Below are 72,089 nucleotides of genomic sequence, written 5' to 3'. Positions count from 1 at the left end.
ACTCAGTTTTCTTTCCAGGGAAACCAGTCCATTCATACTATTACATGTTCATACTAAGTCAAATTGAACTTCTAGCAGTCAAATAAAAAGAAGGTTAACTACCAAGTAGAACAACTGCAATCATTGGGAACTTGTAACACTGCAGACTCACCATAAAATAATATACATTGATATATGCATTGCTTTTGAAACCTTGATAACATATAAATTATTTGCCTTAATAAATAAATCATAAGATAAACATGAATGTACTATATATGAATGTTTAATGTTGAGGCAACATTGCCACAGTTTTCATAATTACGGTTGCTTTGGTTTTTGGTTAACTGCCTTCAGCGCTTACAGCGCTTTGATTAAAAGTTATTAATAAACCAGTTCATACATTGTAAACATGGACTATTCGGAATGGATTGAGACACAGAAAGCACGTTTGAGGTAAAATTGCCTTGAAATGGGGGTTTACGGGTGTTTTCTAAGTCAAATGGGTGGACAGACAAAGCTGTATTTAGTTTACTGTGTTAAATTTTAAATAATACCCTAACAGTTTTGTTTATACAACATGTGTGAATTTTTTATTTCAGTGTTCACATGTTCTGAAGAGCATTCTGTTGAAAAATCTTATATGTGAATTGGTCTGCAGATGACACTTCAGCATTAAAGTAAGTATCAACTATTATCATGTTTTTTGTGTTTTTTTTTGGCCGCAAAAGTTTACAATTTGCCATTGTGCCATCTACATTTTGCACAGACAATAAATCATCTAAACACTTATTTGCCCTGGATTTATACACATCAGAATCCAGTCTCACATACTTAAACTTTATAATTCTTACCAATTATTTTTTTGTACCAGCATTCCAAGGGACATAACCCTTTTTAAAAACATTTTGAGGTATTTTTTATTACTCTTTCTCCCCATTTTCTAATGTAAAATACAAGAAAGTGGACACTTTGTGTCAATCTATTAGAAATATACTGTTATGAGTAAATAAAAAGACTTTGATACCAGTAACAATAAAGGGTTGACTGAAAGGGAACCGTTATTTGTCACACTAGGCGAACAGACTAAAAACTCGAGTTACACATAAGGGCTTCTAGAAACTTCCGTGTAGACTGTTAACATTTATAGAGACAGTTCTTTCAGCTAAAACACTTTAATTATTGATTTAACATTACATTTATATCATTTTTGTGGGGAAATAATCACATTTATTTTATTTTTTAGACAAAAGATATCAAGTTTTGATGAAAAAGGAAGGAAGGAGGAAAAATGGACCAAAACAGACCAAAACAGACCTTCAAATGAACTCTAAAAGGTGCAATAAAATTGTTTATCATCTAAAAGTTGTCTTTTGTATTCTATTTAATTGTTTGAATGCATAGATCATGAGTTTTTGATCAGATATTAGTCAACACTGCATTTTATAATGATACACTGAAATTTGGATTTGTCGAAGAAATTAGACTGAAATTGCCGTAGGATATGGCCTTACATTATAGTGATTTTCTCTGAAACTATAGATCTGACTGAGACAAAACTTGGCAGTTATGCTTGAAATAACTTGCAATTGGAGGGAAAAAAATTACATTAAGTTTATTTGACATTTAGGTGTTCTTTAGGTGTAATACCACCAAATCATGATACACCACATCCGGTTGCATACGAAAGTAGGTCTAAAAAAATATTCCCTTGAATTTGACAGTTGTAGAAAATTAACCCTGCATTTCAATGCACTTAAATTTTTCTGAGTCATAAACATGTATGTTGGGTGTCTGAAAGCATCATTCTTTTTTTATTTGATGGTCTTATAAAATATTTTGGAAAGTTAAGGTTACATAGTTGCCAAAGCAGGTAACCAGTAAATAACCTGGTAAAAATGTGATTGTTTACTTCCGGTGCAGGTTACTTTCTTATATGCAATGAAATGTAGTGTGAAATTTTCACTGTAGCACTGGAAAGGATTAAACTTTGTTCATGCAAAGTATTTCTTTGGTTGAAATAAAAGTAAATTCTGTACATTTTTTTTAAAAGTACCAATTTAACAAAGACTAATAGGGAAAAATCAATGGTGGTATTACACCTATTTAGGGAAACTACATGTGCACTCGTGACCTTATTGTACTTTCATTTTTAAAAGTTATTAATAAACCAGTTCATACATTGTAAACATGGACTATTCGGAATGGATTGAGACACAGAAAGCACGTTTGAGGTAAAATTGCCTTGAAATGGGGGTTTACGGGTGTTTTCTAAGTCAAATGGGTGGACAGACAAAGCTGTATTTAGTTTACTGTGTTAAATTTTAAATAATACCCTAACAGTTTTGTTTATACAACATGTGTGAATTTTTTATTTCAGTGTTCACATGTTCTGAAGAGCATTCTGTTGAAAAATCTTATATGTGAATTGGTCTGCAGATGACACTTCAGCATTAAAGTAAGTATCAACTATTATCATGTTTTTTGTGTTTTTTTTGGCCGCAAAAGTTTACAATTTGCCATTGTGCCATCTACATTTTGCACAGACAATAAATCATCTAAACACTTATTTGCCCTGGATTTATACACATCAGAATCCAGTCTCACATACTTAAACTTTATAATTCTTACCAATTATTTTTTTGTACCAGCATTCCAAGGGACATAACCCTTTTTAAAAACATTTTGAGGTATTTTTTATTACTCTTTCTCCCCATTTTCTAATGTAAAATACAAGAAAGTGGACACTTTGTGTCAATCTATTAGAAATATACTGTTATGAGTAAATAAAAAGACTTTGATACCAGTAACAATAAAGGGTTGACTGAAAGGGAACCGTTATTTGTCACACTAGGCGAACAGACTAAAAACTCGAGTTACACATAAGGGCTTCTAGAAACTTCCGTGTAGACTGTTAACATTTATAGAGACAGTTCTTTCAGCTAAAACACTTTAATTATTGATTTAACATTACATTTATATCATTTTTGTGGGGAAATAATCACATTTATTTTATTTTTTAGACAAAAGATATCAAGTTTTGATGAAAAAGGAAGGAAGGAGGAAAAATGGACCAAAACAGACCAAAACAGACCTTCAAATGAACTCTAAAAGGTGCAATAAAATTGTTTATCATCTAAAAGTTGTCTTTTGTATTCTATTTAATTGTTTGAATGCATAGATCATGAGTTTTTGATCAGATATTAGTCAACACTGCATTTTATAATGATACACTGAAATTTGGATTTGTCGAAGAAATTAGACTGAAATTGCCGTAGGATATGGCCTTACATTATAGTGATTTTCTCTGAAACTATAGATCTGACTGAGACAAAACTTGGCAGTTATGCTTGAAATAACTTGCAATTGGAGGGAAAAAAATTACATTAAGTTTATTTGACATTTAGGTGTTCTTTAGGGAAACTACATGTGCACTCGTGACCTTATTGTACTTTCATTTTTAAAAGTTATTAATAAACCAGTTCATACATTGTAAACATGGACTATTCGGAATGGATTGAGACACAGAAAGCACGTTTGAGGTAAAATTGCCTTGAAATGGGGGTTTACGGGTGTTTTCTAAGTCAAATGGGTGGACAGACAAAGCTGTATTTAGTTTACTGTGTTAAATTTTAAATAATACCCTAACAGTTTTGTTTATACAACATGTGTGAATTTTTTATTTCAGTGTTCACATGTTCTGAAGAGCATTCTGTTGAAAAATCTTATATGTGAATTGGTCTGCAGATGACACTTCAGCATTAAAGTAAGTATCAACTATTATCATGTTTTTTGTGTTTTTTTTGGCCGCAAAAGTTTACAATTTGCCATTGTGCCATCTACATTTTGCACAGACAATAAATCATCTAAACACTTATTTGCCCTGGATTTATACACATCAGAATCCAGTCTCACATACTTAAACTTTATAATTCTTACCAATTATTTTTTTGTACCAGCATTCCAAGGGACATAACCCTTTTTAAAAACATTTTGAGGTATTTTTTATTACTCTTTCTCCCCATTTTCTAATGTAAAATACAAGAAAGTGGACACTTTGTGTCAATCTATTAGAAATATACTGTTATGAGTAAATAAAAAGACTTTGATACCAGTAACAATAAAGGGTTGACTGAAAGGGAACCGTTATTTGTCACACTAGGCGAACAGACTAAAAACTCGAGTTACACATAAGGGCTTCTAGAAACTTCCGTGTAGACTGTTAACATTTATAGAGACAGTTCTTTCAGCTAAAACACTTTAATTATTGATTTAACATTACATTTATATCATTTTTGTGGGGAAATAATCACATTTATTTTATTTTTTAGACAAAAGATATCAAGTTTTGATGAAAAAGGAAGGAAGGAGGAAAAATGGACCAAAACAGACCAAAACAGACCTTCAAATGAACTCTAAAAGGTGCAATAAAATTGTTTATCATCTAAAAGTTGTCTTTTGTATTCTATTTAATTGTTTGAATGCATAGATCATGAGTTTTTGATCAGATATTAGTCAACACTGCATTTTATAATGATACACTGAAATTTGGATTTGTCGAAGAAATTAGACTGAAATTGCCGTAGGATATGGCCTTACATTATAGTGATTTTCTCTGAAACTATAGATCTGACTGAGACAAAACTTGGCAGTTATGCTTGAAATAACTTGCAATTGGAGGGAAAAAAATTACATTAAGTTTATTTGACATTTAGGTGTTCTTTAGGTGTAATACCACCAAATCATGATACACCACATCCGGTTGCATACGAAAGTAGGTCTAAAAAAATATTCCCTTGAATTTGACAGTTGTAGAAAATTAACCCTGCATTTCAATGCACTTAAATTTTTCTGAGTCATAAACATGTATGTTGGGTGTCTGAAAGCATCATTCTTTTTTTATTTGATGGTCTTATAAAATATTTTGGAAAGTTAAGGTTACATAGTTGCCAAAGCAGGTAACCAGTAAATAACCTGGTAAAAATGTGATTGTTTACTTCCGGTGCAGGTTACTTTCTTATATGCAATGAAATGTAGTGTGAAATTTTCACTGTAGCACTGGAAAGGATTAAACTTTGTTCATGCAAAGTATTTCTTTGGTTGAAATAAAAGTAAATTCTGTACATTTTTTTTAAAAGTACCAATTTAACAAAGACTAATAGGGAAAAATCAATGGTGGTATTACACCTATTTAGGGAAACTACATGTGCACTCGTGACCTTATTGTACTTTCATTTTTAAAAGTTATTAATAAACCAGTTCATACATTGTAAACATGGACTATTCGGAATGGATTGAGACACAGAAAGCACGTTTGAGGTAAAATTGCCTTGAAATGGGGGTTTACGGGTGTTTTCTAAGTCAAATGGGTGGACAGACAAAGCTGTATTTAGTTTACTGTGTTAAATTTTAAATAATACCCTAACAGTTTTGTTTATACAACATGTGTGAATTTTTTATTTCAGTGTTCACATGTTCTGAAGAGCATTCTGTTGAAAAATCTTATATGTGAATTGGTCTGCAGATGACACTTCAGCATTAAAGTAAGTATCAACTATTATCATGTTTTTTGTGTTTTTTTTGGCCGCAAAAGTTTACAATTTGCCATTGTGCCATCTACATTTTGCACAGACAATAAATCATCTAAACACTTATTTGCCCTGGATTTATACACATCAGAATCCAGTCTCACATACTTAAACTTTATAATTCTTACCAATTATTTTTTTGTACCAGCATTCCAAGGGACATAACCCTTTTTAAAAACATTTTGAGGTATTTTTTATTACTCTTTCTCCCCATTTTCTAATGTAAAATACAAGAAAGTGGACACTTTGTGTCAATCTATTAGAAATATACTGTTATGAGTAAATAAAAAGACTTTGATACCAGTAACAATAAAGGGTTGACTGAAAGGGAACCGTTATTTGTCACACTAGGCGAACAGACTAAAAACTCGAGTTACACATAAGGGCTTCTAGAAACTTCCGTGTAGACTGTTAACATTTATAGAGACAGTTCTTTCAGCTAAAACACTTTAATTATTGATTTAACATTACATTTATATCATTTTTGTGGGGAAATAATCACATTTATTTTATTTTTTAGACAAAAGATATCAAGTTTTGATGAAAAAGGAAGGAAGGAGGAAAAATGGACCAAAACAGACCAAAACAGACCTTCAAATGAACTCTAAAAGGTGCAATAAAATTGTTTATCATCTAAAAGTTGTCTTTTGTATTCTATTTAATTGTTTGAATGCATAGATCATGAGTTTTTGATCAGATATTAGTCAACACTGCATTTTATAATGATACACTGAAATTTGGATTTGTCGAAGAAATTAGACTGAAATTGCCGTAGGATATGGCCTTACATTATAGTGATTTTCTCTGAAACTATAGATCTGACTGAGACAAAACTTGGCAGTTATGCTTGAAATAACTTGCAATTGGAGGGAAAAAAATTACATTAAGTTTATTTGACATTTAGGTGTTCTTTAGGGAAACTACATGTGCACTCGTGACCTTATTGTACTTTCATTTTTAAAAGTTATTAATAAACCAGTTCATACATTGTAAACATGGACTATTCGGAATGGATTGAGACACAGAAAGCACGTTTGAGGTAAAATTGCCTTGAAATGGGGGTTTACGGGTGTTTTCTAAGTCAAATGGGTGGACAGACAAAGCTGTATTTAGTTTACTGTGTTAAATTTTAAATAATACCCTAACAGTTTTGTTTATACAACATGTGTGAATTTTTTATTTCAGTGTTCACATGTTCTGAAGAGCATTCTGTTGAAAAATCTTATATGTGAATTGGTCTGCAGATGACACTTCAGCATTAAAGTAAGTATCAACTATTATCATGTTTTTTGTGTTTTTTTTGGCCGCAAAAGTTTACAATTTGCCATTGTGCCATCTACATTTTGCACAGACAATAAATCATCTAAACACTTATTTGCCCTGGATTTATACACATCAGAATCCAGTCTCACATACTTAAACTTTATAATTCTTACCAATTATTTTTTTGTACCAGCATTCCAAGGGACATAACCCTTTTTAAAAACATTTTGAGGTATTTTTTATTACTCTTTCTCCCCATTTTCTAATGTAAAATACAAGAAAGTGGACACTTTGTGTCAATCTATTAGAAATATACTGTTATGAGTAAATAAAAAGACTTTGATACCAGTAACAATAAAGGGTTGACTGAAAGGGAACCGTTATTTGTCACACTAGGCGAACAGACTAAAAACTCGAGTTACACATAAGGGCTTCTAGAAACTTCCGTGTAGACTGTTAACATTTATAGAGACAGTTCTTTCAGCTAAAACACTTTAATTATTGATTTAACATTACATTTATATCATTTTTGTGGGGAAATAATCACATTTATTTTATTTTTTAGACAAAAGATATCAAGTTTTGATGAAAAAGGAAGGAAGGAGGAAAAATGGACCAAAACAGACCAAAACAGACCTTCAAATGAACTCTAAAAGGTGCAATAAAATTGTTTATCATCTAAAAGTTGTCTTTTGTATTCTATTTAATTGTTTGAATGCATAGATCATGAGTTTTTGATCAGATATTAGTCAACACTGCATTTTATAATGATACACTGAAATTTGGATTTGTCGAAGAAATTAGACTGAAATTGCCGTAGGATATGGCCTTACATTATAGTGATTTTCTCTGAAACTATAGATCTGACTGAGACAAAACTTGGCAGTTATGCTTGAAATAACTTGCAATTGGAGGGAAAAAAATTACATTAAGTTTATTTGACATTTAGGTGTTCTTTAGGTGTAATACCACCAAATCATGATACACCACATCCGGTTGCATACGAAAGTAGGTCTAAAAAAATATTCCCTTGAATTTGACAGTTGTAGAAAATTAACCCTGCATTTCAATGCACTTAAATTTTTCTGAGTCATAAACATGTATGTTGGGTGTCTGAAAGCATCATTCTTTTTTTATTTGATGGTCTTATAAAATATTTTGGAAAGTTAAGGTTACATAGTTGCCAAAGCAGGTAACCAGTAAATAACCTGGTAAAAATGTGATTGTTTACTTCCGGTGCAGGTTACTTTCTTATATGCAATGAAATGTAGTGTGAAATTTTCACTGTAGCACTGGAAAGGATTAAACTTTGTTCATGCAAAGTATTTCTTTGGTTGAAATAAAGGTAAATTCTGTACATTTTTTTTAAAAGTACCAATTTAACAAAGACTAATAGGGAAAAATCAATGGTGGTATTACACCTATTTAGGGAAACTACATGTGCACTCGTGACCTTATTGTACTTTCATTTTTAAAAGTTATTAATAAACCAGTTCATACATTGTAAACATGGACTATTCGGAATGGATTGAGACACAGAAAGCACGTTTGAGGTAAAATTGCCTTGAAATGGGGGTTTACGGGTGTTTTCTAAGTCAAATGGGTGGACAGACAAAGCTGTATTTAGTTTACTGTGTTAAATTTTAAATAATACCCTAACAGTTTTGTTTATACAACATGTGTGAATTTTTTATTTCAGTGTTCACATGTTCTGAAGAGCATTCTGTTGAAAAATCTTATATGTGAATTGGTCTGCAGATGACACTTCAGCATTAAAGTAAGTATCAACTATTATCATGTTTTTTGTGTTTTTTTTGGCCGCAAAAGTTTACAATTTGCCATTGTGCCATCTACATTTTGCACAGACAATAAATCATCTAAACACTTATTTGCCCTGGATTTATACACATCAGAATCCAGTCTCACATACTTAAACTTTATAATTCTTACCAATTATTTTTTTGTACCAGCATTCCAAGGGACATAACCCTTTTTAAAAACATTTTGAGGTATTTTTTATTACTCTTTCTCCCCATTTTCTAATGTAAAATACAAGAAAGTGGACACTTTGTGTCAATCTATTAGAAATATACTGTTATGAGTAAATAAAAAGACTTTGATACCAGTAACAATAAAGGGTTGACTGAAAGGGAACCGTTATTTGTCACACTAGGCGAACAGACTAAAAACTCGAGTTACACATAAGGGCTTCTAGAAACTTCCGTGTAGACTGTTAACATTTATAGAGACAGTTCTTTCAGCTAAAACACTTTAATTATTGATTTAACATTACATTTATATCATTTTTGTGGGGAAATAATCACATTTATTTTATTTTTTAGACAAAAGATATCAAGTTTTGATGAAAAAGGAAGGAAGGAGGAAAAATGGACCAAAACAGACCAAAACAGACCTTCAAATGAACTCTAAAAGGTGCAATAAAATTGTTTATCATCTAAAAGTTGTCTTTTGTATTCTATTTAATTGTTTGAATGCATAGATCATGAGTTTTTGATCAGATATTAGTCAACACTGCATTTTATAATGATACACTGAAATTTGGATTTGTCGAAGAAATTAGACTGAAATTGCCGTAGGATATGGCCTTACATTATAGTGATTTTCTCTGAAACTATAGATCTGACTGAGACAAAACTTGGCAGTTATGCTTGAAATAACTTGCAATTGGAGGGAAAAAAATTACATTAAGTTTATTTGACATTTAGGTGTTCTTTAGGTGTAATACCACCAAATCATGATACACCACATCCGGTTGCATACGAAAGTAGGTCTAAAAAAATATTCCCTTGAATTTGACAGTTGTAGAAAATTAACCCTGCATTTCAATGCACTTAAATTTTTCTGAGTCATAAACATGTATGTTGGGTGTCTGAAAGCATCATTCTTTTTTTATTTGATGGTCTTATAAAATATTTTGGAAAGTTAAGGTTACATAGTTGCCAAAGCAGGTAACCAGTAAATAACCTGGTAAAAATGTGATTGTTTACTTCCGGTGCAGGTTACTTTCTTATATGCAATGAAATGTAGTGTGAAATTTTCACTGTAGCACTGGAAAGGATTAAACTTTGTTCATGCAAAGTATTTCTTTGGTTGAAATAAAGGTAAATTCTGTACATTTTTTTTAAAAGTACCAATTTAACAAAGACTAATAGGGAAAAATCAATGGTGGTATTACACCAAATATTTAGGGAAACTACATGTGCACTCGTGACCTTATTGTACTTTCATTTTTAAAAGTTATTAATAAACCAGTTCATACATTGTAAACATGGACTATTCGGAATGGATTGAGACACAGAAAGCACGTTTGAGGTAAAATTGCCTTGAAATGGGGGTTTACGGGTGTTTTCTAAGTCAAATGGGTGGACAGACAAAGCTGTATTTAGTTTACTGTGTTAAATTTTAAATAATACCCTAACAGTTTTGTTTATACAACATGTGTGAATTTTTTATTTCAGTGTTCACATGTTCTGAAGAGCATTCTGTTGAAAAATCTTATATGTGAATTGGTCTGCAGATGACACTTCAGCATTAAAGTAAGTATCAACTATTATCATGTTTTTTGTGTTTTTTTTGGCCGCAAAAGTTTACAATTTGCCATTGTGCCATCTACATTTTGCACAGACAATAAATCATCTAAACACTTATTTGCCCTGGATTTATACACATCAGAATCCAGTCTCACATACTTAAACTTTATAATTCTTACCAATTATTTTTTTGTACCAGCATTCCAAGGGACATAACCCTTTTTAAAAACATTTTGAGGTATTTTTTATTACTCTTTCTCCCCATTTTCTAATGTAAAATACAAGAAAGTGGACACTTTGTGTCAATCTATTAGAAATATACTGTTATGAGTAAATAAAAAGACTTTGATACCAGTAACAATAAAGGGTTGACTGAAAGGGAACCGTTATTTGTCACACTAGGCGAACAGACTAAAAACTCGAGTTACACATAAGGGCTTCTAGAAACTTCCGTGTAGACTGTTAACATTTATAGAGACAGTTCTTTCAGCTAAAACACTTTAATTATTGATTTAACATTACATTTATATCATTTTTGTGGGGAAATAATCACATTTATTTTATTTTTTAGACAAAAGATATCAAGTTTTGATGAAAAAGGAAGGAAGGAGGAAAAATGGACCAAAACAGACCAAAACAGACCTTCAAATGAACTCTAAAAGGTGCAATAAAATTGTTTATCATCTAAAAGTTGTCTTTTGTATTCTATTTAATTGTTTGAATGCATAGATCATGAGTTTTTGATCAGATATTAGTCAACACTGCATTTTATAATGATACACTGAAATTTGGATTTGTCGAAGAAATTAGACTGAAATTGCCGTAGGATATGGCCTTACATTATAGTGATTTTCTCTGAAACTATAGATCTGACTGAGACAAAACTTGGCAGTTATGCTTGAAATAACTTGCAATTGGAGGGAAAAAAATTACATTAAGTTTATTTGACATTTAGGTGTTCTTTAGGTGTAATACCACCAAATCATGATACACCACATCCGGTTGCATACGAAAGTAGGTCTAAAAAAATATTCCCTTGAATTTGACAGTTGTAGAAAATTAACCCTGCATTTCAATGCACTTAAATTTTTCTGAGTCATAAACATGTATGTTGGGTGTCTGAAAGCATCATTCTTTTTTTATTTGATGGTCTTATAAAATATTTTGGAAAGTTAAGGTTACATAGTTGCCAAAGCAGGTAACCAGTAAATAACCTGGTAAAAATGTGATTGTTTACTTCCGGTGCAGGTTACTTTCTTATATGCAATGAAATGTAGTGTGAAATTTTCACTGTAGCACTGGAAAGGATTAAACTTTGTTCATGCAAAGTATTTCTTTGGTTGAAATAAAGGTAAATTCTGTACATTTTTTTTAAAAGTACCAATTTAACAAAGACTAATAGGGAAAAATCAATGGTGGTATTACACCTATTTAGGGAAACTACATGTGCACTCGTGACCTTATTGTACTTTCATTTTTAAAAGTTATTAATAAACCAGTTCATACATTGTAAACATGGACTATTCGGAATGGATTGAGACACAGAAAGCACGTTTGAGGTAAAATTGCCTTGAAATGGGGGTTTACGGGTGTTTTCTAAGTCAAATGGGTGGACAGACAAAGCTGTATTTAGTTTACTGTGTTAAATTTTAAATAATACCCTAACAGTTTTGTTTATACAACATGTGTGAATTTTTTATTTCAGTGTTCACATGTTCTGAAGAGCATTCTGTTGAAAAATCTTATATGTGAATTGGTCTGCAGATGACACTTCAGCATTAAAGTAAGTATCAACTATTATCATGTTTTTTGTGTTTTTTTTGGCCGCAAAAGTTTACAATTTGCCATTGTGCCATCTACATTTTGCACAGACAATAAATCATCTAAACACTTATTTGCCCTGGATTTATACACATCAGAATCCAGTCTCACATACTTAAACTTTATAATTCTTACCAATTATTTTTTTGTACCAGCATTCCAAGGGACATAACCCTTTTTAAAAACATTTTGAGGTATTTTTTATTACTCTTTCTCCCCATTTTCTAATGTAAAATACAAGAAAGTGGACACTTTGTGTCAATCTATTAGAAATATACTGTTATGAGTAAATAAAAAGACTTTGATACCAGTAACAATAAAGGGTTGACTGAAAGGGAACCGTTATTTGTCACACTAGGCGAACAGACTAAAAACTCGAGTTACACATAAGGGCTTCTAGAAACTTCCGTGTAGACTGTTAACATTTATAGAGACAGTTCTTTCAGCTAAAACACTTTAATTATTGATTTAACATTACATTTATATCATTTTTGTGGGGAAATAATCACATTTATTTTATTTTTTAGACAAAAGATATCAAGTTTTGATGAAAAAGGAAGGAAGGAGGAAAAATGGACCAAAACAGACCAAAACAGACCTTCAAATGAACTCTAAAAGGTGCAATAAAATTGTTTATCATCTAAAAGTTGTCTTTTGTATTCTATTTAATTGTTTGAATGCATAGATCATGAGTTTTTGATCAGATATTAGTCAACACTGCATTTTATAATGATACACTGAAATTTGGATTTGTCGAAGAAATTAGACTGAAATTGCCGTAGGATATGGCCTTACATTATAGTGATTTTCTCTGAAACTATAGATCTGACTGAGACAAAACTTGGCAGTTATGCTTGAAATAACTTGCAATTGGAGGGAAAAAAATTACATTAAGTTTATTTGACATTTAGGTGTTCTTTAAATAGGGAAACTACATGTGCACTCGTGACCTTATTGTACTTTCATTTTTAAAAGTTATTAATAAACCAGTTCATACATTGTAAACATGGACTATTCGGAATGGATTGAGACACAGAAAGCACGTTTGAGGTAAAATTGCCTTGAAATGGGGGTTTACGGGTGTTTTCTAAGTCAAATGGGTGGACAGACAAAGCTGTATTTAGTTTACTGTGTTAAATTTTAAATAATACCCTAACAGTTTTGTTTATACAACATGTGTGAATTTTTTATTTCAGTGTTCACATGTTCTGAAGAGCATTCTGTTGAAAAATCTTATATGTGAATTGGTCTGCAGATGACACTTCAGCATTAAAGTAAGTATCAACTATTATCATGTTTTTTGTGTTTTTTTTGGCCGCAAAAGTTTACAATTTGCCATTGTGCCATCTACATTTTGCACAGACAATAAATCATCTAAACACTTATTTGCCCTGGATTTATACACATCAGAATCCAGTCTCACATACTTAAACTTTATAATTCTTACCAATTATTTTTTTGTACCAGCATTCCAAGGGACATAACCCTTTTTAAAAACATTTTGAGGTATTTTTTATTACTCTTTCTCCCCATTTTCTAATGTAAAATACAAGAAAGTGGACACTTTGTGTCAATCTATTAGAAATATACTGTTATGAGTAAATAAAAAGACTTTGATACCAGTAACAATAAAGGGTTGACTGAAAGGGAACCGTTATTTGTCACACTAGGCGAACAGACTAAAAACTCGAGTTACACATAAGGGCTTCTAGAAACTTCCGTGTAGACTGTTAACATTTATAGAGACAGTTCTTTCAGCTAAAACACTTTAATTATTGATTTAACATTACATTTATATCATTTTTGTGGGGAAATAATCACATTTATTTTATTTTTTAGACAAAAGATATCAAGTTTTGATGAAAAAGGAAGGAAGGAGGAAAAATGGACCAAAACAGACCAAAACAGACCTTCAAATGAACTCTAAAAGGTGCAATAAAATTGTTTATCATCTAAAAGTTGTCTTTTGTATTCTATTTAATTGTTTGAATGCATAGATCATGAGTTTTTGATCAGATATTAGTCAACACTGCATTTTATAATGATACACTGAAATTTGGATTTGTCGAAGAAATTAGACTGAAATTGCCGTAGGATATGGCCTTACATTATAGTGATTTTCTCTGAAACTATAGATCTGACTGAGACAAAACTTGGCAGTTATGCTTGAAATAACTTGCAATTGGAGGGAAAAAAATTACATTAAGTTTATTTGACATTTAGGTGTTCTTTAGGGAAACTACATGTGCACTCGTGACCTTATTGTACTTTCATTTTTAAAAGTTATTAATAAACCAGTTCATACATTGTAAACATGGACTATTCGGAATGGATTGAGACACAGAAAGCACGTTTGAGGTAAAATTGCCTTGAAATGGGGGTTTACGGGTGTTTTCTAAGTCAAATGGGTGGACAGACAAAGCTGTATTTAGTTTACTGTGTTAAATTTTAAATAATACCCTAACAGTTTTGTTTATACAACATGTGTGAATTTTTTATTTCAGTGTTCACATGTTCTGAAGAGCATTCTGTTGAAAAATCTTATATGTGAATTGGTCTGCAGATGACACTTCAGCATTAAAGTAAGTATCAACTATTATCATGTTTTTTGTGTTTTTTTTGGCCGCAAAAGTTTACAATTTGCCATTGTGCCATCTACATTTTGCACAGACAATAAATCATCTAAACACTTATTTGCCCTGGATTTATACACATCAGAATCCAGTCTCACATACTTAAACTTTATAATTCTTACCAATTATTTTTTTGTACCAGCATTCCAAGGGACATAACCCTTTTTAAAAACATTTTGAGGTATTTTTTATTACTCTTTCTCCCCATTTTCTAATGTAAAATACAAGAAAGTGGACACTTTGTGTCAATCTATTAGAAATATACTGTTATGAGTAAATAAAAAGACTTTGATACCAGTAACAATAAAGGGTTGACTGAAAGGGAACCGTTATTTGTCACACTAGGCGAACAGACTAAAAACTCGAGTTACACATAAGGGCTTCTAGAAACTTCCGTGTAGACTGTTAACATTTATAGAGACAGTTCTTTCAGCTAAAACACTTTAATTATTGATTTAACATTACATTTATATCATTTTTGTGGGGAAATAATCACATTTATTTTATTTTTTAGACAAAAGATATCAAGTTTTGATGAAAAAGGAAGGAAGGAGGAAAAATGGACCAAAACAGACCAAAACAGACCTTCAAATGAACTCTAAAAGGTGCAATAAAATTGTTTATCATCTAAAAGTTGTCTTTTGTATTCTATTTAATTGTTTGAATGCATAGATCATGAGTTTTTGATCAGATATTAGTCAACACTGCATTTTATAATGATACACTGAAATTTGGATTTGTCGAAGAAATTAGACTGAAATTGCCGTAGGATATGGCCTTACATTATAGTGATTTTCTCTGAAACTATAGATCTGACTGAGACAAAACTTGGCAGTTATGCTTGAAATAACTTGCAATTGGAGGGAAAAAAATTACATTAAGTTTATTTGACATTTAGGTGTTCTTTAGGGAAACTACATGTGCACTCGTGACCTTATTGTACTTTCATTTTTAAAAGTTATTAATAAACCAGTTCATACATTGTAAACATGGACTATTCGGAATGGATTGAGACACAGAAAGCACGTTTGAGGTAAAATTGCCTTGAAATGGGGGTTTACGGGTGTTTTCTAAGTCAAATGGGTGGACAGACAAAGCTGTATTTAGTTTACTGTGTTAAATTTTAAATAATACCCTAACAGTTTTGTTTATTCAACATGTGTGAATTTTTTATTTCAGTGTTCACATGTTCTGAAGAGCATTCTGTTGAAAAATCTTATATGTGAATTGGTCTGCAGATGACACTTCAGCATTAAAGTAAGTATCAACTATTATCATGTTTTTTGTGTTTTTTTTGGCCGCAAAAGTTTACAATTTGCCATTGTGCCATCTACATTTTGCACAGACAATAAATCATCTAAACACTTATTTGCCCTGGATTTATACACATCAGAATCCAGTCTCACATACTTAAACTTTATAATTCTTACCAATTATTTTTTTGTACCAGCATTCCAAGGGACATAACCCTTTTTAAAAACATTTTGAGGTATTTTTTATTACTCTTTCTCCCCATTTTCTAATGTAAAATACAAGAAAGTGGACACTTTGTGTCAATCTATTAGAAATATACTGTTATGAGTAAATAAAAAGACTTTGATACCAGTAACAATAAAGGGTTGACTGAAAGGGAACCGTTATTTGTCACACTAGGCGAACAGACTAAAAACTCGAGTTACACATAAGGGCTTCTAGAAACTTCCGTGTAGACTGTTAACATTTATAGAGACAGTTCTTTCAGCTAAAACACTTTAATTATTGATTTAACATTACATTTATATCATTTTTGTGGGGAAATAATCACATTTATTTTATTTTTTAGACAAAAGATATCAAGTTTTGATGAAAAAGGAAGGAAGGAGGAAAAATGGACCAAAACAGACCAAAACAGACCTTCAAATGAACTCTAAAAGGTGCAATAAAATTGTTTATCATCTAAAAGTTGTCTTTTGTATTCTATTTAATTGTTTGAATGCATAGATCATGAGTTTTTGATCAGATATTAGTCAACACTGCATTTTATAATGATACACTGAAATTTGGATTTGTCGAAGAAATTAGACTGAAATTGCCGTAGGATATGGCCTTACATTATAGTGATTTTCTCTGAAACTATAGATCTGACTGAGACAAAACTTGGCAGTTATGCTTGAAATAACTTGCAATTGGAGGGAAAAAAATTACATTAAGTTTATTTGACATTTAGGTGTTCTTTAGGTGTAATACCACCAAATCATGATACACCACATCCGGTTGCATACGAAAGTAGGTCTAAAAAAATATTCCCTTGAATTTGACAGTTGTAGAAAATTAACCCTGCATTTCAATGCACTTAAATTTTTCTGAGTCATAAACATGTATGTTGGGTGTCTGAAAGCATCATTCTTTTTTTATTTGATGGTCTTATAAAATATTTTGGAAAGTTAAGGTTACATAGTTGCCAAAGCAGGTAACCAGTAAATAACCTGGTAAAAATGTGATTGTTTACTTCCGGTGCAGGTTACTTTCTTATATGCAATGAAATGTAGTGTGAAATTTTCACTGTAGCACTGGAAAGGATTAAACTTTGTTCATGCAAAGTATTTCTTTGGTTGAAATAAAGGTAAATTCTGTACATTTTTTTTAAAAGTACCAATTTAACAAAGACTAATAGGGAAAAATCAATGGTGGTATTACACCTATTTAGGGAAACTACATGTGCACTCGTGACCTTATTGTACTTTCATTTTTAAAAGTTATTAATAAACCAGTTCATACATTGTAAACATGGACTATTCGGAATGGATTGAGACACAGAAAGCACGTTTGAGGTAAAATTGCCTTGAAATGGGGGTTTACGGGTGTTTTCTAAGTCAAATGGGTGGACAGACAAAGCTGTATTTAGTTTACTGTGTTAAATTTTAAATAATACCCTAACAGTTTTGTTTATACAACATGTGTGAATTTTTTATTTCAGTGTTCACATGTTCTGAAGAGCATTCTGTTGAAAAATCTTATATGTGAATTGGTCTGCAGATGACACTTCAGCATTAAAGTAAGTATCAACTATTATCATGTTTTTTGTGTTTTTTTTGGCCGCAAAAGTTTACAATTTGCCATTGTGCCATCTACATTTTGCACAGACAATAAATCATCTAAACACTTATTTGCCCTGGATTTATACACATCAGAATCCAGTCTCACATACTTAAACTTTATAATTCTTACCAATTATTTTTTTGTACCAGCATTCCAAGGGACATAACCCTTTTTAAAAACATTTTGAGGTATTTTTTATTACTCTTTCTCCCCATTTTCTAATGTAAAATACAAGAAAGTGGACACTTTGTGTCAATCTATTAGAAATATACTGTTATGAGTAAATAAAAAGACTTTGATACCAGTAACAATAAAGGGTTGACTGAAAGGGAACCGTTATTTGTCACACTAGGCGAACAGACTAAAAACTCGAGTTACACATAAGGGCTTCTAGAAACTTCCGTGTAGACTGTTAACATTTATAGAGACAGTTCTTTCAGCTAAAACACTTTAATTATTGATTTAACATTACATTTATATCATTTTTGTGGGGAAATAATCACATTTATTTTATTTTTTAGACAAAAGATATCAAGTTTTGATGAAAAAGGAAGGAAGGAGGAAAAATGGACCAAAACAGACCAAAACAGACCTTCAAATGAACTCTAAAAGGTGCAATAAAATTGTTTATCATCTAAAAGTTGTCTTTTGTATTCTATTTAATTGTTTGAATGCATAGATCATGAGTTTTTGATCAGATATTAGTCAACACTGCATTTTATAATGATACACTGAAATTTGGATTTGTCGAAGAAATTAGACTGAAATTGCCGTAGGATATGGCCTTACATTATAGTGATTTTCTCTGAAACTATAGATCTGACTGAGACAAAACTTGGCAGTTATGCTTGAAATAACTTGCAATTGGAGGGAAAAAAATTACATTAAGTTTATTTGACATTTAGGTGTTCTTTAGGGAAACTACATGTGCACTCGTGACCTTATTGTACTTTCATTTTTAAAAGTTATTAATAAACCAGTTCATACATTGTAAACATGGACTATTCGGAATGGATTGAGACACAGAAAGCACGTTTGAGGTAAAATTGCCTTGAAATGGGGGTTTACGGGTGTTTTCTAAGTCAAATGGGTGGACAGACAAAGCTGTATTTAGTTTACTGTGTTAAATTTTAAATAATACCCTAACAGTTTTGTTTATACAACATGTGTGAATTTTTTATTTCAGTGTTCACATGTTCTGAAGAGCATTCTGTTGAAAAATCTTATATGTGAATTGGTCTGCAGATGACACTTCAGCATTAAAGTAAGTATCAACTATTATCATGTTTTTTGTGTTTTTTTTGGCCGCAAAAGTTTACAATTTGCCATTGTGCCATCTACATTTTGCACAGACAATAAATCATCTAAACACTTATTTGCCCTGGATTTATACACATCAGAATCCAGTCTCACATACTTAAACTTTATAATTCTTACCAATTATTTTTTTGTACCAGCATTCCAAGGGACATAACCCTTTTTAAAAACATTTTGAGGTATTTTTTATTACTCTTTCTCCCCATTTTCTAATGTAAAATACAAGAAAGTGGACACTTTGTGTCAATCTATTAGAAATATACTGTTATGAGTAAATAAAAAGACTTTGATACCAGTAACAATAAAGGGTTGACTGAAAGGGAACCGTTATTTGTCACACTAGGCGAACAGACTAAAAACTCGAGTTACACATAAGGGCTTCTAGAAACTTCCGTGTAGACTGTTAACATTTATAGAGACAGTTCTTTCAGCTAAAACACTTTAATTATTGATTTAACATTACATTTATATCATTTTTGTGGGGAAATAATCACATTTATTTTATTTTTTAGACAAAAGATATCAAGTTTTGATGAAAAAGGAAGGAAGGAGGAAAAATGGACCAAAACAGACCAAAACAGACCTTCAAATGAACTCTAAAAGGTGCAATAAAATTGTTTATCATCTAAAAGTTGTCTTTTGTATTCTATTTAATTGTTTGAATGCATAGATCATGAGTTTTTGATCAGATATTAGTCAACACTGCATTTTATAATGATACACTGAAATTTGGATTTGTCGAAGAAATTAGACTGAAATTGCCGTAGGATATGGCCTTACATTATAGTGATTTTCTCTGAAACTATAGATCTGACTGAGACAAAACTTGGCAGTTATGCTTGAAATAACTTGCAATTGGAGGGAAAAAAATTACATTAAGTTTATTTGACATTTAGGTGTTCTTTAGGTGTAATACCACCAAATCATGATACACCACATCCGGTTGCATACGAAAGTAGGTCTAAAAAAATATTCCCTTGAATTTGACAGTTGTAGAAAATTAACCCTGCATTTCAATGCACTTAAATTTTTCTGAGTCATAAACATGTATGTTGGGTGTCTGAAAGCATCATTCTTTTTTTATTTGATGGTCTTATAAAATATTTTGGAAAGTTAAGGTTACATAGTTGCCAAAGCAGGTAACCAGTAAATAACCTGGTAAAAATGTGATTGTTTACTTCCGGTGCAGGTTACTTTCTTATATGCAATGAAATGTAGTGTGAAATTTTCACTGTAGCACTGGAAAGGATTAAACTTTGTTCATGCAAAGTATTTCTTTGGTTGAAATAAAGGTAAATTCTGTACATTTTTTTTAAAAGTACCAATTTAACAAAGACTAATAGGGAAAAATCAATGGTGGTATTACACCTATTTAGGGAAACTACATGTGCACTCGTGACCTTATTGTACTTTCATTTTTAAAAGTTATTAATAAACCAGTTCATACATTGTAAACATGGACTATTCGGAATGGATTGAGACACAGAAAGCACGTTTGAGGTAAAATTGCCTTGAAATGGGGGTTTACGGGTGTTTTCTAAGTCAAATGGGTGGACAGACAAAGCTGTATTTAGTTTACTGTGTTAAATTTTAAATAATACCCTAACAGTTTTGTTTATACAACATGTGTGAATTTTTTATTTCAGTGTTCACATGTTCTGAAGAGCATTCTGTTGAAAAATCTTATATGTGAATTGGTCTGCAGATGACACTTCAGCATTAAAGTAAGTATCAACTATTATCATGTTTTTTGTGTTTTTTTTGGCCGCAAAAGTTTACAATTTGCCATTGTGCCATCTACATTTTGCACAGACAATAAATCATCTAAACACTTATTTGCCCTGGATTTATACACATCAGAATCCAGTCTCACATACTTAAACTTTATAATTCTTACCAATTATTTTTTTGTACCAGCATTCCAAGGGACATAACCCTTTTTAAAAACATTTTGAGGTATTTTTTATTACTCTTTCTCCCCATTTTCTAATGTAAAATACAAGAAAGTGGACACTTTGTGTCAATCTATTAGAAATATACTGTTATGAGTAAATAAAAAGACTTTGATACCAGTAACAATAAAGGGTTGACTGAAAGGGAACCGTTATTTGTCACACTAGGCGAACAGACTAAAAACTCGAGTTACACATAAGGGCTTCTAGAAACTTCCGTGTAGACTGTTAACATTTATAGAGACAGTTCTTTCAGCTAAAACACTTTAATTATTGATTTAACATTACATTTATATCATTTTTGTGGGGAAATAATCACATTTATTTTATTTTTTAGACAAAAGATATCAAGTTTTGATGAAAAAGGAAGGAAGGAGGAAAAATGGACCAAAACAGACCAAAACAGACCTTCAAATGAACTCTAAAAGGTGCAATAAAATTGTTTATCATCTAAAAGTTGTCTTTTGTATTCTATTTAATTGTTTGAATGCATAGATCATGAGTTTTTGATCAGATATTAGTCAACACTGCATTTTATAATGATACACTGAAATTTGGATTTGTCGAAGAAATTAGACTGAAATTGCCGTAGGATATGGCCTTACATTATAGTGATTTTCTCTGAAACTATAGATCTGACTGAGACAAAACTTGGCAGTTATGCTTGAAATAACTTGCAATTGGAGGGAAAAAAATTACATTAAGTTTATTTGACATTTAGGTGTTCTTTAGGTGTAATACCACCAAATCATGATACACCACATCCGGTTGCATACGAAAGTAGGTCTAAAAAAATATTCCCTTGAATTTGACAGTTGTAGAAAATTAACCCTGCATTTCAATGCACTTAAATTTTTCTGAGTCATAAACATGTATGTTGGGTGTCTGAAAGCATCATTCTTTTTTTATTTGATGGTCTTATAAAATATTTTGGAAAGTTAAGGTTACATAGTTGCCAAAGCAGGTAACCAGTAAATAACCTGGTAAAAATGTGATTGTTTACTTCCGGTGCAGGTTACTTTCTTATATGCAATGAAATGTAGTGTGAAATTTTCACTGTAGCACTGGAAAGGATTAAACTTTGTTCATGCAAAGTATTTCTTTGGTTGAAATAAAGGTAAATTCTGTACATTTTTTTTAAAAGTACCAATTTAACAAAGACTAATAGGGAAAAATCAATGGTGGTATTACACCTATTTAGGGAAACTACATGTGCACTCGTGACCTTATTGTACTTTCATTTTTAAAAGTTATTAATAAACCAGTTCATACATTGTAAACATGGACTATTCGGAATGGATTGAGACACAGAAAGCACGTTTGAGGTAAAATTGCCTTGAAATGGGGGTTTACGGGTGTTTTCTAAGTCAAATGGGTGGACAGACAAAGCTGTATTTAGTTTACTGTGTTAAATTTTAAATAATACCCTAACAGTTTTGTTTATACAACATGTGTGAATTTTTTATTTCAGTGTTCACATGTTCTGAAGAGCATTCTGTTGAAAAATCTTATATGTGAATTGGTCTGCAGATGACACTTCAGCATTAAAGTAAGTATCAACTATTATCATGTTTTTTGTGTTTTTTTTGGCCGCAAAAGTTTACAATTTGCCATTGTGCCATCTACATTTTGCACAGACAATAAATCATCTAAACACTTATTTGCCCTGGATTTATACACATCAGAATCCAGTCTCACATACTTAAACTTTATAATTCTTACCAATTATTTTTTTGTACCAGCATTCCAAGGGACATAACCCTTTTTAAAAACATTTTGAGGTATTTTTTATTACTCTTTCTCCCCATTTTCTAATGTAAAATACAAGAAAGTGGACACTTTGTGTCAATCTATTAGAAATATACTGTTATGAGTAAATAAAAAGACTTTGATACCAGTAACAATAAAGGGTTGACTGAAAGGGAACCGTTATTTGTCACACTAGGCGAACAGACTAAAAACTCGAGTTACACATAAGGGCTTCTAGAAACTTCCGTGTAGACTGTTAACATTTATAGAGACAGTTCTTTCAGCTAAAACACTTTAATTATTGATTTAACATTACATTTATATCATTTTTGTGGGGAAATAATCACATTTATTTTATTTTTTAGACAAAAGATATCAAGTTTTGATGAAAAAGGAAGGAAGGAGGAAAAATGGACCAAAACAGACCAAAACAGACCTTCAAATGAACTCTAAAAGGTGCAATAAAATTGTTTATCATCTAAAAGTTGTCTTTTGTATTCTATTTAATTGTTTGAATGCATAGATCATGAGTTTTTGATCAGATATTAGTCAACACTGCATTTTATAATGATACACTGAAATTTGGATTTGTCGAAGAAATTAGACTGAAATTGCCGTAGGATATGGCCTTACATTATAGTGATTTTCTCTGAAACTATAGATCTGACTGAGACAAAACTTGGCAGTTATGCTTGAAATAACTTGCAATTGGAGGGAAAAAAATTACATTAAGTTTATTTGACATTTAGGTGTTCTTTAGGGAAACTACATGTGCACTCGTGACCTTATTGTACTTTCATTTTTAAAAGTTATTAATAAACCAGTTCATACATTGTAAACATGGACTATTCGGAATGGATTGAGACACAGAAAGCACGTTTGAGGTAAAATTGCCTTGAAATGGGGGTTTACGGGTGTTTTCTAAGTCAAATGGGTGGACAGACAAAGCTGTATTTAGTTTACTGTGTTAAATTTTAAATAATACCCTAACAGTTTTGTTTATACAACATGTGTGAATTTTTTATTTCAGTGTTCACATGTTCTGAAGAGCATTCTGTTGAAAAATCTTATATGTGAATTGGTCTGCAGATGACACTTCAGCATTAAAGTAAGTATCAACTATTATCATGTTTTTTGTGTTTTTTTTGGCCGCAAAAGTTTACAATTTGCCATTGTGCCATCTACATTTTGCACAGACAATAAATCATCTAAACACTTATTTGCCCTGGATTTATACACATCAGAATCCAGTCTCACATACTTAAACTTTATAATTCTTACCAATTATTTTTTTGTACCAGCATTCCAAGGGACATAACCCTTTTTAAAAACATTTTGAGGTATTTTTTATTACTCTTTCTCCCCATTTTCTAATGTAAAATACAAGAAAGTGGACACTTTGTGTCAATCTATTAGAAATATACTGTTATGAGTAAATAAAAAGACTTTGATACCAGTAACAATAAAGGGTTGACTGAAAGGGAACCGTTATTTGTCACACTAGGCGAACAGACTAAAAACTCGAGTTACACATAAGGGCTTCTAGAAACTTCCGTGTAGACTGTTAACATTTATAGAGACAGTTCTTTCAGCTAAAACACTTTAATTATTGATTTAACATTACATTTATATCATTTTTGTGGGGAAATAATCACATTTATTTTATTTTTTAGACAAAAGATATCAAGTTTTGATGAAAAAGGAAGGAAGGAGGAAAAATGGACCAAAACAGACCAAAACAGACCTTCAAATGAACTCTAAAAGGTGCAATAAAATTGTTTATCATCTAAAAGTTGTCTTTTGTATTCTATTTAATTGTTTGAATGCATAGATCATGAGTTTTTGATCAGATATTAGTCAACACTGCATTTTATAATGATACACTGAAATTTGGATTTGTCGAAGAAATTAGACTGAAATTGCCGTAGGATATGGCCTTACATTATAGTGATTTTCTCTGAAACTATAGATCTGACTGAGACAAAACTTGGCAGTTATGCTTGAAATAACTTGCAATTGGAGGGAAAAAAATTACATTAAGTTTATTTGACATTTAGGTGTTCTTTAGGTGTAATACCACCAAATCATGATACACCACATCCGGTTGCATACGAAAGTAGGTCTAAAAAAATATTCCCTTGAATTTGACAGTTGTAGAAAATTAACCCTGCATTTCAATGCACTTAAATTTTTCTGAGTCATAAACATGTATGTTGGGTGTCTGAAAGCATCATTCTTTTTTTATTTGATGGTCTTATAAAATATTTTGGAAAGTTAAGGTTACATAGTTGCCAAAGCAGGTAACCAGTAAATAACCTGGTAAAAATGTGATTGTTTACTTCCGGTGCAGGTTACTTTCTTATATGCAATGAAATGTAGTGTGAAATTTTCACTGTAGCACTGGAAAGGATTAAACTTTGTTCATGCAAAGTATTTCTTTGGTTGAAATAAAGGTAAATTCTGTACATTTTTTTTAAAAGTACCAATTTAACAAAGACTAATAGGGAAAAATCAATGGTGGTATTACACCTTGAAGCCTTCTTGTCAACTTTGACAACTTCATATCTATGAGAAGGAAATATAACACCCCAATCTCTTGCATATTTAGTTGTTTTCAAAGATTTTGAAACATCTTCAAGTGAAAATGTTTGTTTTAGAAGTTGCAATTCTTTGCTTACCTCAATATCATTCAGTCAGGACTCTACTTCGTCAAAATTATCTCCCCATTACGCCAGTTCATTTTCACAATCGTAGAAATGGAAGCCATTGTAGGGATGACACGCTGCCAATTTTGCTCTCGGCAACCGATAAATTTATCCACATGGCACCATTACGATCCTTATATGTCAGTTGTATTTTAAAAGACAAATGTATCAACTAGCTAATGAGCATCAGTTAATGATCTTGTCTGCATTTATTTAACTTAAAACTATTGTCTGATCGGTTGTCAGGTGGAATTTTCGAAAATTCATAAACATTTTAAAAAATTCTAATTAAATATTTTCTGGAAGGGCAGACTAGATTTTTTTAGTGGTTGAAGTGGTATAAACCCTAGTTTTCACACACAAAAAAATTATAATTTTTCGAAGATATGCATTTTCATCATCCAACTTGAAAGACTGTCGTCAAGTACTTCAAAAAAAAATAGCTATTCGAACACACCTACTCTGTTTTTGTGATTCATAAGATAGGTTTTTCACTTGACCCATATATTTCATCTTTTAGTACTGTGATTTTTTTATGTTATAAAATCAACCTGTAGCTTTGATATATAAAAATGATAGAATCTGAAGCAAGACGATGTATGAAATATTCTTGCTTTGTACGATATCAAGACAAAATATTCAACTCAAACACGCCCGAACATAAAAAGGTGCACTCGATTTTCTCTTTTCGATACAATTGTTAACCAAGATACTGATTACAAAAGTCAAAAGGAACTTATCAACTAGTCTAAAAGTTCCTCTTTGGCAAATTAGTCAAAACCAGAACTAACAAACTAGCCCAAAAGTTCCAACGGAACTTATTAACCAGTCACAAAGATCCGTTTGAAGAATTGATGCAAAGTAAAATAACGGAATAAGTTATAATTTATTGTTATATATTAATCTGAAATTAATATTTTTAAAAGTACGCACAGGAGGAGGGTGTATTTTCCCTCTCCTGAGGTTACTATGAATACAAAATTTGCATGATAATGCAACTTATTCCGTTTTATGAGAGCTATGAAATACAACTTAAATTTTGCTAACTAGTTGTTCTGTTCAGTCAGAACTATTCAACTAGCTGCATTGTTCCGGGACTTTTCAATTAGCTACTTTTTTCCGGAACTTTTCGACTGCACTCGGAATAAAACAACTAGTTGGAAAGTTCAAACGGACGAAATAACTAGCTGAAAAGTTCCGCCGGAACAAAGTAACTGACGGAACATAGTGACTGTTACATATCACCTATCCAAGATCTACCTAAACACTCGATGAGGTTGCCGTCGCTTCTGATTTGTTTTTTTTTGTGTGTTTCCTAATCTTTTATTTGTGTCCTGTTCTTCTTCTTTTAAAAAGGATTTGAAATTCTTTTTACTGATTCTTACTTATAACAAAACAACACACTTTTTACGCATGTGTTTCTTTGATTACTTATTATATCAGACACAAACAGTAGAAGTGACTTAGGTCTAAATAAAGGAACTCGGATTATTTTCACAAATAGGAAATTCTATTATATTTTTCAATGGAAATATTATGATACATATTTCGCCTTTTTCTCGCTGAACTTAAACTATACCTACCGTTTATCGCTAATATAGTCATATACTACATGTAATACCTACCTGATATTATTACAGATCCAAACATAAAAAGATCGAATGGTCTCTAGTTCACTTTTAGCTGGTTTTGCCAGGTAGTCAGCAAGTTCGTTGATGGAGTTTTCAACAGACTTGGGCATCTAAAGATCTAATTTGTATAATTAAATCATCGTTAACACAATCTTAAAAATACAAACATTCAACCATGCACATAGAAAATACAAATATTACCGAAAATTGGTGACTTGGACCTTACCAATTCGACAGCAAAACCAATGCTAATCAAAGTATTCAGTTCGGTTTAAATAAGGGCGTGACCTTTAAACATACCAAACATACCGTCCTCTATCCAAATTTAATTTACATTCAAAATCTCATTTGGTATTATTAATAACTGATAATTTTCTCTCGCCCTGAACATAACTTTAAAATGCAAACAACTATACATTACATCTATAAAACATGTTATGAGGTAACCAGGGCAAAATGGTACAATTTACTGTTGTGTTAGTCAATTTTTTTCAGATCAGTGTTAGCTTTGTTCTGATTTTACTCAAAAATGAATGAGACAAAAAATCTATTTGCAATGATTTATTTCAATAATGTATACATAACTGTTAGGGAGCTACATACCAACTTTGGTATCAGCAATTGATTTGCCAGCTTTCCGCTCCACTGCCTTCATTATTACCGACATCCTGTTAATCAGTGGGAAATAATGTAGGCATAGGTCGAAGCACACATTTTATTTAATAGTCGATATAATGAAAGGATTATCATTGATGCTATGCATGCCACATCCGTAATTTTTATACAGTAAATACCATTATGTTTTACTGATTCCGTAAATGCCATTATGTTTTACTGTTGAAGATATAGAGTTAAGGACCAAAACTAGAACATATTTTTCAATAGTATAATTTATATTCCACCTCTTCTGCAAAATTCATTATCAACAGCCCAAATACTTTTATAAATTTAGTAAAGATTAATACCTGCAAGGAATGGTCGTCTATTTGTTTCAAGTCATTATATGTGATTTTCAGATCATAAGTCACATTTTTATATCTGAAACTAAAATAAAAGTTGTGTTAAATGTTTGTATAACCTACTGTAATATTATTCGATGATTTATATTTTTTTCGAATATTTGTTTTGTTATATATATGTAATGTTAGTTTCATTTGTGCTAATTGGTTTTATTTTCTGACCTAAATACTTCGTGATTGATATACTTTCATAATAACATTCATATATCGTAACAAGTACTGTTTTTATTGATCATAGCGTATCTGTCTTGTATACTTTTACCTATGATTTATTGTTTCGGTGATTAGAGTTTGACCGTCTTGTATACCTTTACCTTTGATTTATTGTTTTAGTTATCAGAGCTTGACCGTCTTGTATACCTTTACCTTTGATTTCTTCATGTTATTGTTTTGGCTATCACATCTTCACCGTCTTGTATACATTTACCTTTGATGTATTGTTTTAGTGGTTAAAGCTTGAACTCTGTCCTATATCCTTTTTCTTGATTTTTAACACATGTGTCTCTTATCTGAATAGGCCATTTATTTTGTAGTCCGAGAACTGTAATGCATATGCTCCCAGTGTACAACATGAATTTCGATAATAAAATTAAAAATACTTCATTCGTGTAGAGAGCGTTGGGTGTGTGTTCTATATTAAAACAATATTATAACTTCTCCAGAGGCTCTAGAGAGCACGTGTCGTTTACCTATGTCAATGCATATCTTCAACAATGAACATGCTCCAACATTGTGTAGAATAGAACTAATGACAAAAATGTCGTGTATTTGTTCTGTTTTCAATTTCTTTCTATTTAAACTCTTCGCAAAAAAAAAAGGTACAAATAGTATCATCTATTTTCCATCTTCTGATTAATACCGCTTGATTAATTTGGTAAAAAATAGTTACCTGTGGATTTTGTCTTGCTGATCATCTTTACTGTTAAATATGTTAAGGCGAAGTGTACGTAATTGCACGCCTCTAGCGGAATACGGGATTAAAAACGTTCGTCGTTAGTTACGCAAGTTATCTCCCTTACTCCAAGAAAGGACACACTAAAGAGAAACTACTTTCTGCAGTCTATAATGAATCCAACAAGCACGTCTGTGCTGTCTTAAACCTCATAGAAATTATCTCAATAACTCAAATTAGAAATCACAGCATTCTGTACGTTGTTCTGTGTGCAGCCTGACTTAAAAACACTGTTGTTTTTTTGTTTTTGTTTTTTTTTTGTTGTTTTAGACACGTAGGAGAAGGCATTTCGTGTTTATGAAATCAACAGAAAGAAAAAACGCCTCACAACAACATTATAAACAAATAAACAAATAAACATGTAACAATTTTTCTTCTATTGATATCAAATTAATTAAAATGAAACCTGAATTGACCCAACAATATCGTTTTAAAAAGCCGTAGTCTTGAATGAAAAACACAGTACTCAACATAAAGTTTTATAATAGGTTACAAATAATTAATGAAAGACGTGTGAATTTAATTGTTTTATTAAAAAGACGTTGAAATGTTCGTATTTTGTGCAATTGAAAATTTAAGGACATGATTTATATTCATATAAGATATCAGACTATACCAAGAGAATAATTTGATCACTAGTGCAATACTTACAAGTCGGAAGAACAAAGACGGAAAACAAACAAAAAATAAACAAATTAGGCCCCAAAAATTACTCAGTAACTTAAAAGTTGTCTAATTCTAACATTTATCTTAAAATAAGTAAAAATTGTGTCATTCAACTCCCAGTTTTCAACTTTTTCTACATGTGCAGAAAATAGGTGTCTTCTATTTCGTCCGCAATTTATGGGAAAACTAAATCTAAATTTAGAACCATATTGAAATTGAAAGTACACATGTAAAATAAAATATAACATGTCATTTCTTCTTTCACAAATTCGAATTTCAAAGAGATATATAGTGAAATCTGTTTTCTTTTATTGTGGGCTGTGTGCATCATTCAAAATTAGAGAATGTAAGTATCAAGTCTCAATTCAAGATTATGAATGAAAAAAATATAGAATTACGGGGGGGGGGGGGGGGGGGGGTAGGACCTTTATCGGAACTCCGGGATCGGGTGATTTTAAGCTCGGGATTTCGGGATTGACCCTTTCGGGATCCAGGAATTCTATTTCCGAATTTCGGGTAGTCGGGATTTAATTTTTTTTTAATTCGGAACCTCGGGATTTCGGGATCTAGATCCCTCCTCCCCCACCCCCCCCCCCCCCCCCCCCCCCCAAATTGATTGGATAAAATGAATGGATTACCGCCCCTAATTCAAATTGAAGTCCTATAAACTGACTGGTATTCGAGTTTATTAAAAGAAATAATTGGTATCTCTGACTCATATTGATTCAATACCGTAATGCCGAAAAACAATCATTTGTTTCCTCGAATTTCGAACAGCTAGAAATATATTCACCAGTTTCAATTTGAGGAACTTGAATAATTCAAGCCCTTTCCATGTCCGATTTTCTCCCACACGAGAAATGTAGCATTCGTACACCAGCTGAATAATACGACTGAATTATTCGGGTTACAATTTGTGTAAATCCCGAATGCACATAAAAGTAAAGGTCCAGCCTGACTTTCGGAAAAGGACTTTTGTAGATTTCAGATTGATTTCCAGAAATAAAAATCATACAAAAATGTTTCACGCAAATATTCGTCTTCAGACGTGTAAAGTTATACAACGGTTACTAGCCGGTCTGGATTGTAATAAAAAGAAGCGCATGCAATGCATAAAATATATAATGTCGTGGCTCAGGGATGTGTTGAATTATAGAGATGCGTATGCGGCACATAGATAAGATTAATTTACCCAAATGTACTAAGAATTACCACACAACTCAAAATTTACTTAAATATTGATTTGTTATCCTGTGCCAGACAGATGGCTGATATTCTGAGAAGAGACCTTGATGAAATGAAGATTTATGGGAACAGAGATTTTGAAAACACGTCGCAGTGTTTAGATTTTAACAAAAATAAGGCAACAAGGTCGAAAATAGTTCTAGTTCATAATGAAGAAAATGTCAACCGTTTTCTAGCTTGGCGATCTCCGCACGCACCCGAATATAATAGACAAACACAATACAATAGTACGCAAATCGTAAGAGAAAAAACTAAAGACCGAGCAACACGAACTCTCAACAAAACGGTATATATTTCATACAAGTATAGAACTATATGAAGCGTCGTAACTGTTGCGGCGACGTCAATAACGTTGTCGTTGTTTTTTTGTTTTTTTACACTCAAGATTCAACTTTAACAGAGTATAGCTTGAAAAGTAGCACGGTTGCTAAGGACTTTCTTTGCACCAATCGATTCCTCAGACATTTTAGAATCGTCTTATAATTTAAAAAAAAAAAATCGATTGTCAAATATAATAGAAAATCTTGGAAATGTAACAATTCCTGCTGAATTTCACGATTTTCCCTATATATCCTTTGTAATTTTGGTGTATGATGCTGTTAACTTCAACAGCTCGTATCTCAAAAACGAAAACGGTTACCCCCTTTTTTTATTTTATTTTCTGATTTATTTTTACAAGCAGAATCTACATGTAAATTTTTTAAAATATCCATTGTGTTGTTTAATTACGTACACTTCGCCTTAATCTATCTTTCATATGTTTAAAGATGATAGTCAAAAACGCTAAATGGTAAAAAATGACATTAAAGAGTAAAACTCCAACGAGGAGTTGCCGGACTATCTCAATAATGTTGACCTAATTGCTAAACATTTTTGATTATTTAAGTTCCTATCTATCTTTCTATTATATATTCTATAATATATTATAGGTCATCACCGTGGAGGTATTAACACAAAACACGTTTAACCCCTATGTGTTATCTTAAGCCATGTCGGGCATCTTGGTTGGCAAGCGGTGTCATCGTACATGTTTTTGAAAGTAAATACCCAATGATGACTATGGCCAAGTTTGGTCGAATTTTGCCCAGTTGTTTAAGTGGAGAATATATTGTTAATAAAAGTTTACTGACGACGACAACCACGATAAGCTAAGGAGGGTTCGTGACCCATTTAAAAAAATTTTATTTAAAAAAATAGTTAATAATATCAACTGGATTTGGCAAATTCACTTTAGGGCCTCATTGACCGAGTGGTCTAAGTACTTACTACTGTAGCCAGTCATCACTGAGGTTGTGAGTTCGAATCCCGCTCATGTGGGTGCACTTCACTCCAATCTTTAATGACCAGGTTTGTCAGTTTCCCAATCGAATGTCGATGGTTTTCTCTGGGCATTCCGTCTTCCTACACCAATAAAAACTGGCCGCCATGAAATAGCCCAAAAATGGTGCTCAAAACTAGCGTTTAAACACCATCAATCAATCAGTTCTATTCGCTTTGGTCAATATTAAACATAACATACAATTCATGTAACATATTTTATGGAATTGAAATTGCATTTTCCATGAATTGAAATCACTTAAGGATGTTTGCTCCTCTACTTTTTGAATTTTTGCCAGATTTTTGGTTTTATACATGTATTAACATTAAAAAAAAATTGCCCACTTACCTCTATTTTTCTTTTCCTATTTTTATTACATATTATTTAAAAAGCCATATTTCAAAATCTTATGAAATCCTTGTTATTTTTTTTACTTTCTCTTACAAGACATGTTTTTAGTTTACCATTGTTTGGCCGTGACTGTACATTCAAACCCTCTAATATTTATCGGATTTTTTTCATACATTGCCATCAAAGTAAATTATTAATTAAAATGCAGATATCAAGGAAACAACAAGCCATTTAGAGAAAATCGTATTAGCTCTCAGGGGGGAGGATGGCAAATTTGGGCTATCACTGGAAAAAGAAAATCTGGATTTAGGAAGAAATTTTGTCTTATTACATGCCATACGGCCCCTCAGAAAATTGTTTCAAGGGTTTAACGTGCAGATATCGTGGTTCTTTTTAACACAAGGCATTGAATTTAACGCCTTCATTTTGACCCAACGAAGCTGTGTATGTATGCATCCCACACAGCCAAACTGACCTCCTACTTCAGGACGTTTTTATCAAGTGCAAAACGAGAAAGTCCAAGGATTATCATATTTCTATATCCCGGTCAACGCTTGTAGTCTTTATAAAGTTGAAAACATCAAAGAATTAGGAAATACTTAAAGATATCAGCGAAACAGTATTAAAAGGTTCAGCAGAATTAGTTGTAATCTTTGTTTTCATTTTCACAACTTAGCTAGAAATGTTTAGACCACCAGTTATTTGTCTACATATTTGCGTATCATATACATTCTTTTTTCATGTTATACTGTAATTATTTTAAAGGGAAACACATTGTTTGAGATATTTACATGCATATTATGCTCGTTATTTCGATTTTCGACCTTCAATTCACGAAAAAGTATTTGTTGGCGAAAAAGTATTACATCATTCGTATCAAACATATACAGAACTTAACGGTTGTTTGAAAAGTATGTTTTACCTTAAAAAAATGATCCATCTCGTTTTTGTCCTTCCCCACTAGCAACATGCTTTCGAGGTCATAGATCTTTAGATGACATTATAGTTGTCCAAATCTGTAATTAAACAAATTGCATCCTTTTCCCAATTGTTAATTTTGGAAGCCTGTGGATTCGCATGATGGGAGATGTATGCATATTGTAGGAGAGGCTTACTCTCTTGACGCACCCGCTCTTACTCCTTACAAAGTTCGTGCGATTCCATCAGTTAAAAACTACAACATTTTACAATATGTTTAAAAAAAAAAAAGTTTATTTAGAATAGAAATAACAACAAAAACATTTAACCGACATGGTATATTTATATGTATGTCTCCTGTCAAAACAGATTATCAATTTTTTTGCTTTGCGAGAATGTACAATTGTTACAAAAAGCCAAAACTTTCCATTTTTTCTTTAGCACGGTAATTTTCCGCGATACAATTTTCTGGTTTCGTAGACAACGGAAGAACTTGGCCCGATAGATAAGCGTTACGGATAGTTACATTGACATATAGTGCCAAACAATATTTCGAGGAATTGTAAACTCTTTCACAGAGACGATGAACAAAATCATACGAAATGCCTTAGATCCTCCAAATTATAAGATCCACCAGAATTAAACTAATAACTAATAGACTGTAAACCTTTTAATGTTCACATTAGTTGTGAGAAATATATGCATGAATGAAACATCAAGTTCCAACAGCACAGCCCTGTACCTTTACATATAAATACTGATCACCACTATACAAGTTATCAAACAAGAAAATATGATTCTTGTACTAGCGTTAGGAGTGGTTGTTTTAACTGGTACATCACAAGTTCAAGGTAAGCCCTCTTAAGATTGTATACGCTTAAATATGAATATCATCAGCAAAAACAAAGTTCTTTAGAAAGTGACACATCCTTCTGTGTGAAAAACAAATTCTTTAAGTTCTATGATACTTAACATCACAGAAATGCTTGCAGTTTTAAATTGCTAACCTATTTGCAATATCCATATAAAAATAAGAAAATGGGGTATGAATACTAATAACACAAACATCCATCAAAGGTCAAATTACGTGTGTTTAAGCAACTATAGCTCATCGTTCAAAGTACAAATATAAGGTTTAGGAAAGGCAAAATTTTAAACAATTCAAAACAATAACGAAAATCAGTTATGATGTATAAAGTAAAATCACAAAAATACTGAACTTAGAGGAAGATCAATTGGGAAATTCCATAATCACATGGCAAAATCAAATAGCAACGAACGGCAGTCCTTTGTTAGCATTAGACAGTAGCCTGTGCAAGCCCCAGTATTAAGGATATTTTCAATAATCTTTTATTTATTTTCCAGACCATATGAGTATTCGGACCGTACACGTACTGTACTGGTGTGGACCGTATGTGTACTTTTTTCTAAATACGCACACGGTTTCACTGTACGCATAGGATCCGACTTATTTTAAGAATTTGGTCAATTTCGAATTAATATAAAAAGTAGTTCAATTGTAAATGAATAAAAACTTTTAAATATGTTCACAGTTAAAACAAATGACGTGCATTTAAGCTGCTAATCCCCTGTATTTAGCATGTCAGTAATACATAAAATTTAGCTATGCTCATTTAAATTATCGAAAGTAAGCATGGTATAAAGCTTTCATCTTACTGCTAAGAGATGCAAATGCAAAAGAACATGCATTTAATAAAACTGGTAAATGTAAAACATTTGCTTGTGTCATCCTGGATGGGAGTGCCAAAAAAAGGATTCAGATAGACATTTGAAAAAAAAACTTAACTTCAATTAATTAAATACATATATGGTCAAGCTCGTACTACACCGTATGAGTATACTCATACGGTCCGACAATAAGAGTATACGCATACGGTATGGACTGTATGCGTACGGTCCAAATTCTCATATGGCCTGAAACATAAACACAGAGCAGGTGTTAGTTTATGTTTAAGCAATTACATAGGTACGTAGGGAATTTGTATTAGAATTTTCGGAATTATTATGACTTTTATAATCTTACACTTCATGACATTTCTCGTCTTCTAAGGCAATTGCGTAAACAAAGTAAATAGGTATTGTAATTTGATGCAAACCAAAAATTAAATTTCAGCTTGCTTATAAAGGCTTTTTCTCATAAAATAACTGTATATAAAACTTTCGAGGGGTAAATACAGGTTTTACAACGAAGGATGATTGGCGGAATATCTGTATCACATAAAAGACATGTTACGTTTGCAATTTTTCACCTGTTCCTTTTTAACCAATAATTAATGAGAATTTTTTATATCTTTCATTCTTTTATTTAATATATTTTTCTTATTTAAGACAGTGTTCATCTAATAGAATGAATAGACTTAAGGTTTTAATCTATTATGTGTCATTAACTAAAATAATCCCTTTAAAGTATCTGTTGATGCTTACATTGTTATCCCACAGTTTAATATTTTCCCGATTTTCCTGCCTATTTCTCGATGTTTTACGCGAGCGAATTTGAATTGATGTATTATGTCCTTGTTATATGGTTAAAGATATAAACTTTTTCTCTAACATATAGAAAACATGTCTAATGAACGACAATTTTATTCGCAACCACATAAACAAATGAAAATATGCGCCTCCATGCTCACCGCGATCTAACTATGTAAACATATGATTGGCCTAAATTTTTATGCTCCCAAACAAAATTTGGAGCATAAAGTAATTGATTTGCCTTTCGATCTGTCTATTCGTGTGTCCGAACAAAATGATGAACGGATGATTGATTTGCATGGAACTAATACGGTCAACTTCCCTTCTACTGAATATATTAAATTATTAAAAGTGTGCCTCCTTTTAATTAGAATTGAGAATAAAAACGGCGAGTGTGTCAAAAGACCAATAACTCGACAAACCTTGATATACAAGAAATTCTTTTTCTCAATGAATGAGCTGTTTTGTGAGCTCTTGTTGATATTGAAAGCTTACAACTTGTAACTAATGAGAGCATATCAATTTGATAAAGCAGGAATTGTCAATGGTATTTGTTGATGCTAAATTTTACGTATATAAAAGTTGAATACACTTGCATTTATTGACTGTCATTAAAGTGAGAGGGTTAGCGCTATAGAACCAGGTTTAATCCACCATTTTCTACATTTGAAAATGCATGTACCAAGTCAGGAATATGACAGTTTTTGTCCATTCGTTTTTGATGCGTTTTGTTATTTGATTTTGCCATGTGATTATGGACTTTCCCAGTTGATCTTCCTCTAAGTTCGGTATTTTTGTGATTTTAAATTGTACTGTATTCATGTCATGAAATGTTATTATTTTAGCGGTATATTTAACATAGCCATTAAGAGAGAGGTTTAGCTAGCCACAAAAAAGGCAGCAATAGTATAACGCTGTTAAAAAGTAATGCATAGATTGAGAGACAACATTTGAAACAGATGGTGGGTTGAAAATTATTTTCGGCTAGCGAAACCACCGGGCTTTATGGGAATGTTATATATTAACCAGGTTCAACCCACTTTTTTTCTAAAAATGTCCTGTACCAAGTCAGAAATATGACAGTTGTTTTCTAATAATTCGTTCCTATGTATGTTATTTTTGTGCTTCTGTTGTTTCATTGTTTTCCTCATACAGTTTGAAGTGTTTTCCTTGTTTTTAGTTTGTAACCCGGATTTGTTTTCTCTCAATCGATTTATAACCTTTGAACAGCTGTATACCCACTGTTGCCTTATTTCCAAAAATACACATGCTTTCATCAGACTGAAAGACTACTTGCACAATCTAAAACTTATTTTTAAGTCGTCAACTTTTAACAAAATTCGACAAAAGTTACCATAACTTGCAAATTAAAAGTGGTCAATATAAGAAAATGCCAAGAAAAGACAGAGAGTGTAAAGTTTGCAAAATTGTAGACGAGGAGGAACACTTTTTCTTTTATCGCCTAAAAAGTAGTTATATGAGAACTACCATAATTAATGAAATTAAAACCCACTATCATTAATTTAATCTGCTTGCGTAAAATACAAACACTTTTAAGATCTCAATAAAGATATAGACCCACACAGGCAAATATACCAAAGCTTAAAGATTTGTTCAACGAAGCATATAAAAGATATAAATATATAAAGAAAATAAAAAGAAGTCGTTTTGAAAATATTCCGGCCCCAAAAAAACCTACATTAGTGTCAAGACCTTTAGAAATGCCGTTTGTTGTGCCCAAATATTTGTCAAAAGTTTCAATTTTCGTCTGTTACTTTGATATGGCCATCACTGAGGAGACATAACTTGTTACAATTGGCATCTGGTATACTAAAATCAGTACAGTAAATTTGAGAACTGTTATTTCAAAAATGTTGCTATAGTCTTGAGATTATTATTTTTACTTAGTTAGTAAGTTAAAACACATCTTCTATTTCCAAAATAAGGATGTCAACAATGAGAAAAAAAGCATTAAATTAAGTCGGCCAGAAAGACCCAACATGAAATATATAATAAACAATTCGATTGAGAAAACTAAGAGTCTAAGTTATAACCAATCAATTAACGACAAAAAAATAAGACAAACATGAACAAACGACAACCACTGAACTTCATAATCCTGACTTGGGAAAAGCACATGTGGCGGGATTATGTTTGTTTTACATCGTCCGTGTTACCATCAGTTTGTAGTACCTTTTCAAAGAAGAACAACCTCCTTATGTTTTGTGTAGCTTCTTTCTTTCTTACCAAACTAGTTAGATACCCAGTTTGAAACGTGAACATTCAAACAATATAAACAAATATATATTTTTGTTTGTCAACAGGGCAAAGAGATACCAGAGCATACTGCCAGTTGTATGACCCAACAAATCAAAACAGAGTCCATGGAAGGCTAACCTTGCGTCAACAAGTATGAGGAAAAAAAATTAAGTTATTGCATTTGTTATATAACCTATTAGATAAAGATAAGTAAGTTTTCTGACAATAAGTTATTTGTGTTTTTGAAAACACACAGTAATGCTTTGCAAAGTTGGTATTACGAACGTTTCCTCACATGTTTTCAATCAACCGAGTTCTATTCAAGCGAGAAACGTTACTGTACTCTATTAACTTGGTTACTACCGCGTACAGGACAAGTTATTGATAAATGATCAAAGTCTAAGGTCAACATTGACACATATTTTGAATGATTAGTGCCCACTATACTAACATATAACAATAAATATATCAAACACAATTTATAATTGCTGATCGCCCACAAGACTAGAAGGACACCGGATTTTATTATAATCTATCATAACAAACATAATATTTTATGCAAATAATATCTATATACATATAAACAATGCTTTCAATACGAAATGTAAACATTGACTCCGTCATAAACGAGCCCGCCGGCCAGGAAAAACCAACAACCAAGTTACCTTAGTCGATATGGAAACCTGTGTCCAAACCCTAATGCTCGGAAGATCGGCTCGAGAGTTGTACTTGGACAATACTTAAAGTAAGCTTATGTTTACATCAACAAAATATCATCAAAATGTGTAATAGCAAACAAAAATACCAATATATTGTACAAAAACAAGAAAAATTCAAACAATAATAAACCAACATTAAATCTGAACTTGACCCGTTCGAAGTTGGCGAGAGAATGGTCTGATAGGGAAATTAACCTGCGAAAAATTACCATTCATGTGATACTACAATTAATATCACGTGTCCATACATATATTGAAAGAACCGTTAGTACAATTATAATTTTCCTCTATACTTCGAAACGCGGAAAATTATAATTACAAATATGCCTGTTCTAGTTGGTTAAGCAGAAAAAATAAACAATTAACAATTAAAAGTTGTTACGTAAACATACTTTAACTTAGCAGTCATACATACATTATCTGAAACAGTCTTTTTATTATTTTTGTTGATTTTTTAATAAACAACAAAACTTACTTCTGATTTTTAATGTTCATTGTTATGTGCCATTTCTAAGTGGCGATTACTTAAATATTTTTGAACAGCCATATAAGAAAACGAAGGCGTAGTATGATTGATAATGAGACAACCATCATCCAGAGACCAAATGAAGTAACTGTCAACAAATTCAGTGCATAGTATGGACTTTAAGAGAGAGTAAAACCCATATCTCATTGCATTGTAAGCTATTACAAAAATCTGAATTGACAATTCAAACAAAAAGCCGAAGGGCTGATAAATTTATAAAACAATGAACTTTGTTTTTTATTGTCAGCGACCACCAACAATCACTGAATTATATGTTCATTTTAACCAAACCTTAATCAAGCAGTACACATCCATTTATTTAGTGTTAAGACCTGATAAACTGTCTGGAAAAACATTACATTGCGCGATGCAAAATACAAAATATAGACTGGTTGTATGACCATTAGTGCATAACATGTATAGGAAAATATATTTAGTAAAGTTGATGTTTTTAATAACACAAGTGACTTTTAACCCGATAAGAAAAAGTAACAGTAATATACCGGTGTTCAAAAGTCATATATCGATTGAGAGAAAACAAATCCAGGTTACAAACTAAAACCCACTAACTAATAAAAAAAACATCAAATAATATAAGAGGAAAACAAAGAAACAACAGGACCACTGAAGTGCAACAAACACAAACGGCAACATACATCTTAACGAACTTTATTATAATATGCCAGATAAGGAATAAAAATAATTCAGCATATTTACCAATTTTACAACGAAAGAAGGCTTTTTATTAGTTTAATCAGATAAAGTTTCAAGTTCATAAAGTTTGTTTTTCTTTCTTTACTCTAGATCTAAAAATTGCCGTATTAGTAACCCCTTTACACTTTCTAAATTACGTTTAAAATGTGATATTCGAATAAACAATATTTCATTAGTTGTTAGATGTATGGTGAAGCGTTGATTTTACCAGGGTTTTTTTCTCTCTTTTTTCCCTTTACCATGGTTTTCGCTATTTTTGTTAACCCTTTTTATACATTTATCCAAATAAGATCAAGAGATGTTTTAGCAGATTTCTTGAGTCCTGTTTACACCAATTTCAGAAAAGGATGAAAAAAAAACGTCTTTTAGGTTCCATTTCTGTAAGTATTGACAATGCATTTCCCCATAGAAACTCCCTTTACGGCTAAAACTGTACCAGTTTTACAACGAAGTTTTGAAAAAAATCATATCCTAGAATGGAAAGTTCATATGCGCTACTCATTAAAAAAAAGTGTAAAATATAGGGCTGTGCGGCATATATTCAACCTTAATATGCCCCGATCTTCTAAGAGTTTAAACTAACACAAAATTTCTTAACAACCCAAGCCTCGACTGTAGGGTTACCACAGATTTCAAAATAAACAATATTCACATGTATATTTACTGGTAACATTCCTAAGTTATGTCTCTATGAGATGCAACCTACAGATTAGAACTGGGAACCAGTATGTAAACAAAATTAACTATCTATGAATATTCTAAATTAAATCTAAAAGAGGCGTGGTTCGAGAAACAGCTGTCTTCACTAAGTGCAACCTAAACAAACATTTATTTAAATAGAAAACTCTATAAACCACTTTTTCTCACATAAATACTCACTTAAAAGAACAATAAGAAAATCACTGCAAATACTCAAGTTTACTTTTACTGTACATTTTATACCCCCTCCCCTGTTTCAAATTTTTAGAGATTTGAAATCAAGGCTTTAATTATTGCCATTTAACCCTATTTGTCTGTTTAGTTTAAATAATATTTATTCAGATAAATCAACATTAAACGATATTATACAAATAAAACAATATGAAGGATTCAGAAACAAACAATTTGCTTTTACAAATCTGTCTCCTTTGCCTGTTTTCTGACATCAAATGCCTAAAACTGGTTTTAAACTGTTCTGGTAACATATTGAAAGCATTTTAGAATACTATACATGTATTGTTTAACAGTCAATCATTCCAACATTCAAGATTATATAAATTATCCAATCCTGTCCCTGTCTCCAGTCCACATCTTACTGTATGCCTATTTGTCAATAAAAGTTCACATTTTCTGCCACAAATGGTCAGTTTAGAATTCTTGTCACAACAGTATCATTTGTATCATCTGAAATTTTGAGTCCTCAATGCTCATCAACTTTGTACATATTTGGCTTTATAACTTTTTTGATCTGAGCGTCACTGATGAGTCTTTATGAAGACAAAACGCGCGTCTGGCGTACTAAATTATAATCCTGGTACCTTTGATAACTATAAGCACCACTGAGTCGATGCTACTACTGGTGGACGTTTCGTCCCCGAGGGTACCACCAGCCCAGTAGTCAGCACTTCTGTGTTGACATGAATATCAATTATATGGTCTTTATTTAATAAATTGCCTGTTACAAAACTATGAATTGTTCGAAAAACTAAGGTATTTCTTATCCCAGGAATAGATTACCGTACGGTGACCTAAAGCTGTTAATGTCTGTGTCATTTTGGTCTCTTGTGGACAGTTGTCTCATTGACAATGATACCACATCTTCTTTTTTTATATTAGCCGTATTTGGCACAACTTTTTAGAGTTTTGGATCCTCAATACTCATCAACTTTGTACTTATTTGGCTTTATAACTATTTTGATCTGAGCGTCACTGATAAGTCTTTATGTAGACAAAACGCGCGTCTGGTGTACTAAATTATAATTCTGGTATCTTTGATAACTATTACTGTAACCATATATCTGACACCATTTAGCAAATATATGAACTAAAAGTGTTAAAACAAAGCCTTATCTGCAATAGTTGTATTCATGCAGATACCAGTCTGATGTAAAATTCACTTAAAATGTTATAAAGATGACATATAACATCTGATTTTTGCATTACTTCCAAGCAAAATTATTGTTTTTTATATCAAAACCTTCAAAATCATAAAATCATTGCATTTGCAAGTTTAATTATTTGTTTTATGACCCAGGGGGTAAGCAATTTTCTCTATTTTTCCCTGTGGGGCCACAAATTTCCTTAATTGTTCTGCTATTTCTAGCAATAAGTATTATTTAGTACATATTCAGGATAGAACACACTATGTTTTGTTTTGTTGTTATTTTTATATTTATAGCTTGTATTTTTTATGTCGCGATGACAAAAAAACAGATTCAGGTGTTACGGCTTACTTTTGGGTTATCGACAGCACAAAAACACCCCACTAATAATGTGTATGTTCTCTTATTTCACCCAATTTATGGCCTGTCAGCATTCTTTCCAATTTGATTTCGATGGATGACGATAGTTTGGTCCCTTTTTAGAAGAATATCTTTGAACTATTTGGAGGTCTCATGTAACAAGATGGTCACTATAATCATATTAAAAACTCTATGTTTTAAAGTATCATCTTCGGGAAGATTGTGTTTCTATACTGACGCCTGATGTAATTGACGTATAATTGAAAATCAAATTACTACCATTATCTATATATACATATATAAACAAAAAGGCAACAGTAGTATACACATATATACATGACGCATTAATCAGTTCTGTGTTATCAAACAAGTAAGATATATATATATATATATAGTTTTGAATATGAAATATACTAGATAATTAGTTGAATCATTTTAATTGTTTGAAAAATACATCTTAATATTTTGGGGTTTATCATGCTAACATTACTCTGGAACTGTTTATTGGTACAATGTAACACAAGGTTGTTACTAAACACATTCATACTGATTGGATTGAAAAAATCAAAAATAAATTGCAAACATATCACATCTTATGGTATGTATGGGCCAAGTAAGCTTTTCTCATCACTTGCAATTGGCCCCCGTCGTCGTCGTCTGTCGTCCGTCGCCGTACGTTAACTTCTACAAAAATATTCTCCTCTGAAACTCCTGGGCCACATTAGCCAAATTTGACCACACTAAACATTGGGATATCTTATTTTAAAAATGTGTCCGATGGCCAGGCCAATCATCCAAGATGGCCACCATGGCTAAAATAGAACTTAAGGGTAAAATGTAGATGTTGGCTTTAATTTCTGCAAAGAAAGCATTTAGAGCAAATTCAACATGGTAATATTGTTCAGCAGGGCAAGATCTGTTTGCTGAGAAATTTTCAGACAAATCGGACAACCCGTTGTTTGGATACTGCCTCTGAACTTGTAATTAGAAAACATTGAATTTTTGGTTATTATCCTGAATATTATAATACATAGGGATAAACTGTTGACTGCTATTATGTTCAACACAGTCAGATCTACAAATAAGTAAGCATGACAAAAACTGTCTATTGACCCCTTTAAAGTCAAATTTAACAATTTTTCGTAAATTTTTGTAATCTTTTACAAAAGTCATCTCCTAAAATAACCGAGACAAATTTTACCAAACTTGGCCACACTTCGCATTAGGGTATCTAGTTTAAAGAATGTGTCTCATGGCCCTGCCTGACAATTAAAATGGCAGATATGGCAAAAATAGAACATAGGGGAAAAAGCAGTTTTGGACTTATATTTCTGAAACTAAAGCAAAAGTATTACAGTTGCAGTAAATCATGCATCAATTCTAAATAAAAATATAAGGTGAGTGACACAGGCTCCTTGGAGCCTCTAATTATCATAAATCATAATTCTTGAAAAATATCACGTCATTTTTCAATTAATAGCGCACCATGTTTGAATAATTATAAAAGTAGTTCTAGTTTTTAACTAATGATTCGATATTTTTTTCGTTGATAGCAGTTGATACTTTTGCCAAAACAGTTTACGAATTTAAAGGCAGTTACATGTAGGTTTTAGGTTTTTTGTTTTACATATTCATAATGAATGCCCTGTTTTTTTTCCAAAGTTTACAACGGGTTGCATGATTTTGAACAATTACTATTTCAATTGCTCTTTAAAAAAGACAAACTTTGGATTTTCCCAATTTTTTTCTCGGTTGATAGAAATGGACCACAATTATTACAAATATCAAATAATGAAGTTGAATTTTGTAAGGAATATCTCATTTAATTACTTATTGTTTTTTTGCTCGATTAAAATTCCATTATGCTTACATTGAGTGAAATCAATCTTGGAGTAATTTTAGCTGTAAAAATATGAGGTGTGGTTGGGTTGTTGTCTGTTTCAAACATTTCCTATTTCTGTTCTTTATTCGATGGCTGAACATACCCTCCCGAAGTAGCCTATGGTTTTACGATCAGATCACAATTTCCTTAATCGTGTGCCTATCTGTTTTCGGGAAATGTGAAATAGGCATTATTATTGACTATAATTGTTGCTTAACACAAAGGTCGACATTGATTTTTATTAAATCGGGTTACTCGTGTAAAAATATTAACGTTACGTAAATCTTCAAATCCTTCAAAAGAATTAGAGAAATGTTTTAAACGATTATGATCTCGAATATGCATCATCAGTTTTTTATTATTTAACTATAAGAGTAATGATAAGATATTTTTGTGTTAATAATGTACATTTTCATAGTTCTTTTCAAAAGTAAATATTAAAATTATCTGTTTACAAAGAAAGCAACAGTTGATTATTCACGATATTGCCAGCGACGGAAAATGAACATTGCTATAATATATGCCTCTTTGTCGGATTTAATTAAGGTATTTTAATCAAAACTGGCGAAAAAGATAATTTTTCTATTTTGCCGGCGCCGTTTTATTTAATAGTTCTGTCGAAAAATATTAAAAGTGTCATCTAAAAAATAACAAGCCAAATAGCCTTTGCTATATTAATATGGTACAGCCTAAAGAATAATCTATTTCTAGTTGTCAGCAACGGCAAAGTACCCACACTGGTTAATCATGTCGTACCAAATCGATGGAAACGGTAAATTTTTGTATTTAATCAGTAACAGCTGCATTTTGCATTTTGTTTGGTTTAATGAACTTTTTATTGTTGCCATTTGTTACCCAGTTTAAGATGCTAGTAGCTTAAGTTTGAAGATACTTTGTTTTCAGTTTTTGCTTACTTCACTAAATGTCTTGTTCTTCAATCTTGTTTTTTTACTCTAATCGACTAAACCTACCTCCGAGGTAGGTAGCACTCGGGTTAAACGGTTTATTTCATGACGTTGGAGAGAAACTCTACCCGTTCGATTTAAACTCTACTTACGCAAGTAACCCGAGTTTATCAAATCGAAATCAACCTAAGTGACAAACTTCTGTACATTGAGGAAGTGAATGAGTTAATACAATAATTACGAAGGTAAAAATAGGTCCGTCTATTTAGAGGTAGCAAACAATTACTAAAAATTCAAGAACGCAAACAGTATAAATGGTTGCCCGCTTTTTTTTTTTTTTTATATCTGAAATGTCTTTCTTAAGGATAACAAAGAGAACGAAAAGGTTCAGTTTACATGAGACCAGTTCTTCTTTTTCATTACCATGACCCTTTCTGGTTAGTTGCTGCTCACAAGGAAGCTATTAAAGCAAGAGTTCCAAATGGTGAAGTTGAAGTCATCCTCTCGTAAAATTTACGAATGCAATCACGAGTTAATTGACCATTATGGAATAACCGTTTCTGAGATGATATCTGATATGTTCCATATATCGTAATAATAATACACTTCCCTTTTCACCACGAATGCGACCTACAGAATTTAACTATCTACCGGGTTGTAATAGCGTGAACAACACAACGGGTGGCACATATGGAGTAGGATATACTCACCCTTTCAGAACACATGAGATCTCCCAAATATTTGGTGGGGTTCGTGTTGCTTAGTCTTTAGTTTTCTATGCTGTTTTTTTGTGTACTATTACCTGTCTGTTTGTCTTTTTATTTTTTAGCAATTGCGTTGTCAGTTTATTTTTAAATATGAGTTAGAATGTTCCTCGTGTATGTTTCGACCATCTTTAACTGATCTTCAATGATGAACTAAACAGCTTACACGGTACACCGAAATATCAGGACAACACTGTAGAGTCGTTAATCTTATGCATAAATTATTTTCAGTACAATACCCAACTTGTTGAAATAACAGGGAGAATATATGGTTTGAGACCTGGATTACACGGCTTCCATGTCCATGAACGAGGGACTTTCGGACGTGGTAAGTAAACGTATTAATAAATCACTTGTGAAAAAGTGGTATCTAAAAGATATTTCATAAGTAGTTAGGTTATGTGTACTAAGCTTGTGTGTTCTATTAAGTTTATTACGTTTCGATCTTTGTTTAATATATAAATCTCTGATTTCCGGGGCATATAAGTATTTGGTTTTGATCACAACTAATGAGCAATAAACATTTAATTTCGCAACTAGTGATTTGCAGTATCAAATATCCTTTTATTATAAAAAAATAATTTTAATTTACGCAATATGAAATTAGTACGATGTATACGAATAAAATGTACAAACATTTTCTATGTATAGAGTAAACAAACATATTTGATAAATTAATTCTTGTATACTGCATATAAATAAATCTATCATTTATAGATTGCACTAATGCAGGACCGCATTTTAATCCATTCAACCAAAATCATGCAGGACCAAGCGATGCACCCCGTCGCCATGTTGGAGACCTTGGTAATATTTACGCAAACAACTGGGGAGTAGCAAATTTGGCTATTTACGACAATTTTATTAGAATGCGGGAAAGACGAGAGCTTTCAATCCTCGGCAGAGGTATTGTGGTAAGTTATCAACGATTCACTGTAGATATATAGGTGTAATTTATTAATCATAGGCTATTGTCGTAATGTGCGATGAAACTTATTTTTGCATGAGGCATTTTTAATGATTTTAAAATGAAATCATCAAGACAATTTTATATGTATTAATGTTAAAACAGAGATTAGATGTGGTACTCAACGGATAGGCCATATGACTCCGACACATGTTAATATTGATGTGTTAGATATTTGTTTTTCGTTTAATTCTTTTTACATAAATTAGGCCGTAAGTTTTGTCGTTTTGTGGATAGTTTTCTCATTGGCAATTATACCACATCTTCGTTTTAATAATAACTCATTTAAAACCAAAGATGTTATATAAATGCATAAAAAATTGTTTAACCAAAAAGATGTTAATATTTGTTTTACAAAAATAAATGAAACAAATATTTGGTTTAGTTTGATTGACTGGAAAATAACCGACATTCTTCAACCTGTTAACATACGATGGCACACAATCTTATTGTGTAACACAAATGAAGAATTATGACTTTATACGTATATTTCAACATGTCCAAAGTTTCCTAATTTGTAAGTTGTTGTTCTTATTCTCTACACATTTAACAAAATAACTGGTGTGAAATATAGACCTGCTTACAAATGACCATTGTGCTCATATTTGTGATACATGTATTTCTTAGCTTTCCCAAGAAGAATATATTGGTCAAGTAGTTTAAACAAGATTTAATAAAACACCCCTATGTTCTTGACTTTTCTTTAGGTTCACGCAGATCCGGATGATTTAGGAAGAGGAGGTAATGGCGAGAGTCTGGAAACAGGAAACGCTGGAGCTCGACTTGCTTGCTGTCAGATCATCCATACTGCTATCTGAGTATGTGTGCAATCAAAAAGTGATTAAATTTTGCTTATAACTCTTTTATCTTAATAATTTCTCGGTATGTCTCATATCGTCAGATCATATGTTTCTTACGTCATATGAATTCGTACTATGCATACTTTTTAAATGGAATAGAAACATCACACTGCATTATAAATAGTTCGAAAACCTATAATACGATAATATCTGTCAATGCCAAGAAATGCTTTGCATGAGATAAACAAAGACAACCAGACTTTCGAAATCAACATAAGTTGATAAGTTGACATTTGAATTGTAATCCTGTGTTCATGTTTTCGCCACTTCAGTCAGCATGGTGGATGCTTCACTATATTGGTCACGCACTAAAATTCGGACAATTGTTTTTAAATACAGGCAACAGTATTATACCACTGTTTGAAATTCATAAATCGATTGAGAGACAACAAATTCGGGTTTAAAACACATCACCTACAAGAGGAAAACAACGGAAATCAACAACGCCAAAGCAACGTACATGGTCATACATAGAAACGAACCTCTTGATTATAACAACTGCCAACTTTCCGACTTGGTTTATTTCGTTACATTGTAAATAGATATACAAAATGTACTAGCAGGGACGCTATTTGAAAACATACGTAAAATGATGAATAAAATAGACAATCCGAAAAAGAACGAAAACGCTCTTCCTTTGGTTTTGAAAATTTAAAATAATGAAGGATCCCACTAATACAATTAAGTCTGATTTGCATCTTGACTTACATCTATATATTGATAATAAGGGTCTTCGAGAAAGAAATGAGTTCAGCCTGCCAGCAACATTCCAACCACGCCTGTATATGGTGTATATATATCTTAGTTGATATGATTCCCAGAGCTTGAATTTTGAACTCAAAATAACCTTTAAAATATTTCAAAACCAAAAGCCCGTCGTCTTTTTCTCGCACCACACATATTGAGACGTATCCCTTAATTTGAACATGCATTTGCCACATATAGAACAAGATCTGCTTACGCTAAGATAAAGCACCTGGCACATCAATCCTGGTTTTGATTTGATTTGCGTAGCTCAGTCTTTAGTTTTCCCTCTCGTCTATTGTAGACCGTTTCGTCGTTTTTCTTTTTAGCTCACCTGGCCCGAAGGGCCAAGTGAGCTTTTCCCATCACTTTGCGTCCGGCGTCCGTCGTCCGTCGTCGTCCTGCGTCCGTCGTCGTTAACTTTTACAAAAATCTTCTCCTCTGAAACTACTAAGCCAAATTTAATCAAACTTGGCCACAATCATCATTGGGGTATCTAGTTTAAAAAATGTGTCCGGTGACCCCGCCAACCAACCAAGATGGCCGCCATGGCTAAAAATAGAACATAGGGGTAAAATGCAGTTTTTGGCTTATAACTCAAAAACCAAAGCATTTAGAGCAAATCTGACAGGGGTAAAATTGTTTATCAGGTCAAGATCTATCTGCCCAGAAATTTTCAGATGAATCGGACAACCCGTTGATGGGTTGCTGCCCCTGAATTGGTAATTTTATGGAAATTTTGCTGTTTTTGGTTATTATCTTGAATATTATTATAGATAGAGATAAACTGTAAACAGCAATAATGTTCAGCAAAGTAAGATTTACAAATAAGTCAACATGACCGAAATGGTCAGTTGACCCCTTAAGGAGTTATTGCCCTTTATAGTCAATTTTTAACCATTTTTCGTAAATCTTAGTAATCTTTTACAAAAATCTTCTCCTCTGAAACTACTGGGCTAAATTAATCCAAACTTGGACACAATCATCTTTGGGGTATGTAGTTTAAAAAATGTGTCCGGTGACCCGGCCATCCAACCAAGATGGTTGCCACGGCTAAATATAGGACATAGGGGTAAAATGCAGTTTTTGGCTTATAACTCAACAAGAGTGCACACGCTGAAATGTCTCGCCTTCTATACTAATCATTGATATTATGTTGATAGTCCTAAGTATAAAGCTAAGCTTTATTACAACTGTCACATAAACTTAACATTAACCAAGATAACTAAACAAAGACCAATGAACCTTGAAAATGAGGTCAAGGTCAGATGAACCATGCCAGGCAGACATGTACAGCTAACAATGCTTCTATACAACATATATAGTTGACCCATTACTTATAGTTTAAGAAAAATAGACCAAAACACAAAAACTTAACACTGTGCAATGAACCGTGAAAATGAGGTCACGGTCAAATAAAACCTGCGCAACTGACATAAAGATCATAAAATATTTCCATACATCAAATATAGATGACCTATGGCATATAGTATTAGATAAAAAGACCAAAACTCAAAAACTTAACTTTGACCACTGAACCATGAAAATGAGGTCAAGGTCACATGACATCTGCCCGTTAGATAGGTACACCTTACAATCATTCCATACAACAAATATAGTAGACCTATTGCATATAGTATGAGAAAAAGAGACCAAAACACAAAAATTTAACTATAACCACTGAACCATGAAAATGAGGTCAAGGTCAGATGACACCTGCCAGTTGGACATGTACACCTTACAGTCCTTCCATACACCGAATATACTAGCCCTATTGCTTGTAGTATCTGAGATATGGACTTGACCACCAAAACTTAACCTTGTTCACTGATCCATGAAATGAGGTCGAGGTCAAGTGAAAACTGTCTGACAGACGTGAGGACCTTTCAAGGTACGCACATCACAAATATAGTTATCCTATTACTTATAATAAGAGAGAATTCAACATTACAAAAAATCTGAACTTTTTTTTCAAGTGGTCACTGAACCATGAAAATGAGGTCAAGGACATTGGACATGTGACTGACGGAAACTTCGTAACATGAGGCATCTATATACAAAGTATGAAGCATCCAGGTCTTCCACCTTCTAAAATATAAAGCTTTTAAGAAGTTAGCTAACACCGCCGCCGTAGCCGCCGTAGCCGCCGCCGCCGCCGGATCACTATCCCTATGTCGAGCTTTCTGCAACAAAAGTTGCAGGCTCGACAAAAATCAAAGCATTTAGAGCAAATCTGACACGGGGTAAAATTGTTTATCAGTTCAAGATCTATCTGCCCTGAAATTTTCAGATGAACCGGACAACCCGTTGTTGGGTTGCTGGCCCTGAATTAGTAATATTAAGGAAATTTTTCTTTTTTTGGTTATCATGAATATTATTATAGACAGAGATAAACTGTAAACAGCAATAATGTTCACCAAAGTAAGATTTACAAATAAGTCAACATGACTGAAATGGTCAGTTGACCCCTTTAGGAGTTATTGCCCTTTATAGTCAATTTTTAACCATTTTTCGTAAATCTTAGTAATCTTTTACAAAAATCTTCTCCTCTGAAACTACTGGGCCAAATTAATCCAAACTTGGCCACAATCATCTTTTGGGTTAGTAGTTTGAAAAATGTGTCCGGTGACCCGGCCATCCAACCAAGATGGCCGCTATGGCTAAAAATAGAACATGGGGTAAAATGCAGTTTTTGGCTTATAACTCAAAACCCAAAGCATTTAGAGCAAATCTGACATGGGGTAAAATTGTTTATCAGGTCAACATTTATCTGCTCTGAAATTTTTAGATGAATCGGACAACCCGTTGTTGGGTTGCTGACCCTGAATTGTTAGTTTTAAGGAAATTTTGCTGTTTTTGGTCATTATCTTGAATAAATAAAATTATTATTGATAGAGATAAACTGTAAACAACAATAATGTTCAGCAAAGTAAGATTTACAAATTAGTCAACATGACCGAAATGGTCAATTGACCCCCTTAGGAGTTATTGTTCTTTATAGTCAATTTTTAACAATTTTCATAAAATTTGTAAATTTTTACTAACATTTTCCACTGAAACTAATGGGCCAAGTTCATTATAGATAGAGATAATTTTAAGCAGCAAGAATGTTCAGTAAAGTAAGATGTACAAACACATCACCATCACCAAAACACAATTTTGTCATGAATCCATCTGCTTCCTTTAATATTCACATAGACCAAGGTGAGCGACACAGGCTCTTTAGAGCCTCTAGTTTTGCTATGTCTTTGTCAGTTTATCTTCACGTTGTTAGTTTGAATATCCGTTTGACATCTTCGGCTTCTGTTTAAATGTTTATGCTGAATCTATGAACTTGAAACTATTGTATATTAGTGTTTCTATGTAATAGGCAAAACACTGACGTTGGAACAAAAAGTCAATTAATGGAAATATCGCCTGTAACGAGTTTTCTCACAATTTTGGTAAAAACTGCCAAGTGCTTAACATAGTAGATAGAAATGACAATTAGAGCTGTTTTAAAATTGTCAGATTTGTGACTCTGCTATGTTCAGTTTTACATAAAAGTTGTATAAAAAAAAATCTTTAATTGTTAATTTTCAATCCATTACTCACAAATCTCTTAAAATATATAACAGCTTTATTCGCATGTGAACTATAATTCATTATACATCAGAAACATGTTGCATACAAGTTTATTTAGATTAATGTTATAACAGTATTTTATTTGTTTAGTCTATTCAGGTTACTAACACCAGCGTTAATGACGACGTTAGTCTGGACGGTACTAGACCGTCTACACATAACAAGTTTAACAGTAACACCATGTTTTTAATACGACGTTAGTCTGGACGGTACTAGACCGTCTACACATAACAAATTTAACAGTAACACCGTGTTTTTAATGACGACGTTAGTCTGGACGGTACTAGACCGTCTACATATAACAAGTATAACAGTAACACCGTGTTTTTAATGACGACGTTAGTCTGGACGGTACTAGACCGTCTACACATAACAAGTATAACAGTAACACCGTGTTTTCAATGACGACGTTAGTCTGGACGGTACTAGACCGTCTACACATAACAAGTATAACAGTAACACCGTGTTTTCAATGACGACGTTAGTCTGGACGGTACTAGACCGTCTACACATAACAAGTATAACAGTAACACCGTGTTTTCAATGACGACGTTAGTCTGGACGGTACTAGACCGTCTACACATAACAAGTATAACAGTAACACCGTGTTTTTAATGACGACGTTAGTCTGGACGGTACTAAACCGTCTACACATAACAAGTATAACAGTAACACCGTGTTTTTAATACGACGTTAGTCTGGACGGTACTAGACCGTCTACACATAACAAGTATAACAGTAACACCGTGCTAGACCGTCTACACATAACAAGTATAACAGTAACACCGTGCTAGACCGTCTACACATAACAAGTATAACAGTAACACCGTGTTTTTAATACAATTACGAGATTCGTCATTCTTCGTGATGGTTTTACTTGAAAAAAGAAACGAGTCTCAATTCAGTAAAACAAACACATAAAAAGTGTACAAATGACTGATCGGGAGAGGTTTAGGTATCTGTAACACCATTTGTATTCCACCATCTTCTATATATTTAGGAAATGACTGCACCATCTCAGGAATTTGAAATTGTTTTTCGTTCGTTTTATTTGTGATAATCAAAGACTTGTCTAATAATTTGTAGCAAATGTAACAGGAGACGGTTTGACCTCAGTATTTTTCTATGTATAAAATATCTTTATTTTATTATCTGTGTGTTTTATTTGTTAAAGTCAGCTATAATGTTAACTCAGCCTCTAAAGCTATAGGTATTTCTACATTGTAATGACGAGTTCCATTTTATCGTGTGTATAAATCAACAATACCGTGAATACGTGTGTCTACTCTTCGAACCCACCTTTACCTATAAGTACGCCGACAAATCAATACTTGACATTGACCTCAATATCCCTAAGTTAACTACAAATTGAAACACCTGTAATCGGACAATTATATTAAATCAAGCGTAATTGATCTTATGGCTCGGAAATAATTAATTCCCGAAACACAAGTCTACTTGATATTTCCGACTATAAATTGTATAAAAGTCTGTTAACCTTATGTAAAGGTTCGAACCACTGGACCCTGAGTCTCCTTGGCTGCAGAGATCGAGATAAGTAAGTTTACATAATTAAATAAGGTCTCTCAAAATATCAACAGATGTAAACAATATTGCAATAACAATACAAAGTATCAAAGTCACATAAAATATTACATTGTAAAATAATGTAAAAGCTCTTATCAAAATTGTAAAACGAATATTAAGTTTCGGCTTCTAAACAAATGGAATTTTACCGTAAATACCCTAAACTATTAAACTCTATCGTAATCTCATTAAATATTAAATTCAACCTCCCAAAATATAAAAGATACTTTACTCAATTCTTACTAGAACACGCTATGGACTAAAACCGGACCAAATAAAGCAATAAAGAATCACCCTGAGAAATAAAGCATATCGGTTTTATTCAAACCAAGTTGCAGTGTCTTATTCAGACATCGGGGTATAATACACCCGTAAGCCCTTAATAATAAAGACAACGGCGGTTTTATTCAAACCAAATGTCGATTATGTCTTATACAGACCTTGGCTTTATACGATCAAGCGGTCGAATTAATAAAATATCTGCTTTATATACTAATTACAGGTAAAGAAATAACAACTTTAACCAACCGCGTACTTCGATACAAACTTGTATATAAAGGTGCACTCGAAAATATTTTATTCTAAACAACTATTGATTACTACCGAGAAGAAAAGAAAAGCTTTTAATCATTTATCTTATGTAAAACACCGAGAATCCTTACTGATTAACCAATAGAAGTCAACTACACTTTTTAGTTTACCCTGGATACGAACATGTAAGCAAAATAATAACAATGAAAATGAATTGTAAATTGAAATAAGCCATCCTACATATAATTTTTAATATATAAAAACCGATTCCGCTACACAAAAACAAAGATAAATTTTGTATCTCCTTTAATTTATAGGATAAGATGGGATGCATTATTTGTGTTGTCTAGTATATTTGTACAAACCTATATCATAAAAGAGGGTCGAAAGCAGTGGCGTAGCTAGTCATTTTTACGTGTACGCCCGAACCTCGGTAAGGGGTCTGAATGCCCAAGCGGTTCTAGGCCCAAACAAAATGCTGGAAGTTGATTAGCAAGGACAAGCCTCCGGAAGTTGTAGAGTAATAGAGAATGTCATAAAATTCCTGTCAAAACTCATCAATAACAACATTTTTTAGATTCAATATAATTTATTTTTTATGTTTAATCTATTTTTGTGTTTAAAATCTATTTAGAATGAATCTAATGATGGTCATTGGTTTAATTTCGAGTAAACGTCCAAACTAGTTACCTTAAACTATGATTAAAGGGAGCCGTGGATAACCTTCAATCATTACCGAAGCAGTATGCGTGGTCTTTCATTTAGGATTATTTTACTTTATGAAAACAAGATGGATCAATCGCAGAAAAGTGTTCTCGACTTCTTTCGTATAATGTTTTCATCTAAAATTGAACCTAGCATAGCGATGGCTTCTGCATTTGTCTGTCTGATGTAGCAACGTAACTAGATCTTACAAGTATTTGAAACACTGCAATATGTTACTAAACGGTGACCATATCGTCTGACTTAAATCGCTCAAAAACTAAAAAAGGAACGAAAAAAATGGTTTCTGAAATTAACCATGAAAAAAAAACACGTCAAGGAAGTTTAAGTGAATTCGACGAAGGTTTAACAAAGTCATTGATATGTAATTATGAAGAATCCGGGTTTTTGATTGGTTAATAGCCAGTGTATTTTTCACCAATTTACTGTTATCAAATGAATATCGTTCATTTTTAACGCCGCCGGGGTATTTGCTAAAAGGATATGCCTTTTTTACCCTCTCTGCCGTGGTATTTGCCAAAAAATACTCTATCCGACTGGACGCTTGTAACGTCACGATCATCAATGCGTTTTAGTACATTAACATTCGGTGTAATTAAACAGATATATCATGTTATTGAGGGGTATTTGCGAAAAATACCAGTCTTGAGAATGAATTTCCCTCGCCTTACGGCTCGTGAAATTTAACATTCTCTCGACTGGTATTTTTCGCAAATATCCCTCCTTAACATGATATATCTGTTCAAAATTTAACGTTAGACTGTAAATGCAAAAAAAATATATATATATAAAATACGGGAAAACTCATCATATACAATTTCGTCATTTGCTCTGGATACTCGTTTGAGCATAAACAGTTTTTGTCCAGCTACCGTAAAATTTCACAAATGTTTGACAAAGTTATTTATATCTTAAAACTAAAACAACGTAATGAACCTGCATGTACATAGTTATAACATTGGCACTGCCGACGAAATTTACGATCAAAATACATTGTAGTTCGCTTTCGCGACATAAATGTCAATGGCTCGACAAAAACTGAAAACCACATATCGAATCTTAGCTCATAATGAATTGCTTTAAAAAAATAAAGGAGAGAGAGTATAGAATTCGCGTTTAAGAATGAATTTGACAGAAATAATATGAAACTAATTTTCGTCAATTTTATTCGTAATTACAAGTCATTGAAGAAAGAATAAGAAGGTTGATGTACTGTTAACCAATTCTTTTATTTTTATTTATATGAAAATATTTTTTTTTAACAAATTCAAGTGTACGCCCGGGCGTTTTGACGTAAACGTAGCTACGCGCATGGAAAGGAACCAGAGGGACATTCAAACTAATAAGAACAAAATAAACTGACAACGCAACGCATAAAAGAAAAGACAAACAGACAAACGATAGTACACAAAACACAACAGAGAAACTAAAAACTAAGCAACAACAAAAAACTAACCAAAATCGTAGGTGCAGTGGAGTACATAATGACTTGACTATACATGTATTATATATAATAAACAAATCGTTTAAAAATTGTATGTTTTCGAATATCATAAATATAGTTGTGAAAATGAATAATCAGTCCCTTGCTTTAATGAAAATGAAAAATCTTGCTTCAATAGTGCAGAAAATGAATTATCTGTCTTCTTAGTTTACAAAAATATATAACCGATCAAAAACAAATCCTCCTGCCCCCACCCCCACCCCCCCCCACCCCCCGCAGAATATCAAATGGTCGTCCCTTATACCAATTTTCGATTTCGATTTAAGGGTAACATTTAAAGGAAATTATGACGTTTGTGGCCTCTGTAACTCCTACTTTTTTCATCGATATTCATACAAATGTATTTGGGGCCTCAAATTTCCATTGTTACTATATTCGGCGAATCTGCTACAGAGTCGTTGCGGCATGTATTATGGAACGCCATGACTGCCTTATGTTAATGATCAGCATTATATGCAGTGCTCACACCATTATATTAAGTGCTCACAACATTATATTAAGTGCTCACAACATTATATGCAGTGCTCACACCATTATATTAAGTGCTCACAACATTATATTAAGGGCTCACAACATTATATTAAGTGCTCACAACATTATATGCAGTGCTCACACCATTATATTAAGTGCTCACAACATTATATTAAGGGCTCACAACATTATATTAAGTGCTCACACCATTATATGAAGTGCTCACAACATTATACGTTTTTTGTTGTATGATGAGATTGTTGTATGATGAGATTGATGTATGATGAGATCATTCGGTAAACATCGTTTTTTAGCGGAAATTACCGAATCCATACATCAAAAATCTCATCATACAACAAGCAAACACATTTAAACAGTTATTAAAGTCATGTGATCATAAGGCAGTATACAATATTTAAAACTGATTGAAATAAGTAAGGAAAAGATGAAACTAAGAAGTGAATGATTAAAGTAGTTCTGTTCTTCGTAAGAAATACGAATGGCAAAATGTAAGTGAAATAATAAAAAGTTTATTTAATGAAATATCGAAGGGAAATTTGTATGACATATTCCTCGAGTTCATTTCATACCGAAGAACTTTAGCAAGGTGCCACTTTATAGTCCGTACTCAGTTTAAAAAAAGCTTAATTACCTTTTAAATAAAACAGTCAGCTTTCTACAACACATAAGCGTCATATTACGCTAGCTTATATATGTCATGATTGAGTGTCATGATTGAGTCATTTTTGGCATCCATTTTCAGAATTTGTCATTTCACATGAATAAGTATCTAACAGATATGGAAAATGCAGTTTAAAGCATTTCATTGTAGGTGTTTAACATAACTTTAGACAGCAACCATTTAATTTTTTTTTGGGGGGAGGGGGGGGGGGGGCTATTGATTTTTATTTTTTTCGCGACAAGTTGAAAATATTTTTTTTAATTCAATTTTAGCATTACATATATTGGCAGCTAGGGGTGAATCAACCAAATTTTTTTTCTAAGAATCAAAAACAAATTATTTTTTTCTCCAAAAACTGGAAACACACTTTTTTTCAAAAAAATCCATAAATTTTACCCTTTCAAAACCCAGTTTAACATTATTTTCATTTAAAGTTATCATCTCTTATGAAAACTGAGTTTGTGGGGATGCAAAACGTTTACTACGTTTGTTCGTCATTTTGCACGGTTAATATATATAAAAAAGTGGTATGCTTGATAATGAAACAACTTTCCACAAGAGACAAAATGACATCACAGAAATTAACAACTAAACGGCCACAGTACGGCCTTCAACAATGAGCAAAGCCCATACTGCATAGTCATGCAGCTATAGAAGGCCCCGAAATGATAAACGTAAAACATTCCTAATTTATGTACAAACAAACGATCGAAAAACTAACATGTATATAACACATTAACAAACGACAACCACTGAAATAAAGGCACCTCCTGACTTGGGACAGCCACATATACAGGATACCAACCCTCCCTCTAACCTGGGACAGTGGCGTAACAGAACAACATAAGAACGAACTATGAAAATCAGTTGTCAAAGGCTTAACTCATCAGATGGGTACAAATATAAATCCATCTACCAGAAAATAGAGTAGACGTGGGCGGCTACTTCTATATCCCAACAACAAAAAGACACTATAAGTACTGATCTGAGAGTACTCGCAATTACTGACAGCTAGATCAAAGCCACTAACAACTAATAAAAAAAACATGCATCTAAGTTTTGCATTTAGGTAAAGATTGAAACAAACTGTGAGTAAAATAGAATGATTTACTATTATTGGATAGTAACGATTGTCCATGAAAAAGGAGTCATTTTCAATGCTCTTCAACTTTGTACTTGTTTGGATGTATAAATATTTTGATATGAGCGTCACTGATGAGTCTTATGTAGACGAAACAAGCATTTGGCGTACTAAATTATAATCCTGGTACCTTTGATAACTACTTGACCTAAATTAATTCTGGTTAAGGTACATTAAGATAAAAAATATAATCAACTACAAGTCATAGAAGAATAATGTCTTTTAGATCGCACTTCTTTGATAACAATGGACCTCGAAAAAAGATTCAAATTTGTGTTTAGGTCCAGATGATAGCAACAACACAAAAAAGAGGAATGCTATTTGTTGCTGAGCACTTCTTTGATTTTATTTAAAGTCCACACAATTTATTTTGTAACGGAAGCACCAAAAAAAAGATACTCATTATTATGTCAATATATAATTGTAATATAATTATATTAATGGAGAACTTCTAGTATTGTTTTACTGTGAATTCTTCTCGTTGTTGTGATTGGCGTTCTAATTCTTCTCACATACAAGCTTGTCTATAGTCTGAGGATTTCTGTTATTTTTGCTACCAATTTTTTTCCATATCCCATGTTAGGATCAATCTAAAAGGTTGAAAATTTCATATCTGAATATTTTTTTCGTTATCTGGAAAGTTACTTTTGACGGCGGATCTTGATTGTTTCTGTGGGGCTTCTTTCTCATGGATAGGGATCACTCACGGGGAAAAAAATGGAAAATTGTCGAAACGAATTTGACTTTTATGTATACTAGCATAAAATCGAGAATGGAAATGGGGAATGTATCAAAGAGACAACAACCCGACTCCATAGAAAAAACAACGGCAGAAGGTCACCAACAGTTCTTCAATGTAACGAGAAATTCCCGAACCCGGAGTCGTCCTTCAGCTGGCCCATAAACGAATATATATTAGTTCAGTGATAATGAACGCCATACTAATTTCCAAATTGTACACAAGAAACTAAAATTAAAATAATATAAGAAAAACAAAGACCAGAGGCTCCTCACTTGGGACAGGCGCAAAAATGCGGCGTAGTCCGAATTATATTCTTAAAAGAATTTAAATTCACAAACTAGTTTTTTTGCACCAAACATTAATAACTGTTTAAATTTGTTTGCTGGGCATTACCGTAATTTACAAATTATGGATTCGGTAATTTCCGCTAAAAAACGATGTTTACCGAATGATCTCATCATACATCAATCTCATCATACAACAATCTCATCATACAACAAAAAACGTATAATGTTGTGAGCACTTCATATAATGGTGTGAGCACTTAATATAATGTTGTGAGCCCTTAATATAATGTTGTGAGCACTTAATATAATGGTGTGAGCACTGCATATAATGTTGTGAGCACTTAATATAATGTTGTGAGCCCTTAATATAATGTTGTGAGCACTTAATATAATGGTGTGAGCACTGCATATAATGCTGTGAGCACTTAATATAATGTTGTGAGCCCTTAATATAATGTTGTGAGCACTTAATATAATGGTGTGAGCACTGCATATAATGTTGTGAGCACTTAATATAATGTTGTGAGCACTTAATATAATGGTGTGAGCACTGCATATAATGCTGATCATTAACATAAGGCAGTCATGGCGTTCCATACATATACTGAACGTTTTACGTAGGGAACCAACCTTCACACATTCAAACAGCCAGACAGTTCAAATATACTGCAGCATTTGCAAAATTATCAGAGCATATGCATGATATGTAAAACCTCGCAAGAAATAATGTCAAGTTTTTTGTCGTTCAAGTGCTGAAATGCATTAAATATTTCAAATACAAAAGAAGGGTTTATGTAAAGTGCATGTTGTGCATACCGCTAGTTAAAATAATTTCTTCAAAATTCAATTTGACTTATTGAAACAGAAGATTTTTCAAACATATAGAAGACCCCCCTCCTAGAATATTCAAAGATTTTTAAATCTAGCTACGAACATCCCTTATATTATATTATTACTTCCTGCAAACTTTTAAAAAAAAAAGCACATTTATACCTTAAAGTTAAGGCATGGGGGTAAAAATGTTACGGAGACGAGTCCCTGTGTAGAAACTTCCCGGAACATAATCGTGCACGGATCATTATAGTAGGAAATCTATCAGTTTTCTTAACATAATAAACAAATTAATCTTTTTTTAAAAGTCCCAGATGAAACGGGTACAAGTTTATTTATAACAGAAACAAATAGGTCATTATAAAAATTGGAACTTTTACGGTCTAAAAATAGATATAAAGAATTTTCAAATGATTACGAAATCACCCTCCATAGAAACAAAGCAGTTAAGCTTGGAATGATAACATAGCTAAAGGTATGTAGTCTTTGTAGAGAGAAACACATCTATAAATTAACACGAAAAGGCTCTGCGTCGAACAAAGAAGTGAGCGGAAAATGACTGACAGGGTTTATATATCTTTTTCTTTTTAGCTGGTTATTTTGTGATGCATTGCATATCATGTAAATAGTTTTAAATGTTTCAGACCGTAGAATAAAATGGTCAATATGAAACCGACAATAGATTCGTGTTAAAGATGGTTTGAACAGCCAAAAAGACAACAATGATAGTTCAGATCATGATTTTGTTTTATTGAACTTTCGATTTCAATATATGTGATATGCTTATATCTGTTGTAGCGGGTAATAAGTATAAAGTATAAAGCTGCAGGTTTGAATTCGGATGTGGTCAATCCCTTAAAAAATGTTAACTAAATAATATATATATATGTATACGTCTGTGTGTAATTTGGGTGTCCCATTTCACCTTAAATGCATGATAAAAAAATGTCTGCTATGATTGAACTTTCGATGTCAATATATATGATATGCTTATATCTGTTGTAGCTAATAAGTATAAAGTATAAAGCTGCAGGTTTGAGTTCGGATCTGGTCAATCCCTAAAAAAATGTTAAGTAGATATATACGTCTGGGTGAAATTTGGGTGTCCCATTTCACATCAAATGCATGATAAAAAAAATGTCTACTATGATTGAACGTTGAAGATGCCGATGATATAACCATGATAACATGATTAGTTTTTTGTTTACAAACATTGATTTTTCTTCCTTTAAAGACCTGCTGAAAAATACTAATTAAATATTTGTTTTAAAAGAAAGTGGATATATTTAATGTTAATTTCTACATAATATTTAAAAACAAAAAACATCCATTGAACTTTAAGGTGAGTGGAAATGGTAGTGCGGTTTTACGAATGGGATCCTTTAGGGTCAGCGCTTGGGCACGCCTCACTTACATTACCAAACGGTACCCACATTAGCTGGTGGCCATGTGATGAAGATCGATCGACTCTGACAACATGGTTGGAACTGAGTGGATGTAAAAGTGTTGCTAAGACAGTTGGCTTTTCGCCATTTAAGATATCTACAGTTTTACTGTCTATCCCTACTTCTGTGGTATGTATACTATTAAACACAGTTGACTCAGCTAACATCCATTGGTCATTAATTATATAAGCATTTCGTTGAGAATCAACTTTAGTTCTGTAATGTTTATTGGTCGTTATGGTTATAAATCAAGTAGAATCTTAGTGTAACAATGTATGGTTTACGCCCGAGAAAGAGTTACACAGATTTAGACGTTTGGCGGGGAAATTAGTGGCCGGGTCGAAAGTTATAGGGGTGATCATAAGAGACTCTCTATGTTCCATAAGGGTAACATATTGAGAACACCCCTTTCAAGGAAATAGTAGTATCGACCAAGAGTATATAAGAGAGTGAGAAACGGCACTAGAGGCTGTCGGTTGTCTGTCGATGAGCGTACGTTGGTTATATTAAGCGCTAGTAAGAGCCTTAATATTCAAAGGACAATTTGTACCGGGTACAAAGTAAACGTACAAGTTGAACGGATTGACAAGGCGGACTGTCCCACTCGGTGGACAGGCTGTACCAGCCCGCACTGTCTGGTAGTGACAGGTTGTCCCACTCGGAGGACAAGTTGTTCCAGCCCGCACTGTCTGGTAGTGACAGGTTGTCCCACTCGGAGGACAAGTTGTACCAGACCGCTCTGTCTTGTATTGACAGACTGTCCCATTCGGAGGACAAGCTGTACCAGCTATACTGTCTCTAAGTGACACATCGTCCCATCTTGAGGACAGGCTGGTTTATTGTATTATATTTTTATATATATATATATGATTGTCCGTTGTTACGTTATTTCGACAAAGAGTCCGTGTGTATATTTTAGTTCAATGTGCATAATTTAGATAGTTGTAGTTTTTAGCATTACCGTATTGTTTGTGGACAACTTGGATCCAAGTATTTACTGGAACGGACGTTTGAGATATAAACGCCTGGTTACACGTTACAGTTCTTTTTATGCCCCACCTTCGATAGTAGAGGGGCATTATGTTTTCTGGTCTGTGAGTCCTTCCGTCTGTACGTTCGTCTGTCTGTCCGTCCGTTCGTTCGTTCGTTCGCCTGTCCGACCGTTCGTCCCACTTCAGGTTAAAGTTTTTGGTCATGGTAGTTTTTGATGAAGCTGAAGTCCAATCAACTTGAAACTTAGTACACATGTTCCTTATATGATATGAGCTTTCTTGTTTTTAAACCAAATTAGACTTTTGACCCCATTTTCATGGTCCACTGAACATAGAAGTTAAAAGTGTGAGTTTCAGGTTAAAGTTTTTGGTCAAGGTAGTTTTTGATGAAGCTGAAGTCCAATCAACTTGAAACTTAGTACACATGTTCCTTATAATATGATCTTTCTTATTTTTAAACCAAATTAGATTTTTGACCCCATTTTCATGGTCCACTGAACATAGAAATTAAAAGTTGGAGTTTCAGGTTAAAGTTTTTGGTCAAGGTAGTTTTTGATGAAGCTGAAGTCCAATCAACTTGAAACTTAGTACACATGTTCCTTATAATATGATCTTTCTTATTTTTAAACCAAATTAGATTTTTGACCCCATTTTCATGGTCCACTGAACATAGAAATTAAAAGTTGGAGTTTCAGGTTAAAGTTTTTGGTCAAGGTAGTTTTTGATGAAGTTAAAGTCCAATCAACTTTAAACCTAGTACACATGTTACCTATTGGTTGATCTTTTTACTTTTAAGGCCAAATTAGATTTTTTACCCAATTTCACGGTCCATTGAATATGAAAAATGATAATGAGAGTGGGCCATCCGTGTACTTTGGACACATTCTTGTTTTCTACTTAAATAAATGCGTAAAAAGACAATTTATGTAAATGTGTGATTCGAATATCTTTGTCTTATGATTAAAGTTGATCGTAAGCACCGTGTATCATCGTACAGCGGATATAGGTACTAACCAAGCGGGCATGATCGATTTTGACCTTACAAGGTAACGAAGATCTTTGTTTTGCTTTATCAATATTCAATGTACATTTCTCAACATTTGAAATTCCTGCTCCCAAATAATTTTTGCATCAATTTTTTCCTATTCATAAAACAACTTTGATATTCAAATAAGAACAATTAACTTGTTGATGCGCAAATAGTTGTGAAAGTCAACACCCACTTTCAATTTCGATACAGTTGTTGAGACATTTACATCTTTTATCTGAAAGAAACCTAATACAGGGCAACAGTAATAGTTACCAATCATAAACCAACCTGTGATTACTCATTCCTTGAAACTGTTTGGGTAATAAACGAGTATATAAATAAAGTTTTTGTGTACGGTGTACAACAACTTAACTATGCACCGTACATAAGAATTTATGTGGTCAGCTAAACACCGTACACAACGCTTCTTTAGGGATAAAATATCGAATAATAACATATGTATGAAAGATTTCAATGTCAATTATTGAAACAGCTATACCTATTTCATATATTGGTAAGTCATGAATAAAAGCAACAGTAGTATACCGCTGTTCGAAACTCATAAATTGATAGAGAAAATCAAAGTACTGAAGTACTGACCATCGGATGACCACAAGTTCTTGTGGATGGTCAAAAGCACTTGTCTCAGAAAAAAATCACATACCTCTTTACCTGAAACTGAGGTTAATGTACAGAGATATATTTTTTTCTGAGTCAAGTTCGTACGTGGATGATGAAAATGACCGGAAATTCAACTTCACCGTAATAACTATACACTGATTAAAATAACAGTTACATCTATATGATTTTCATCCATTTGTATAGCATTCTATTCTACTATTCTAAAAATAGTGCAATGCAAGTGCATGGTGGACACTTTTCTGTAAAAAAATAATCTAAAAGATTGAATACGAGTAGGCATTCATATTTTCCCGCAAAAACAGTTACAGAGTTACCGGTCCTTGCCGAAATTGTCGCGAAACGTTCTTTAGCAATTTTCCCAGCTTTCTAATTATTTTACCTTAAGTTTACCTTCAAGGAAACCAGGTATATCCTGAATTGTACAGGTATCACCTTTCTACATGCCAATTTTCAACCAATGTTTAAAGCCTTATAAGAAATTTCTGATCTTGAAAACACAGGTACTACCAAAATAGCCTGGCATCCCGGCCCAATCTAGCTGTGCGTCCAAAAAGTTTCATTTCTGCAAATTTGTTGGTTAGTTTAAGTAAACAAGGACATCAAAAGCACTATTTTATGTCAGAGTAGGACTACTTTTAAAAACGTTCTAAATTGGAGGGAGTAATTGGTGGTCTGACACCTTAACACAATTTTTCGGTACGTGTGCATTGATATTATCAATGATTTTTTTACTTATATAAATATATTGCGGTTTTTATCCAACGCAATCATAGGTTTGAAGAACGTAGTTTTCAATTTAGACATGTTTATAATATACATATATATCTAACTACAACACATTTTTATATTAATAATTTATGTTGTAAACAAAAATATTTTTATCAGTATTCATTGAAGAGACGTATTTATATCAAACGATAAGGAATGTTATTTTGCACTCTTATGTGCGCGTATTTATCATGTTTATAGATCGGTTACAAACCAAAAACTAATTTACATAATGGAAATCTAGGCGATAGCAATACATCGGAATGACCTCAAGGTCATCGCGATGTAAAAACAAATCCGGGTTACAAACTTTGAAGAATTCAATATACTTGCGATTCACTTTAGTCGTAATATTTTTTTGTAAAACTGATCTATAACTTTAATAAATCTAATTAAATCGTTCAATAGGTCTACTGAACAGATATATCATGTTAAGGAGGGGTATTTGCGAAAAATACCAGTCGAGAGAATGTTAAATTTCACGAGCCGTAAGGCGAGGGAAATTCATTCTCAAGACTGGTATTTTTCGCAAATACCCCTCAATAACATGATATATCTGTTTAATTACACCGAATGTTAATGTACTAAAACGCATTGATGATCGTGACGTTACAAGCGTCCAGTCGGATAGAGTATTTTTTGGCAAATACCACGGCAGAGAGGGTAAAAAAGGCATATCCTTTTAGCAAATACCCCGGCGGCGTTAAAAATGAACGATATTCATTTGATAACAGTAAATTGGTGAAAAATACACTGGCTATTAACCAATCAAAAACCCGGATTCTTACATAAGGTGTAATTATGAAAAATATTTGCCCATTGATACAACGTTATATTATGAACGTTATGGAATTTTTAAACCACATACTGAATAGAAATCCAGAAAAAACAACTTTAACCAGTTTCGATCTCAAAAGTTCGTATACAATTATTCCCCATGTTTTAGGCCTAACCGATACTGGTTTCGTAGACGAAACGCGCGTTTGCCGCAAATACGAAATTTTAATCCTGGTATCTATGATGAGTTTATTGATTATAAGAAACGGAAAGAGATAGATAGTAGATTTGAAATGGTTTCATCATCGAAGTTAATGGTACAGACATGATAACCAAGGTCGCCCCTAGTTTTGTGATTGGATTTGTAGAACAAAGGTATGAACAAGTAGCGAAAATGTTCGATCAAGACTACCGAAACTACGAAATAACTAACTGGAAACGATACCTCCACAATTTCATTATATTTTGGAGCGAATGAAAATAAGTTTTTTTTTTTCAAAAAGAGACCTACTGAATACCTCAACAACGTTACAAATAAGAACGGTTAAGTCATTATAATTGCCTATACAGATGGATGGAAGAGCTAGACGCTAGACAATCTCTCTCTCTCTCTTTGGTAAATACAATGTATATAAATCTGACTGCACGTGCAAAATTGTATATATATATTACTCTTTCAGATGTATCCACTCAAACCCCACTGTATGCCATCATACCATGATGACGTCGTGTTAGAAGGAAGGGAAGCTGACCGCAAGGTCAAACTAAGAAATTGTATATTGGATCAAGATAAAGTTGTCGCGTGGTGGCATCATGCCAAGACAACCGAAAAGTATTCATTAATAACAAATAATTGCGCCACCATGGTAATCAAAGCTTTGGAAGCTGGAAGGACGAACGAATTTGAAAAACTTCCACGTGACTTCTGGGACATCATGATGTGGACTCCATATCGTGCATTTGAATATTGTCAAAAACTATCGAATTTACGGTTAGAGGTCACGCAGTGATTAGAATGACAGGGAAATGACTGTAAAATGTATACTTTGTATTAAGTTTTTTGTGTTAAGTTTGTTTAATGACTGTTGTACACATAAAATTTGTTTTAGCATTCACGTCATTCACCCGTACAATATGGGTGCAAATATTTAAATAAATAAGTATTATTTAAGCCAGGTTAAATTGATTTTGTCTATTTACCAGATTGTAGCCTGCTTGTATAAGATAGGTTAGGTATTGATGATTAACAAATTAAACAAAAAGAATCATTCACTCAATCATCAAAATACACCACTTTAGGGACGAAAGATACCAGAGGGACAGTCAAACTCATAGATTGAAAATAAACTGACAACCCCATGCAAAAAATAAAAAGACAAACAGACAAATAATAATACACAAGACACAACAAAGAAAACTAAAGACTATAAAGCAAGACGAACCCCACCAAAAACTGGGGTGATCTCAGGTTCTCTGGAAGGGTAAGCAGATCCTGCTCCACATGTGGCACCCGTCAATGGCTGAACAATGAATTCAAAAACAGCTACGAAGAATGAAAACTTTCTGTCAAAAATGAAGGAAACGTAATTGAGGTATAATAGGAATATACAGTTTAATAATAAAAAAATATGTGGACAAGAGTACACACGATGAAATTTCTCGCCTCTTTTTACTAACCATTGATTTTATGTTGATGGTCCTATATAGAAAGCTTTACTACAACTTTCACATAACCTCTATATATAGTCCAAAGTTAGATAAGCCAAACTAGAATTACATGTACAACTTACAATAATTGCATACACTAAATTTGCTTTAAATATCAGAATAGTCGACAAATTGCACATAGTATCGATATCTAAGAAACTAGCTTAACCAGTAAAACTTAACATCAATCAATGAACGATTGAAATAAAGTCAAGATCAGATGAACCCTTACAGTTATGTACATGTACACCTTACAATCATTTAATGCTGTAAACAGTTGACCTATTGTATAACCAGGGAAAAGTTCAGATTTTCCATTAACCATGAAAATAGAGTCATGGTCAAATGATTATTTCCAGACAGACAATTATATCTTACAATTATGTTATGCACTAAATATAGTTGGCATATACCAAATAGTTATATAAAGAGATATTAAGATTTAAAAGTAGTCAATGAACCATGAAAATGAGGCCAAGGACGATAGACATGTGACAGACCGAAACTTAAAATTTATACTAGTAATCGAAATGGGGAATATGTCAAACAGATAAAAACCCACCCAAAGAGCAGACAACAGCCAATGGGTTTTAAACGCAGTGACAAATCCCGCACCCGGAGGTGGTCCTCAGCTGAACCCTAAATAAACTTTTGTACATCACACTAAACTCCAAAACATATAAATGATTTTTTTTTAAATGGGGAATGTGTCCATGGGACACAAATGAGGACCCTTCTTGTCCATATCATATAGTTATAAACAGACATAACTGAAGAACAGTTTAAAAAGACCACTACCAAAATTTGGGCTTGTTCTGAGGTTTGTGGTAATAAGCCTAGTCACAGTGTAGATACTATTCTGTACGCTATCCGGAAGTCGCGATTTTCGAAGCGATGATTTCCAACTGGCTAACAGGACGGTTTTGCCTACGGTAACTTTTCTCATCATTTGTTTACTCCTATATCTACAAAGTGCTTTGAACATCTTCAATGTATATATAGCATCATAAATATGAGTAACTGTAACAAAAACATGCATTAGAATATAAAATATACGTGTGCATCACATCAACTTGGTAGAAAAAAGTGAAATCGATGGACAATTTTGCTCTCGTAGTACAAAGCAAATAATCTTTTATTGCAAATATTTGCATCAGTTTACAGTTAAATATATACTGTTTCAATATTCTTTTCGTATTTAAGTAGAATATTCGTATTTCCGATAAAAAAATATGTTTTCCTTGAGGATCCCAAAATAAATTACTGTACGATCAGTCTAGAACTGACTATTCTAGAAGCGATTTCAGATTTTTTGACTGTATGACCAGTCGTGATTTTGAAGAAAAAACAGCAGCAATTTGAAGGTATATACGTGTATATGTGATATTATGAACTATCCAGGGAACTATAACGTGTAATTACTTTTGGTAATAGTGTATCGTTACAGTTATCTGTTTAAGCTGTTACATTTTTAAAGATTATTTACACCGTCCGCCGTTGACCAATTGATGATAACATAAATCAAGCTTATTTTTTAAAATAACAAAAAATGGATAGAGACAGCTTTTCATGTGATATAATTTTGGTAAGTTTACAGAAATAGAAGGTCCATAATGCATTAATCGAGTGAAAATGGAGCAATTTCAGAAAACTTCAATGATTGGTTTAGGAGGTGTTGGAAATACCTGATGGGTGCCCCCATATAATGTAATGTTCAATTCCGTATCTTATATAAAGTAACCCAATAATTTTTTTTTACTAAAATTCGAAATAGACGGTACACAATACAGTCATTATCATTCATGATAAGGAATCCAAATAAGATTAATTAATAGTTATATCAGTGACGGATTCAAAAAAAGGGGATCCGGCAGTTTGAAACCCTTTTTTAACTATCAATTCATTTGTATGGGAACATATATTTGGAATCCCCTTTTCTCCTGGATTGGACCCCTCTCCATTTAAAAATGGCCGGAACCCCCAATGTATAATAAGTGGTTTATGAGGAGATGCGCTTACAAAACCGGCGAAACATATTGTACCGGTCCAACGGACGAACGGAAAGACGGACTTCTTTATCACTATACCCCTCCCCCGCTTGACAAAGTGATGTTCAATTGAGTGTCAAAGAGACAGTTTTCTTGTTTTAATTGTTTTACATTGTCTTATCGGGGCCTTTTATAGCTCACTAAGCGGTATGGGCTTTGCTCATTGTTGAAGGCCATACGGTGACCTATAATTGTTAATGTTTGTGTCATTTTGGTCTTTTGTGGATAGTGGTCTCATTGGCAATCATACCACATCTTCTTTTTTTATATAGCTCTACATCTTAAACAAAGTGAAGGAACTGTGATCAATTATAGGCTACAGTTTGGCCTCGAATGTGTGTAAATACATGCATTTTTATATAACAACTAAATCTGTGTGTTTGTACAATTTTAAGTACTGTAAATTCAGAAATTATTGCGTCCATTTATTATTGCGATTTTGTTATTTTAGACTTAAATGCGATTTTAATTTTTACGATTTTACGAAAAATCCTGTTAATTTCATACAAAGTTTTCAAAATGCGAGTTTAGATTATTGCGTTTACAACTCAGTCGCATTTTTCGCAATAATAAAAACCTCGCAATAATTTCTGAATTTACAGTATAACGGAGGACATTTCTGAAACTTATATACTAGTATACATCAAACCTTCCTCTTATTTTAGCAACATTTAAACATCCTTATACTTAATGTAGTAAGTCGAGTATACCCTATCAAGCTAAAACATGTTTCATAAGTTTTCAGGATGTGAATGTATTGAAATATATTTGTGTTATTTAGAAAAATGACACCTTCTAATGTATTGTAAATAACTTTGAAATCACCACTAGAATACAGTGACAAAGACTGATCATACAGTTTTAAAATAAACAAGCGAGACTGATCGTACAGTGAGAAATTCAAACAAGTGTAATTTTCTTATTTCTGGCTTCAAAGATCTGGTTGAAACTTTTACCACCACTTGAAATATACTTCATTGAGTTAATTAAGTCTGGTTTTTACGTTAATTTGTACACTAAGAGGGTAAAAAGATTGTTTTTAGGTTCGCCGACTAATTTTTCTTAGTGATGCACTTGAAAATCTCTTGATTAAGGCAAAGACACGAATATTGTATGTGCGGAATTTAATTCTAAACCATTTGAGAATATCGATGTCGGCTGCATTAATCATTAAGCAATGTACAGATGATCAACTTACCGTTTAATTCAGTATACCCATCAAATTTAAAATGTGATCCAAAAAGTTCTCGCTTCGAAAATCGCGACTTCCGGATAGCGTACAGAATAGTATCTACACTGTGCTAGTGTATAAGTTCCATAACGTTTAGTAAAGGCAAACTCAAGTTAGAACAGAAACAAAAATTTCAGCAATTAATCCATTTGTAAATTGACATAACTCTAGAAGGTTTGAGTGATGCAATCAAAATTCGAACCTGATCTGTGTTTTGGTAAAAATCATTGTGTATAAGTTTTTTAACATTTCATAAAGGTAAACTTAGTTAAAGAACGGAAATGAATAATAAACCAGCAAATTGACAATTCTGGTC

General features: G+C 32.5%; 1 protein-coding gene and 1 long non-coding RNA gene across 3 annotated transcripts; both read left to right on the top strand.

Annotated features, from left to right (window-relative positions):
- Window positions 1-34,505: 34,505 nt before the first annotated feature.
- On the top strand, window positions 34,506-48,617 carry LOC143048440 (superoxide dismutase [Cu-Zn]-like). Its single transcript, XM_076222131.1, has 5 exons — window positions 34,506-34,587; window positions 38,554-38,639; window positions 46,671-46,767; window positions 47,157-47,353; window positions 48,114-48,617. The coding sequence occupies exons 1-5, from the start codon at window positions 34,530-34,532 to the stop codon at window positions 48,222-48,224; spliced, it is 549 nt and encodes a 182-aa protein (XP_076078246.1). The 5' UTR covers window positions 34,506-34,529; the 3' UTR covers window positions 48,225-48,617.
- A 12,913-nt stretch (window positions 48,618-61,530) lies between these two features.
- LOC143048439 (uncharacterized) lies at window positions 61,531-67,958 on the top strand. 2 transcript variants are annotated; one of them, XR_012969830.1, is made up of 3 exons: window positions 61,531-61,608; window positions 62,476-62,707; window positions 67,468-67,958. It is a non-coding gene; the product is annotated as an uncharacterized LOC143048439 (long non-coding RNA). The 2 variants fall into 2 exon arrangements; XR_012969831.1 differs by lacking the exon at window positions 61,531-61,608 and adding an exon at window positions 61,658-61,677.
- The last annotated feature ends 4,131 nt before the right edge of the window (window positions 67,959-72,089 follow it).

Source organism: Mytilus galloprovincialis, chromosome 10 (assembly GCF_965363235.1).
Source record: "Mytilus galloprovincialis chromosome 10, xbMytGall1.hap1.1, whole genome shotgun sequence".
NCBI lineage: Eukaryota > Metazoa > Mollusca > Bivalvia > Mytilida > Mytilidae > Mytilus > Mytilus galloprovincialis.
Note: the sequence above shows the minus strand (reverse complement) of the source record. Positions and strands in the feature narration are given on the sequence as shown.

Coding starts and splice junctions, on each gene's coding strand:
- LOC143048440 (XM_076222131.1), top strand. CDS start 34,530: ATGATTCTTGTACTAGCGTTAGGAGTGGTTGTTTTAACTGGTACATCA. Junction 38,640..46,670: donor GGCTAACCTTGCGTCAACAA/GTATGAGGAAAA, acceptor AATTATTTTCAG/TACAATACCCAACTTGTTGA. Junction 46,768..47,156: donor ACGAGGGACTTTCGGACGTG/GTAAGTAAACGT, acceptor TATCATTTATAG/ATTGCACTAATGCAGGACCG.